Source organism: Nematostella vectensis, chromosome 11, assembly GCF_932526225.1.
Source record: "Nematostella vectensis chromosome 11, jaNemVect1.1, whole genome shotgun sequence".
NCBI lineage: Eukaryota > Metazoa > Cnidaria > Anthozoa > Actiniaria > Edwardsiidae > Nematostella > Nematostella vectensis.
Genome location: NC_064044.1, coordinates 4,321,319 through 4,388,626, shown reverse-complemented (window position 1 = coordinate 4,388,626; position 67,308 = coordinate 4,321,319). Strand labels below are relative to the sequence as shown.

Below are 67,308 nucleotides of genomic sequence, written 5' to 3'. Positions count from 1 at the left end.
ATAGATGGCTGAACCCTGGACACATGGATTGTCTGGGTGCAACCTTATTCAAAATAGATATGGATAAATGGTGTTCTAGAACTGTAGCCTGAATTTTAAAATAACCTTAAACTCATTTGTCATCTGAGACAAATAATTCTCAACCCTAAACAATTTTATTCCATCAGACTTGTTGTTGTTCATACTGAATGAAAACAATGTACATCAAATAAGTGCCGTCTATTGGTAACAGCAATAGTTTTGACATACTTTTTGTTACTTTTATTATTTTCTTGAAAGAGGAGATGTTTCAGTACAAATCCTTGAACTACTGCTAGCACACCACAGGGTCCACCCTGGAAAATGATAAGAAACCAAACAACACTTGTGTCACTGGTATAAAAAATACCAATACGCTTTTTGTTAATAAAAAGGTACACAGGTGAATATATCTAAGGGTGGATGTATGACAAACACAACTATGCCTTCTGTTTTTGGCTATCAAAAGCAGTGTTCCCTTGTTAGAATCAATATATACACCTATTTTAATAACGTTGTAGGTGCAAATGACAAATGTTATGGCAAATGGTAGTTGCAAGACAAATCACTGTTCGAAGGTATAATTAGCCCTCAGAGTAACGGTTAAGTAAACTTATTGCACAAGTTGCACATGCATTTCTTGCTTTTTAGTGAGGAATCCCATGGTATTTTTGGATGGTAGCACTGCTATTTTGCAACGGCCATTTGCCATTTCCACTGACAACATATTTTAAAATAGGTGTATGTCAACATGCTCCTCTCCACCAAATGGTCCCTTTGCAGTTGAGATATATAGGAAAAAACTTGATATTGGGATCAAATGGAAAAAGTCTGTCTTGGTCCTTCAGGTTTTACATCAGAAAAATATATTAGCTTTAAATTGTTACTTTAAATTTACATTTTCTTTAAATGGTTTAATTAGTTACATTTGTACAAAGTAAGTCTGGTTCTCAGTTACAAAAAATAATAATAGCATAACAAAGGAACACAGAATCCGATTTTTTTTCAAAAAAATATAACGTTCTTTTACAGACAAGTGAAAATGTATGTAATACTTGTTCTGAGCCAATCCCATACAGGATTTACAACCAGTCAACTAGGAACATGTGTCAATAAGTCTTAGTGTCTGATACTTGTGATTCTTCAAAAGACAATATATTCCATGAGGAGATTATAAAGGTACAAAGTAATTGTCTCACCTTGTACTGTACTATGCCAAACTCGAGACCATACAGATCACAGAAGCCAAAACCCTGCTGCTTCCACTCCGAGTTAAAGCAAGCTGTCGCTGTGCCAAATATCAGGTTCTTGAGAGCCTGAGAAAACAGACATTATCACATTCAGATGACAATGTAATCACTCTTATACAAGTCTTTCTTCTGAGTGCTGGCTGACAAACTTTGAGGGCTTGGAAAGAAGTAATAGCTAGCATATATCAGCTATCAAAAATCAGCTCTCTATTTTAGCTGGCTCAATATTCTTGCTTATTACCAGGAAGAATACTCAAAGGAAGCCCTGGACTATTCAACTATATTCAAACAATTTCTGTTTTACCATGGCCTTCTCTAGAGAAATAGCTTTACTCTCAAAGTCTGCAGATAAAGCGGTTGGTCCTATAATATGAAGAAAAAATGTAAGCTTTAGGAGAAGAATGAGGAGAAATGATTTCTTCAAGGCATGTACAGTAAGGGTGGAGCAGGTCTTTTATGAGATCTGGCTGAAATTCCAAACTTACCCAGAGACAACTGGCCTAGATCCTGGTCCAATTCATCATCAACATCTTCAAAAACTAACTCATCTTTCTAATAAATGATACAAACAACAGAAAATGTGGATTTTCTATGTTTTTGTTTTTAAAACTAAAGAGTTACATTACATTTTTTAAACAATTGAAAAAACACTTTCGATTAATTTGCATGATTAATTTTACCTGAATAAAAGTAGAACCAGAAGACGATTTTCTATACAAAAAAATATATATATTTAGCAAAATAAACAAACACTGACAAAAAACACAGCTCAATACACTTACTTTAGTTTATCCAATGTAGTGGCTGAAGGTATACCACTCCTGAGGTGAAAATTAAATATTGAATCAAACATATTATCCTATGACCCATGCAGACCATAAAATACATTCCGCACTTTGTTAATCTTCTGTAAGTACCTCTGAAAGCCATCTAGAGTGTCGTGCTGTAGGAAGGTTGCAGGAATGTCCTTCTTTGCCTGGATGAAACCATCAAAATAAGGAATATTTATTAGCTGCTACGGTAACTCCCTGAATGCAGGAACATTTCCGAAAGAGAAGCACTTCACTTCACTTTTAACAAATAGTGCAACCTATCGTGTATTATTTGCACAGCGCATAGTACTAATTAAATTAATTAGCCGCCTCAAAGGCTTTAGTATGGCTACTAACTACAGTAACCTCTACGGAGTTCTAGAGCCGAATGGCTCTTGGGAATATTACAAATAGCACCTATACATAGAATATAATATTTACCTCTATAAACGTTTCAGGTGGCTTATTAAATATATCATCAGGTTTGAACAATCCATCACTGGCTTTATCGTCATCAAGTACAACCTTCTCAGTGCTAAAACTGTGTCCAGTAACATTGAGTTCAGAAGATTGGTTCCGTTTGTGTTTTATCCTCTTGTCCCCTAAGCCTGCCAGTCCGGAGCTTATCACCGGTCCGCCTAGCCCACCACCACTTTTGGTACGGCTGCGATGAGACTTGGGCCTCATTGGCTTTTCAGCTGATGTGAAAAAGGAATTATTCTAGTCCAACAATTTGAGAAACCTTAAACAGACAAAATCGCCTATGGCTTTTGTGTTTTTATTGGCCAACACTGAAATGATTTCCAATCATGCTGACAAATGTAAATTGGTCAGTTTGAATGACGAAAACAAAAAAAGCTATTTTTAATAGCACCTGGAATTTTCCTATAGGAGAGAAGAAAATTGAAAATCAGTCACTTTCGGTTCCCTTACCTTGTTTTTCTGAGCCAAGTTTCTGGTTGAGGTGCAGTGATTTATGTGAGCCAAGGGGTTCAGAGAGCTCAGACTTTCTGGCTGGTGTCTCCGATTTCTCTAGTCGTTTTAGAAGATCGCTATAATCATGGGAGTCATCAGCTGGTTTATCTGATGATTCCACTACTGTTTCAGCTTTCTTTGATTTCTCTATGCTTGACTTCCTTTCCCTGGCAGATAAAGAGAAATGTAATCAATTAGACTCTGATGCAAGACACAGTTGATAGACATGCCAGTAAATGCTACCATGATTTTGGTGACCTTAGGTATGAATTGTAGACTTGTTGACTCCTCATATAATATATAGCCAACAGCTTCTCCAATTTACGGAACCTATGGAAACTACGGAACCTACGGAAATGTCTGTAAGACGCTAAATAATAACAAAAATACTATAAGTACCATAAACTCACTATCCAAGTACCATAAACTCACTACAACTCAACATTTTAATTTCATTGAAAGTGATTCATAAGAAGTGACTTAGTGGGCAAGTTACCAGGATCTTTTTTGGGCCTCAAGTTTGAGGGAGTTTCCAAGTTTATTCTCATTTTGAGAAATGTATATTCCTCCCCCAAAAACAAAATCCTGGCAGTTTCTTCACCTTCAAGTGAAATTTAACATGTGAAGCTCAAGACTCTAGTTCTCAGGGTATGTAAACAAATGTATGTATGTAAACAAATATATGTTGTTTTTGTTATATGGTGGCTTAGAGAGATGTTTTCATAGGTTCTGTGAATTATTTAGTTAACTCTTCTCTTTCATATCTCCTCCTAGCTTGTGGTGTTACTAAATATAATTTCATCTGAGGAGTGAGCCTTGTATTAAAGTGAGGGGTTATTTTTTACCTGAATAACCTCCATGGTTAACACCTGTTAGCATGACAGTGGATAGATCCATGAGGAGGTTAAAATGAGTTGAGATGAGTTTCCTCCTTTTACCCTGCTAGCAGATGCCCTTTCTCTTGTTTTCTCTCTATTTATGTGTTGTTGCTAGTGTTCAAAACCCAGAAACGCTAATTGCCAAGTAAACTGCTAAGCAAGAGATACAGGAGAAACCTCTGCTAGCAGGGTATCCTCCTGTTTAATATCCTTTTTTTTTTAATGTCAGGCTCTAGCTCACAAATTGCTCAGGAGGGATGATGGTGCTGTAGGTAGCTGTAAGAGCTAGGTAATAAACAAAGTAGTTTGATTATAAAATTTGCAAATAGTGCTAAAAAGGATAGTTATACTGAAGCCACTAACTCTGCTGAGGACCCCCAGCAGACTAAACACGTCTGTAATACCTATGTTTTATAGTGCTCTTTACAAATTTATAATCACACTACTTTTTGATGGTGAACATACTTGTTTGAGGGCTGTGCTTGTTTGATGCTCAGTGCAGGCTGGTCTGATCTCAGTGCTGTGTGCTCAATTGCTGCTGACCGTGGTAGAGCAGGCTCAGGTGCGCCTGGCCTTGTAGAAAGAGAAGGAGCGCCTTTCTCTTTGAAATATTGCACAATAACCTCCAGCATTGTACGAAATGCAACAGCTTGCTCCTGGATAACACAAGTGACATATTATTTGGACTTAACCACAAAGAGCAGTGACTATGGCATGTGACACAAGAGACGTGATTCTTTGTTACCTCCTTTGCAATACCTACTTTGTTTTTCTTCATAAGTTTTTCGATGTGGATCTCCTTGGCGAGTTGTGCACGATTGCTGATACTGGAAAAAACATATAACACCATGAAATTATCATTGACTAAATTCAACTGAATTTATTTATAAATTAAATATGCCATATCTACCCAAGATACTAGCATGTATAAAATGTACATGTTTTTTTTTAGAAAAAAATTAAAAAGTAATGTGATACAAACTTATAAATGAAATGAAATACTATTGACCCTTTTGCTTTTTTAAAATGTTATTCAATATATTACCAATCTTTTGTGTTTAAGGTGCAGTTTATCTCTTGCCACTGGATAGGGTATCATATTTTTAGCTTCTCTATCCTTAGAACAGGTATCTATTCAAAGGTATTTTATCCTTTGTCCTGGGTTTAAATTTCATTATTTTGCATTTACTTAAATTGTCAAGTAGAATGTCAAGTCAAGTCATTTTATCATCATAAGAGCTTAAAGGTTTCCTAAATCAGACATCCAATCCAAGATGCTTTTTGTTACCTCTGATTACCTGTTATCAGTTCTTGGAATTTCCTGGTCCATGACTTTTAGTGTACTCCTGAGCCCCTAAAACACATATAAAAAAAAATCCAGCCTTATATAATACCAGACAATAAGATATCTCCTAATAAATGCAAATGTATAAGTTACTACTACAAATATATAAACAAACGCATCAAATTTCCCCAACGTAAACTACACACTGGGGACAATTGGGGTTCATTGGACGAGGTAACTCATCTTGCGAAGGTTAAAAATCTTTGGTGACGCTCTTGGGGTTGTCATCATTTCTTATTAATTGTTGAATTATAAATAGATAACTAACCTTTCTACTGAGATATTCTCTTACTAGAGAAGCCGTCAGCGATTCTACATCACTCATGATAAAATTTGTAATCACTTCGCTTTTGCGTTATTTGGAGTTAATCTCCCGGGCTGCACAAACTCCATTGATCTCGACATTAAGACATTGCTATAATCATAAACAATAATCCAAAATGATGCACATGATCTCAGGGCTCTAAAGAAGTGCGACTGATAGATAAATTTTGGCAAAAATTGATATTTTTGAGACTGTATTTCGTTCCTAAACTGATTCAGTTACAGTTGCCATGGGGGATGCTGCTGACTTGAAGCATGGGCTCACCAAGGTAGTCCTGAAATAGCAAACTTTTCATTTGGGAACGGATAACTCCTCAGCAGATGAAATTATCTGACTTTTCAGGCACCGAACCCTTGTGTGCTTATTAAATTTTGTTTAATTTTAAAGGTCGCAAGGTTTGCGCTAATTCAAACGGTGCGCGTACTTCAAAATTTCAAGTAACATCAGCAGGAGTGGTCCAATAAGTGGGGGGGAGGGGTGGGGGAGAGGTGGGCAGTGGTTTCATGGGGAGGAGTGGGTGGTGGTTCCAAATCCTATTTATAAGAACGCGGGGATTTTAAACTGTTCAACGAATTTGTTGTCGGTTGCAAATATACCGCTCGAAAACCGTTGGTTTTAAAAAAAACACGCTCATATATTTCTAAAGAAACATCCGCTCAGAAAAGTAGGAGGGCGCTGCTCCCCTACTTTCAAGAGGGGGCGCCCCCCCTGCCCCTCCCCTTCCGCCGCCCGTCTTTTGGTATTACAAAAGAGTAACTTGTATGTGCTAAAAGCCTTGCTTTCGGTCATACCTTCTTTTTAGGGGGGTGGGGAGGGTAATTCGAAGGCGGGGGGCTTATTATCTGAAGATGGGCGCTTCTAAATCCAAAGTGGATGCAATTGTCCGTTGAGGAAAAGTCCGAAACGTTGGCAAAATCTCGCTTCTGTTTTTGTCCTTCATTTTATTGAATAAAATCACCATACTAATACATAGGTTGCTTATGGAAAGGGTTATCAAAAGAAAAAGTAGCCTGCGAGCCAGTCTGAAAATACACGCAGTAGTCACAAAACCCTCGTGGAGTCATGTTTCGCTCTAATTCGGGTGAGCACTCTAAAAGGGAATTTGGCAAACCATCGCGGTCGCTTCTGCCTTCGGCCCTCACATCATTTGCTTCTCCGGGCGCACTAGAATTTTTGGTTCCTGCTATTTGGAGACCAACCTGAATAATTCAGGGCTTCCAGCCTTTTCTGTGGGATAGGAAAGTACTCTGGGTTTCAAAAGCGCGCCAAGCGAGGGGTGCGATTATATCCAGACCTGTGGCTCGTTTCTCAAAACACCCGAGAATTCTCGGGCCCGAAAACGATTTATTCCTTAACCCATTGACTCCTGGCTTTTTTAGCTGAATTTACAAAAAACAGACTGAAAACAGATACCTCCCCCCCTATTCTGAGTTTTATACAGCCCGTCAAAGTCTAACACGGCTGCACCTAGTCAGCGGTATCCAAGCTTTCCAACAGTGTTTTGCGGTCCCCACTTTTAATCCCTCGTCGTTGTGCTGAAGCGAGCACAAGTTGATGGTTGCTTGTATTTTTCATAGGAAATACAGCTATAAGCATATTACGAGAGTGCCTCAGGACATCACGAAGTCTTTAGGGGGCATAATTGAGTGCTTTGCTTATGGATATTTGCAAGCAAAGGTGGATTCATGATGATTTTTTCTTGTTTGGCTTTGCCTGGATGAGAAAATAATTTTCTAATGAATCACCACAGCTCTCCTAAATGCTGTCTTTTCTGAAACCAAATTGATTCCAAAAATGTTTACACTGCTATTCTGGGTCTGTGACCTGGAATTGATTTGTTTGGCTTCGGGGTGAAAAGACCATCTGACCACCTGACTTTGGGGAGAGGAGTGTTGACTGGCCCTCCCCTCGTGAATTTTCCCCTGGATCTCCCAGAATACTTTGCAATACGTAAAGACATCTTCGTGGTTGTACAATCCTTCAAGGAGTGGACATTGTGTTTTGAGGCCATGGAAATGTACCTGGAGGATCAGAATAAAGGTATCTATTTGTGTCTTGAGCTGTGTTTGCTGATCTCTCCCCCTTGTGTGGTATTTTGAGCGTTTTATTGAGAGGGGTGATTCTGCTTTTCTCTCCTTGTTCGATTTGAGATTTGTCAAAGAATCTGTGCTATTATTTGGCTAAAGAGTAGATGCCAACACCTTGGTTGGATGCATATCTGCAAGAGCATTTATCACTTAGACTGATGCCTGAGTATCTTCATCTTGTTGTGTTTATTTTGCATTTATGAATTTTTGGGGTTGTGGGTACTTCCCAAAGCCGGTACAGGCCGGTTGAGGGGTCAATGTGTTAAATTTGAAAAGCTGGCTAATTTGTATAAAATTTATGGTATCTAAATGTGTTGAAATATCGTCAAACATCGTATTTTACCACAAAGATGCATGTAAAGGATGGTTCTCTTTATAGATTTTGATCTTTCCCGAACTTCTCGGGCCCGAAATTCACATAACTTAAATATTAAGAAAGTTCTCGGACCTCGCAGTCACCCGAGACTTTTCGGGTAGCTTTCTGGCTTCAGGCAAAACTTCGAAAACAGCCCTATTGAGCGTAATCATTTGAAATATGAGCCAAGAGGATTTCCAAACTGTTCTAAAACACGAAAGCGGTTCTCAAAAAGGAAAACATGCGAAATTTTGGGCAAAAATGCAAAATAAAGTTTCCGGGCCCGAGAATTCTCGGGTGTTTCGAGAAAACGGGCGCTGGGCTCTCTTTGCGCTGCCGAGCAGCTCAGGTCGGGACTAAGGGGGAAGCAGATGGCGTACAGCTCTTATTTGCGACGGGACAGGCAGCTAGACACCAAATTGACAGGGGCGCATGAAGACACAAACTTGAGGAAAGGCGTTGGCGATGCACAATTCCAGTTTAAAGCCGCATTGTTACCAGTTCACTTCCGGTCGATTACGTAACAATATCCGATGGTCTTTAACGGAAAACGCGAAAAATATTTCAAAACATTGAAAGCAATGTGTCTATTGGAAGTTTCTTTGAGGATGTGATTGATAATTTAGAGCGGATGGCCTGTTAAATATCTCGGATTCTAATAGATTCTTTTGTCTTTTAACGGTTGAGGTTTCCGCCGGACCTCCGGAAGTAAACTGGTGACAATGCGGCTTTAAGTAAAGGTGCTTGAGCAATCAACATCACTACAATTTCGCCCTTTTTCTTTTTTAATGCATTTACTATAATCTATATGTACAACAATATACAATTTATGTAAGTCCACACGGACAGATTCCAAGATTTGTTTCGTATTCACAAAACTTGGTTAAATATAGCTTAAAATATCAGATTGCACATAAAAAGACATTTCAGTACAACTTTGAGAAACCATTTTCTATCTTCTCTATTAATAGCCTAGATGCAAAACTGCAATGAATGCATTTAGGGAATTTGTATGCGGCATTGATTATTTTTTGTGATGTTACAACATCTAACACAGTGAAAAGACAACAGTTTGTCTTTGCACTCTGTTATTAGAAACTGAAATAGAATACAAATAGCTCGGAGATAGCCCTCCAGTCTACAAAAGATTCTTTGAAATATCATGTGCAGTGTTAGGGTGTAACTAGGGTTCTCTTTAGCCTAGTGACAACCCAAGACTCACATAAGACTACCCTCAAACTGAAACTGCAACGAAGAATAGGAAGATCAATGCAAGATAGAGCGATGCAGACCCAGAATGGGTGCACGGCTTGGTCATCTCTAGATCTAGTCATCTACTCTTGCTGTGAGAATGCCTCATTTCACAGTCATAGTACATAGAGTTGAAGAACGGGTGCTGCATAGCCTCCTTGGCAGTGATACGCTTCTCCGGGTCGTATTCAAGGAGGTAGTCTAGCAGATTGAAGAACAGCTGATGGCCCTCACTATCTGACAGCATGTATTTCTGATTGAATGAACAATAAGCTCGATTACAATAGGATAATGACAACATTATGTGAAAAAAACTCAAACAACTCTGATAAAAACACAACAATAGCTACAACCATAACATAAACAACACAATAATTGAACCTGCAGTGTTATCTAGATGGTCTGCCATATCACAGCATTTGACAGCAGTATGCTGACACAAGACCAAGTTTGATTTTGGATTTCACATAAAACCCAAATTCCCAGAAGTCAATTTCACTTATCAGGTAGAAAGCAGTGCACTTACAAAAGACAAGACAAATATTCCCACTAGTCCACTTATCCACCGGATGTTATCCACCAAGTTATGGATTTATGAAATATGTCATGCCCACACTACCTCAGGCAATCTACTACAGCACTAACCTTCAAAGGTTTACAGTTCTCTCTGACATATTTCCCTGATGAAGACTTCTCATCCCACTCAAGCTTCCCTTTGTAGAAATACTTTGTTTTCCTGTAATAAACAAATATAAACATTTACTAAGATGCTAAATATCGTCAAACATTACACACACACACATGGTAATTGGAGCTCATGAGCAACATTTACAATAATACCATATTCTCTAGTACATTAAGGCAAACAAAAATCTAGGAGCAGATGAAAGTCTTGCTTATATGTGCAAGATAAAAATAGAAATAAATTCAAAGCATTGTGTTTCATGTTGAAGAGGCATCCTGAATTTATGATTGAGAAAAGTCTTATTTACCAGAAAATGTGGAAATGATGAAAAAAAAGGGTGGAGCCTACCTGGATTTCTTTGCAAAATCTGATGGAATTGGTCCAATGATTCTCTCCATCATGGCTAAGTGCTCCCTATTCTCATGAGTCTGTGAATGGTTAATGAAATAAATGTAAATCACAAGAGATAAAGCCATGTGGCATTCAGGGCAAAGTTCTATTTAAAAAATAGACAAGAATAACATTATATTCATCTGCAAAGCCATGGAAATAGAATAGCAACAAAATGTCAAACAGGATACATACATAAAGGTTTACATAAATATTAAACAAATGTCACAGGATTTTCAACAAGGTGACTGCATCATGATAGTGTAACACTTAAATCTATATATGGTAGGCTGTGATGCCTTTATACTTCAATAAAAATCAGTCATACCTGGAATAGAGTAAAGCCAGTGTAGAGCTCAAACATGATGCACCCAATACTCCAGATGTCACAAGGGTACGACCAGCCAAGTTCTGAAAAAAAAAAAACATTTCACATGAGAACACAGTCAATGTAGAGGAAACCATGATAACTCCAACTCCAAGGGTTACCCCTAAGGAATTTGTCTGCCTATGGCTAGGGAATTGGGCAGCTGTGGAGTACTGACAGCTCACCAGCAATAGTCAATCTGTCCATTACCTCATTTTCACGTCAACCATGGAGTCTACACTCACCTAGGATCACTTCGGGGGCTCTGTAATGTCTAGTGGAGACGGTTGTGCTGTGGTGTTCATGCTCAAATGTAGCAGAGCCAAAGTCAATAAGCCGCATGTGAGAACTCTTCACATATCGCTGGTCTTGCTTCTGTGGTCATAGGAAAAAATAATTCAACGAAGATCCAGTTTTCAAAACTCCCCATCTTTGTCACCATGACAATACCACTGCACTTACAGTATCTTTGTTGTAGAATACATCACAATCAGAGTTGACAAAGAGCATGTTCTCTGGTTTGAGGTCTGTGTGAGTTAGCTTCATCTCATGCAGAACTAGAAAGAGGGATCAGACGAAAGGCATATGTTACACACGGCGACTGGTACAAATGACAGGACACGATGTAGCCCCAAGGACAACCAACATATTTAGACTTTCAATCAACGATATCTGACTCCATACAATAACTGACTTTAATCAATCCACTGGTTACAATCCCAGGATAGCAATCCGAACGTGAAGCCTTTACAATCCGTCTTTCTCAATCACTACTCTAAAACTCCTCTCCCTTAATCCCTTACCTCGCGTACTATATAATCATCTATCACGTGACAACAACTAGTGTCAACTTACGCTTGTCACACATATAAGGCTCATGTAGAACTAGAACAAAAGAATAAGAAGCAAATACTCACATTTGACAGCAACTATGAGCTGATATGAGATGTGCCGTACTTGATCAAGAGGATAGGGTTCGTAGTTATTATCTTTCTGCAGATTGAAATAAAAAAAAAAAAATAAATATTTTTTGTTCAACTACAGTAATGGCTTAAGGTAAAAAGAACAGTGCATGATTTAAACGGTTAATACAATAGAATGGTTAAGATGATGGTGTCCTTACCATGAAGTCGAAGACACTTAATCCCATTTTTTCGAACACCAGACACATATGTCCATGATGGTTGAACCAGTCAAGCATTTTTATGCATAGACTATAAGATGAAACAAAGACAATAAATTTTACGCTCCCACACTATACTGAGTCACACAAAGAAACAATTTCCATCGGTTTATTACAGCAAGTCACTTATCTACTTCCAATCAAATATCACTAATAAACTATAAGACTCTAATTGTGAGTGGTTATTTCAAAGTTTCATGTTGTATTTTTTGTTGTGGAGTGATTGATCAACATTTCTTTAAAATTTAAACTCACCTTTTACCATATCTGTTTTTTTGGTTGATTTTTTCTAAAACTTTGATTTCTAATTTTGCAGCTTCCCTGGTGAACAAAATCATAAATCATTTTTTTTCAATGATTGTTATTCAAAAACATGTGTAGTCAGACTTTACCCACCTATATTTTTCGATGTTTTTTATCACTTTAACAGCAACCACATCCCCTGTTTTCCTGAAGAAGAGAAGAGTGAGTTATGAATAAAAAGCACACTGACTGTAGGGTATTTTATTCTCTTTCTAAGGGCAATTTTTGTTTTGTGGATATGGAGAGATTGTTCCTCCTGATTCGAAAAAAAAAAAAAAAAAAAAAACAAGTATTGTGTAGTTTGGCCTATTTAACACTGATCACATGTTACAGAAAGTAAGCTTTGAGTTGAAACAAATGCTCAAATTTTTGTTGTTGTTAATGTCTTTAAAAAAAGAAGACGACAAGTGACCTGAAGTAGCAAGAACTCACTTGTCATAGCATTCCAACACCTTGCCGAAGGTTCCCTCACCTAGCAAACAGTGAACTTCATCTAATAAGAGACAAAGAGGCATTAGTGTTTGGCAATGGAGAGGGACATACAGAAAAACTCATTTCAAAAACTCCCAACCCCAACTTCACTCAACTCTGCAATTCAAATCAATTAATTTTACGTCTTCCCAATACACACTAGTTCAATAACAGGTAGTGTCAAATATTAGCTGCTAGGCCAGGAAAATGATGCAAACAATTTGGACAAGAGTTTTAAGTCTGAATCCCTTGAAATGTCAGTGAAAATTTAAATCAATCAACAAGAATTCATAAGTCATGGGATTAGGACTACTTGTAGGGTGGAATGCGATAAATTAAGAACAATTAATATACATCTGGAGTGCAGCTGGTCTCCTTTGTGATATATGAGGTGTCCATCTTCATCGTCCCGGCTTGTGGAGTAGCACCGCTCCTCAGCATGGCTCCGGGTCTGAGTTCATGCATTTGTTTGTTCGTTCATTCATTCACACATTTGACGACGGGAGAAAAGGGCCGGCATACAGGAAGTGGCATCATTTTAGCACACACAGCAACATCGCAGGCAGAGATCCGCACCCAATTCAATTGTTCGCACATAGAAATAGTAGATATATACAAAGGACATAGGAGCATATGAGAGCAGGTTTACAACGACACTGGCATCATTGAGTTTGTACTTACACCTACCCTTGCCAATACCAAAAGCATTACCCGATACAAAAACGAAAGCAGGTTGTGCTGAGGTCCAAGGAAAGAAAACTATTCTGAGATAGCTCTTAACATATCCACACACCCTTATCAGCCCAAGTTGTTGTTAGCCATCAATCTTGCATGTCATAAACGATGGATGTTTTAGGGTCATACTTACAAAAACCCAGGAACATCAGCAGCTTAAAAAGGCATGCAATCTTGATGTTCATTGGTCAAAGATAGGTGTGAATAGCACAGGGTATTTTGTCGTCCTTGACACAGCCAAGTTATAAAACCAAGAATAGATTGTTGGTGTATGTTTAAAATATCAAGTAAAAAGCATTTGCTTTAATACTAACAACGATCTAAAAGTCTTATACTTTAAAGTCTCAATAAATCAAAATATTTCACATCAAATCACAATAATTCTTGCTGAAAAAGGTGTTGTGGTTGGGCAAACAACCTCAGATAAAGATACTGCATGAGATTCGTTTGAAAGTCTAATACATGTACATGGCCTAAATAGACTGGAAATATAGTACCTTTAATTAGGATAATTGCCCCTAGCAAAGTGAGTGAGTTATAAAGTGACCAACAGAAAATACAGGCTAAAATCTGTTTGTAATTCCCAATGCTTCATATTTCAAAACAAATCAATGGCTTAGGCGCCACATACATTTATTATATCTAATTCATAGGCATTATTTTTTAATCAAATAGTTTTTGCGTAATCAAAATATTTCCATTTCGAGCAAAAATTTTGGCTATTTTTCATTTAAATCGAAGAGTACCTTCAAAGTAGGGAATAACTTTGGTTTGTATCTCAGTAATTGAAATCTTAACGGCCTGGAGCAAAGATATTCCCTCGAGGTAGTCAGGCAACCATATCTTTGAAGATCATAGCGGGTAATTTTCTCTCGCGCAGTCATTTTCTTGTCGATTCAATAACAGTATTTGACAAATTGTACAAGGGCCTGTTTTTATATGAAGCTAAGCGGCTTATGACCTGTGCGTGACAATTTTAAAAATGCGTATTGATTTTAATGATAACACTAGGCAGACTTTTTAACTTATATTTTTTTTCTTTTGATACGCGCGAGTTGACTCTTGATTCGAAGACATGAAATTTCAAAAACATGTTTGCTCTCGACGGGGTTTTAAGCATTTTACATGAGATTCTTTATCTTTGCAAAGCTCTGTATGTTTCTTGACGATTATTATTAGAGATTAATTATATTGACGAAATACCCCGTGATGTTTCGCAAAGGTGTGTGCATTGCGTATTCTTTGTGACCGTGAACTAACAACAACGTGCGCCATGTCAACCCCCAAAAACATGGCGGTTGGCATCCAGCCAAAATTACGTCGACTACTCGATTAAACCAGAGTTTACGCGATCGATCTACTTACATAGATACTGTAGCCATCGGTCACGTCGTTGTGGTGTCTATGCCGTCTTCTATGAGTGCTTCTTTCGCTACTACGGCTTCGTTCACGATAGTGGTGATGTCGAAATCTGTCTCTACTTCGACTACGAATGTGCTTCCGTGAGAAGCGTACCTCCTCTAAAGGGGAGCAATTTCTATCCAAACGTTCATCTAAATAATGTCTAGGGTAAAGTGTAGACGGACTTGTGTCCCTCGAACAAACCGAACGCCTTCTCCTTCGACTTCTAGGCATTCTCATGGGGAATTTGAGTGAAGAATGAACGGGAAAAACCAACTGTCGTGAGAAATGGCGGCGATCCTTTTATTCAACGATGATGCAAGGAAGACAAGATGGCTTATGATTGGCTGAAAGGGATAAAAAACACGTGGTCTTCACGTGAGCGCGCGTAAATTAGCCTCGTTTCGAAGCATTTTCCAAGATGGCGGCCATCAGGGGTCTGACTTTGAAACAAGTGACCAAAATTCATGTTTCTTATTGTCCTTTCGACCCTAAAACCGCAACTATAAGGTAAAACACGCGCTCAAATGACACTCATTATCAGGGTGTCAAAAGATTATAACTAGAGTTTGTTGTTGTTTTTATGTAGGGAATTCTTGCGGCGTGTTTCAGCAAAAAACATGCTGGACACCAATAACAAATGCAAAATCACCAAAGAAGTTAGGAATGATAATTCAGAGCCACATCTTGAGATAACGTTTGGTAAGTTTCATACTCCAGGCACTGCTTTATTCCACTCCTTATACACATTATCCTGGCTAAACTTCAGAATACCCGTCCACATTTTAAGGGCTCTAAATTTCATCGGTCCGCAGTCCAGAACTACTCAATAAAAAGTATCCATCATTGCACGATTAATTTATAATACTACTCAATATAAAATGTCCATCATTGCACAATTAAATCATAATCGGATATGTTATGTTGGTTCGCAGTCTGCAGTCAAAGACAGACGGCTCCACAGCGGACCGCGGTAGCGGTGACTTAGATTACTTAGAGTTATCATTTGATACTTCGTTCTAAATATACAAAGACGGCTCCGCAGCGGACCGCGGTAGCGGTGACTTAGATTACTTAGAGTTATCATTTGATACTTCGTTCTAAATATACAAAGACGGCTCCACAGTGGACCGCGGACTGTGGACCACTGTAGCAGCGACTTAGATGACTTAGACTTATAATTTGATACTTTGTTCTATAAATATGCAAAGACGGCTTCACAGCAGACCGCGGACCATGGTAGCAGTGACTTAGATCAATTAAATAATTTTGTTAGATGAATCAGAAAGACAGCTTCACTGCGTACCATGGCAGTAACGTGGCTCCACAGTGGACGGGTATTCTGAAGTTGCTCCCATTATCCTTGTACTGCATCTACCCAGGCACGTACACAGAGGGGATTGCATAGTGCGCACTCACCCCCTCTTTCCCCCTTGGCAGCCAAATTATGGGTCATTTCTGTATAAAGAATCTTCAAATTCTATGTTTTTTCCATATGATACCTATGACTGCGCCCCCCCCCCCCCCCCACGCTTGGCCAATCCCACGTACACACCTACCAGTTATGTCGAGCCCATTTTGGTTGGCATTGCCGTTTGTTAGATCTTATCAAATTATTATACCTTTTGTGGGTGCACAGTGCAGAAAACATAAAAACACACTCACCCTTGGGGAATGTGTTGATATGAAGTCAAGGATAGCAAGATGTTGCAGAATTATTTTTAAGGTTAAAGGGTGCTTTGAGCCTGGGTAACACAGCGGAACATAAAAACAAGTCAATCAAAAACATTCAAGATATGTCACATTATGTAAGATACTTATAAAGCGCAGAACTAGCGCTTGATTAAATCTTGTCTGTTTATAGACAGTTTCAGCGAACCTAAAAAAAAATGATTCCTTGGTTACTCACTGGGATTTGAAGTAAGGGCATGTGTATCAGTTTTTTATCTTGACTCTATATTGTGACATCACCTGGGCTCAAAGCAACCCTGGGCATGCATAGCGATTCACTTATTCTCTTTTATCACCCTTACAGCTGACAAAGATGTTCTTGGATTGAAAACAGGCAACATGAAGTTGATGGACATGTTATCTTTGTTTAATCAAAAGTGCAAGGAAAAGGACAGCTCAGGTTGAATTTATTCCCAATAAATCAGTGCAGCAAATGCTACTCTAAGGGACACAGCTACCAACATCAAGGGGTTCAGCTTTGTCAGGATGTGTGTTGCTCAAAAGAAGAACAGATATTGAGTTTGGAAAGAACCAGACATTAGATCCAGAAGGATTCACTTGTGTCCTGAATAAAGTTGAACCAATTTATGTATGGAGAAAAGACAGGAACAAAAGGAGAAATAGACATTTCAATCTCTTAAATTGAGAATTATGAATGCCATATGGGGAAAGCAAGAAAAAAGCTTGCCACCTTGCATTGGGGCATTATTGTGTTGTAGGCTAGACTACAAAGTTTGTCAACCTATTCACATTATTGTGTTGTAGGCTAGACTACAAAGTTTGTCAACCTATTCACATTATTGTGTTGTAGGCTAGATTACAAAGTTTGTCAACCTATTCACATTATTGTGTTGTAGGCTAGACTACAAAAGTTTGTCAACCTATTCATCTCTTTGCTCCGCCTAGTACCATGTGCTATACACAGAGGCACTGTGTTTACTGATACAATTCACCAACTCTTTTAGGGCCAATTACATGACAAATCTCAGCCCTGGTTGAGTTACAGCCTGGTTAGGGGGCAGAGGATTCAGCCCAATACCCCCACAAATACTTTTTAAATTGCTTTTTGAATTTTCAGAATCATTTTTACCCTGGAGAGGGATTTTTCTAGCCAGGCTCGAATTTAAGGCACATATTTGGTAAGCAACTACCAGGCTGAAATTCGTAAGGCAATACCTTGAAAAAAATTCACTTTACAGGACATCACTGTTATAGTATGTTGTGTAGCCCAAGTGATGTCCATGTCTTTTCTTATCGTTAACTGGTGCTTAACCAATGTTATTTTGAAATAAATCAAATTGGGATTTCAAAAAGATTTTTCTCCAGGGCCACTAGTTGATATCTAAATGGGTTTTATTGTGTTAATTTCGTAACCTGAAAGATCCTGATAAAATCAACTACATCAGCTATAATAAAGAAAATAGCACACAAAAAGATAACATACAAATTTCTTTTCATTATAAAATTCAATACCATTTCCTGATATAATGTACATTTCCAGAGTGTAGACTAAACTCCCTCAAAGTATCTTTAACTTCCTTCAACCTATAAGACAATGTCATTATTTTCCAAGCTTTACGTATTATTTACAAAAACAAAGTCATGCTTGCAGCAGGCAAGATTGTGCTTCAAATAAAAATCTAAAATGATGGTGTCTTGTACTCTGCTTTCATCTAGAACCTGAAGAGGGAAAAACTACAGAATTACACACAATCAACATTGAAAAATAGAAGCTCAAAGTATGAATATGGTAAAGACAAAAAATACTAATATTATGGAGTACACTGGCCTCCCCTCTATCAATTTTTCAGGCTTTAAAAACGTTTACCCTTACCTTCTCTGGTACTCTGTCTTCACACCGTCGCCATTCCTGTTTAGGGCATTTGGGTCTGTGTCCCCCTGTGGCACGGAGTTGAGCAGTTCCTCTGTGGTTGTCGGGGGCCTGCCGTGCCTCTGTCGGATGGAGTTGATTGTCTCGATAGGGTAGTGACCAGCATGGGACTCGAGGTGCTTGAGAACATACTCATCAGCGTCTGTGATACGGAATCTGTGCTTAAAGATCTGGATGATGGAGTCAATCTTGAAATCGGCTGGGTTGTAGAAGTTAGGATTATCCACGGATGAACCAGGTTTTTTTGCTCTTGTGCGCTCCAAAAATTTGCCTCCGATTATACCAGCATTGCGGACAGGTGGTTCGTAGATCGTCAACATGTCATCAGCCAAGCGATAAGAGATGATGAAACGGCGATTCTTGTCTTCTGGTCTAACAGATTCCTAAAAAGAGAAAAAAAAAACAGATGAGATACACTAAAAAAAAAAAACAGTGCATGGCTATATTCAGTGAATCCCTGGTTTGAGTCTAACTTGCTAGAGGTATTTTCTTGTGTTGATTCTAGGTTTAAACTTTACAAGCTACACCTGTTTAAATTTAAATGCTGACAATTAACAGATCAGCATTCTATGAAAACCTTGGGGATTCATTCTTACCATAGAGGCAGCATATCTAAGAACTTTGTGATCATTCTCCAACATCTTGATAAAGTCCTTCTTGGGTGGTTGTGGCACTAGCGAAAGGCAGGACTGAAGACTGTCTTCCAATGAACCAAACCCATTATATGGAGGAGTGACCTGAAAAGAAAATCCATAAAACAAAATTGAGACCACTCATCTATCTAAGGCTCACTATCCACTCAATAGGTTTATTAAAAAGATTTCAAGAGAACAGTGCCTAGAAGTGGGTTGCAGAACCTATTTTATTTTACAGAAGAAATATAGGGAAATCCCTGAAAAAACAATGAATCAGGTATCCCTTACTTAAAATTGCTTCAGACTCCTTATAAGAACATCGGGATCTACTGCTCCATTGGACAATATCAATTTATTACCTTTTCTAACAATTCTCTTGGTGCCCCTTTTACATCAACAGCAGGGAATTCTGTAACACCAAAGTTAGTCCTGTAGAAGTCTTTAGTGTACTGATCACAATCATACAGAAGGAACCGCCTGCCCATGATGTGTAGGGTTCTTCCAACCATAAAATCTCTTGGTCTGAACCACTCTTTGATCTCGTGGTCGGACAACTCCAGGACAACTGATGGGAAAGAGGCTGCAATAGAAGAATGACAATAACAGTGAGGTAAGAAATATTGCAGGTTCTTGTCATGTGGATAAGGCAGTATTAAAATCACAGAACACAAGGCACAATTTATCCAAATTTATATGCAAGTCAATGAAAAGTAAAATTTCTAAGCAGGGTTTGAATTAATGTTTGTATAATGAGCTTTGTATTGTACATTTTATGACTTAAAGTTTTGTAGACCATATTTTTTAACAGATTTGTTCCAAAAAAGCCTCCCTTTCTTCAGAACTAGAAATTGATTTACAGCCTTATCAAATCAGTACAATGAGACAGTATCCCTTTTGTAGTTCCTTTGTAACTGAGCTGTTATGATAAGCCCTTACATTCAACATCTGTTCTGTCCTTAGCAAGCTTCTGTCGACAGACAAGCACAGGGAATGGGTCTCTGCCGTCGTTAGGTGTATGAACTTCACGTATCTCCACAGTATCGTCGACAAGGTAGTAATGCAAAATCTGTATAAACAGCAAAGATAATAGTACATTATTCCATTTATTTTGCTTTGTTATTTATTCTTTGTAACCATCTCCATCTGATTAAAAATTTATTATAACCATGGCTTTAAAAATGGTGAAAAAAATTTCTAGGAAATACTAAATTATATTTATTTTAATTCCTTTACATCCATCAGTACAAATACATCAAGTGCAGACTTCCAGCACATCCAGGGAGACAAGGGGTTCACAGTCCCCAGTTCAGTTTATTACACCTTTAAAATATCCCAACGCACTCTGGCAAAACCTGAGCCACGGAGTTATCGCTGGCTCTCTCTTGAAAAGCACTACCGTTGAGCAACTTGAGGGGTGCAAAACATGGGAAATTCTATATACTTACACAAGGCCTCATCTCTCCAAACATGCTATCCCTGTCATCCCAGACACAATAGAATCTCAGAACTTTTCTATCCAGCTCAATGAACTGCTTTAGTTTGTCGAAAGTGGAGGGTGTGGTGTAAGAGTGGAGAGGTTGTTGTCGAGATTCATTATAAGGGTCCTTTGCGATGGACTCTGGGGGATTCAGGTCAATGCCTTCACTTGCCATGTACTCCTGAAAAAAACATGCAATTGTCAATATTCACTATATTTGAAACCATGTAAGATCTGACAATAGGAATTGTTTTTTATTGAGCTAGAAGTTTTGTTTCGATCGTGTTAACTCTCTTTCTCTTTAAGTACAATATTTGTACAGTTACAGAAAAAGCCAAAGTTTTTATGAATAAGGCATACTTGGCTTTGAGTATTATAAAGATTTTCTCCATCCATTACCAATGTGAGAAATGTGTGAGAGGCACAACTTACCCTTGTCCAAGCATCACAGTCGCAAATAAAGAAGACTTTGCCATAGAATGTTACATTGATCCCCAGGTTTAGGTCTTTCCAATGCCAATAATCACCAAGATCATTCTTAGGAAGCCTTTGACGCTTGATCAATTTTCCTTGTGGAATACCGCTGGAAAATAATACAAATAAACTATTTATTTATCTGTGTTTTGAATAAATATATATAGAATTTATAGAATGCATAGATAAGATAGTGCAGTCTATAAATTGAGGGTATATACCAACCTGTTTTCCACAACTGGTTCCACAACAGCTATTGAATCATCCTCAAGGTAGTAGTAAATTTTCACAGGTCTCACACGAAAGTACTCATTTGAGGATTCATGTACAGTTTGTTTGAAGTAACCATGGAATAACAGGACTTTTTTGTCAAAGGCTACATGAGCTGGGACAAAATCCTCCGGTGGAGCTTGCACCTTTTGGCCATAGGTTAGACTAGGTTTGATGTTTGCAAGTTCATCAAGTTCTTCTTGGGTAAGCTTGTTTACTGGAACGGGATCTCCTCCGATTCCGATAATGGGTTGAGTCGGGAGGGAATAGCCATTTCTCCATCCCAGTGTTTGAGGCCTATGATACTTTGTTTTCTACGATGAAAGGTCAAAACTGTTATAATTAATTGAGAAAGAGAAGTAAAAATGGAAACAATATTGCGATAGAGTTAGTCGAGTTAGTAGGCTTGGTACACACAATTTAAGACATAATATTTCTAAAACTAGAAGCTGTCTAAGACACGAATTGTAGTACAGTATTTCAAACAGCTAAATTATAAAAGTGTGGGCTCAAATAAAACATTTTAAAGGTTTACCCGGTTCTGAAACTCCACACAAAACTCAAAACACGTCCAACAAAATTTTGCTTTACTAAGAAACTTTACGTTATACCCTCTTTCATACTTACGGTAGGATCAGTAAAACTGTTCCCTGGTAAAAAAGGAAGAGCCATATTGTAATATTTCAGGCAAATGCAATAAGAAAACCCAAGGCAAGTTGGTGGTTTTCTCGATTTCTGTTGAACTGATCCAAAATGGTGTTGGTTGCTATTTGGCGGCGTCGGTTGATATGGCAACGGTCGGCAGCCATGTAAATACGAAGAGCATTATGGGAAGTGTGGGGTCCCTGTGCTTTGGTAAGCACAGGTATCCGCGAGCCTTCCGCTATAGAGCCCGAGTTATTGAGCAAAGACGAATTGCCCTTGTTTTATACATTTACTGTAAATATAGCAGTATTGATGGTCCCGTGCAGTGATTGTTAGATGCTAAGAATATATGTGATAAATTATTTTCTACCACTGAATAAAACTTTTTACACAGTGATAGAAAGAATTATTCATACATTCCCGCCTGAATATAAATGCTCTCTTGCGTTAATTATATACTTGCGTTTTTTATCCTTTACCGTTGCGCTAACAACTAAATGAGAAAACAATGGGCAGTACTGTCAGTTTTGGGACTTTCATTCTAACGTACAGTTCCTCTCGACATGGAGTGAAACAATTCTACGCGAGGCGCTTTAGTCATATTTTCCCTTTAGGCAGGGCGCGTATTCGAGCAATAAGTACGCTTATACTTTACTACGTCATCTTTAATAACCATGAAACACCGAGAGGGCCGAGGTACCTCGTTATACGCCTATTTTCTTGTCAAAAAAATGACACAAAACTCAGTCGTACAATACACTTTTACTTCCAATATGTACATAACTGAGAGAAAAATATACAAGCCCTGATAACATAATACGGTTACCAGTAGTACAACTTGAAAAAAGAAACCGAAAATTACATCTTAAATACACATTGAAAAAAACGCAGCTATCTTTAACAGACACACACAAAAAAACTAAAATATGTTTATAATTTGGAATCTCAAACACATTTGATGAGATTGACTATGTGCATGATGGTCTTCGATAGTCAGGTTACATTATATTGTCTCTGATTGTATTATCTATACCTGTCTGATATTGTACTGATAAAATACTAGGTCGATTGGAACAAAACTAAGGACAATTGGTGAAATCTAATAAAGTGTCATCTTAATCAAAAATCAATAATCAGTTATACAAAACACTAGCGTTCACATCGCATAATGGTCACGTGAACAAAACTGTCAATCGCTATCGACAGGTCAAAATCAACGAAATGCATCACGAACTGTTCGAACTATTCGCAATGTCTCTGATTCTGATTCTGATTCCCAGCATGGCGGCTTGTGACTTCACAGGCCAACTTAGAGTCTAACTTGTACCCAGGCGTGCATGGCAAGGGCAGTCAAACTCCCGCCTGAGACTTCCTTGAGCGTAGCCTCGTTGTCATGCCGTCGTTTTGCTTGGGTTTGCGCTTGCGCGATGATCCGTGGTCCGGGGATGGTGGGATCAGGTAGTCGACGCCATTCGTCAAATCCTTGGCTTCTTTGCTCTTCACGTGACCGTTACTAGCGCCCTGATTGGCCGTGTCGCCGTTTTCTGTCATGTGATGGCCGTTGGTCACAAGATAATGAATAGTCTTGGAAGTCGGGTCGTCGGCCGGGATACTTTCGAGCTCTTTTCTTCTTCCAAACTGGGAAATACAGCAAATCAGTTATCATCGATAGATAGGAGAGCACTATACTTTCCATTATAGAAACTTCATTCAACATTTGTTTACCAGCGTTTGCATGACTAAATATCAAAGTTGTAGCAAGCAGTTTTAACTTGCAGACTTTGAGGTGACTGTGTAAAAATGCAAAGGCGAAAGCGGGAGCTTCTCCCTCTTAGCAAGAATTTGGAGGCAGAATTAAGTTAAGATTCATAGCCGGGATAACAGACGAATCTTAAGAGTGTTTGCGAACGTGCTTTTTCAAAGATACGAAACACAAATTTTCCAAAGACACCTTTGAAACGCAGGGCATGTTAATATCACATTTATTGTTTATCTATTTATTCAGTTTTCTATTTATTTATTCATTCATTATTCAGTTTATTTAAATTTTATTGTTTCACCTTTTTGAAGAATCGCACTTTTTCCATGATTTTTGCCTTGACTACTTTCCCGTCCTGGGGAGTTTTCAACATTTAGGTGTTTAGGAGTTTAGATTTTTTCAATGTTATTATATATTTTATACTTGAAGGCTTTAGAAAAATCAGTAACAGATTCATATTTGTTATACACCTATTTCAATAAAGGTTGTCAGTGCGAACAGCGAATGGCAATTGCGAAATGGCAGTTCTACAACCGAACGGTGTTTATGGGTAGTGATTATTTGTAAAAATAAAGGTGATAAATAAACTCAAGCGATGTCAGAACCATATATTAATTACATTAAATGGACAGTCGTATGTTTTATTTATATTTTTCTGAATCCGGAACAAATATTTTGGGATCCATGGGTCCTTTCGGTCGTAGAACTGCCATTTGACAATCGCCATTTGCCGTTTGCAATGACAACGTTATTTGAAATAGGTGTATGTCAGGGTTACAGTTAGTCGTCCAATAATAAGCGAAATCCGAGTCTGACGTATCATGAGTGTTATAAGAATTTACGGTACGTTCGGTTGCTCCCAGTTATCCCTTCATGTGAGAGTGTTCAGAAGCAACGTGATTAATTCCTCTATAAGCCTGCATGGTTAGAAATACTAGTCTGATCTAAGTATGAGAGTATTCAGACGTGACGGTACTTGGTACCTGCGCGTTTTGTAAAAGCGTCCAGGGGGTCGTTTCTCAAAACTCCCGGTAATTACCGGGACCGTTAGGGTACCGGGAGAAGTTTTCGGGATACCTTCCCGGGCGAGGAAGAGCGTTTCTCAAAGCTAGCGGTAGCTTCCCGGTTGTTTACGGGTTTCCGATAAGCAAATTATAATTTTTAAGAGTTAATGAATAGATTGGCTAAATAATTATTGAATATTAATAAAATCGTAGACTTGTCGATGTCAGTAGACAACAGGTACCCCAAACACTGCTGTGGGATAAGCAAATTATAATTTTTAAGAGTTAATGAATAGTTTGGCTAAATAATTATTGAATATCAATAAAATCGTAGACTTGTCGATGTCAGTAGACAACTGGTACCCCAAACACTGCTGTGGCATCTGCACTTTTCGAAAAAAGTCAAAGAACAAGTAGATAAAGTATTATTTTGTAGCAAAACTTCCAATACTTTCGCAAAGTTGTTTACATCTTTTTCGGCGCACGGTGACAGCTAAATGTCAAATCATTTGACAGAAAAGAAACCTGATTGGCTGGTGGGGAATCCCATAAAATGATGTTAGCCGTGATTGGCTCACTTCTTATCGGGTAGTGGAATGGTTTCCTCAAGTGATGAAAACTCACTGCAACTCGACACAACTTGAAAATGGCGAGATTTAATCGGAAAAAAAGCACCAAATTGGATATTTCAACTTGGCTAATTCAAGATTAATGGTTGATCTATAAATTCAGCTGAAAATATTAAGGAAAAATCGTTTTGGGTATCAATTTTCGCATTAAAAGTAATTCCCGGTAATTTAACGGGAGCTCTTGAGCTCCCGTAAGTTACCGGGCGAGTTACCGGGATTTTTCCGGGCTCGAAAATAGCGGGCGTTTTGAGAAACACCCGAAGTGTTGATCGGGGGCTCACCGGATGACTTTCCGGGTTTCCGAGTTTATCGGAGTTTTGAGAAACGACCCACAGGGCCGGGTTCCTAGGAATCAAGTTAACGCTAACCCAGGAACGAACTCCCTTTTTATCCAATCAAATATCGTATTCATCCGTGTGTTAGCTCTAACCTGATTTCTAGGAAACGGCCCCAGGAAAACAAGAGACGTCATCAGGGTAGCATTTCTAACATTGATTTTAAATCGTTCGAATGTTATGTGAACCACCCGTATCGTGCTTTTTATTTTGTATAGAGGAAAACGGGGAAATTCCTTTACTTCTTGTGGTGAAAAGAAAACGTGCTAGCGGCTGACCTGTACCTTGGATTTGGTCATGACCATGAAATACAGAACACCCATACAGAGGAGCATCTGCAATGAAACAAGCTATGAAATATGGGAAATGACTTAAACCATCAATGGAATAAAATGAGAAAATATATATAGAAAAAAGATATAAAGAAAAAGATCAATATATTCCACACAAATAAGAACAGAAAACAAATACTGCAATATTATAAACCATTGCCTTAGCTATTAAATTTTGTTTAAGGGACCAGGGCTCAAAGCAACCAAGGGGTCGCATTTGCGATTGGGGATGAGACTGAAAGATAAGAACGAACGACAAAACGCATCAACAGGTCGTAATTACGTGAATCTGGTTCCGTGAATCTGAGTTGTGCGACTAGAACCCCAAGTCGGTCTATTAAAAATGATGAACTTTGAGCCCTACGTTCCAGCCTCAGTCATCCCTTGTATCTGCTGGAGAGAGAGAGGGGGTAGTAGGGGGGGGGGGGGGGGGTGGCTGAATGTAAAGTATTAATCCTAAGCGGAGGAGTATTAATCCTAAGTGGAGGAGGATTGATGAGCGGACCGTAAATTAATAAATAAATGAAACCCCGTACCTGGAAGAGCAGCCACATCGCGATCAGTGTCATCTCAGTTTTCTTGAAAAGTGCCAATCCGTACTTAATACAAATCAGGCATTCCATCAAGGTTATCGCACTACAAAAATGATATCAACAAGGTTAGAACCACAGTCAACTATAACACTTTTCAAAGCTTTTCCTTATCTTGTAAAAAACGAGTGATCGTTAACTTTTAACGATAGGGAAATTTGTGCGATCGTAGCAAATAGTGGGCCTCCGTGCGCCAGCCTGGTAGGATACACAGGTTAAGACATGTGCCCGTCGCCGTAATATCTTTAGTTTATAAAATCTGTCCGCTTCAAATTTTCGTGCCGTACCGTTTATCGTGTTAAGACATGTCTCTACTATACCATCTGCTCATGGGCACCAATACATAAATACAGTGCCAGCTTTGGTTTTAGGCGAAAGTTTCGTGAATATCCACAAAAGATCACGAAGAATTCGAGAAGATTTTGCATTCTCGCTGGCACAAAAAAATTCCCTCTAACCGAGAGGCTCGCACTGTATTTATGCGTCCTTAGTCAGTGTGTCCAATGTGGAATTCGAAACTGGACGGCTATTTATATTATCGTATCTGGTCTAATCGGAGATGGTCTAATCACACAGGGCGAAGACAGTAAATCAGCCTTAGAAAATGATCACTGCCACTCGACCAGATTTTTGTAAATTCGTGCCCAAAATCCCGTAGAACACTTGCACCCTTATCTAACCCTTACTTATGGCATCAACCCACTAAAGGTATGACTTTTTCCGTGCGTCTCCGTGATAGGATACTACGGGATAAGGCATGCGCATGTGCGCCAGTGGTATCTAGGCTTATGATATCTCCCCTCTGAGGATGACAATATTCTTATTGTTTGTTTTATTATAAAGAAAAAAGTGCACACTCTTCTTTGGTGTGCATTCTTCGCTTTTTACTTGTACTCACATGAGGACCCAGCACTGTGTTCCGACCCTCTTGCTCCGCGTGTCAGTCACATAGCTGTAGTACTGCCTGAAAACGTACAACAAGGAAAAGATGGTTGCACTCTATATTCGTAACTGCTTTAGAAAAAAAGTGTCAAAAAATAAAATACAACTTTAAATAATACGACTTCAATCGAAAATACCGCCTCGTCATTAAATGTTCCAAGAACGTTAGTTGATCTAGGATTTATCTGGCAATTTTGGATTTCGTGAGAGCAAACAAAAAAAATAAATATCACAAGTCGTTGCGAAGCAAAGCATAATAAACTACAGCGCGGGTAAATACAATCATCAAAAACAATTTCGATAACATTTTAATTCACTCCTGAGCGCATTCTTCAACATTGGACAAGAGAGCAGCGATAGTAAACAAGTGTTTTAACACTTTTGTAAATTTCAGCACTGTATAGAAAAAAGGGAGTCGAATTGTTTTTTTTTTTTACCCCAGTACCTAAGTGAAGGAGCGACGACCAAGCTAATGAGGAAGATCCGGGACCAGTTAAGCCAGTGCCGCGTGGGGATGTACAAGATGTGCTTCAGGAAAAACGTGTTTAGCTCTACCACCTGAAAGAGAAAACAAATTAACATGAGTAAAAACTAAATAGTCTCCGTTTGCCACCATCATGGAGTGTCATCCTAGCAAATGACCAAGTCTGAAACAGCATCAATTTCTGGCGATTGCAATATTTTCGATTGAATTTGATATACTTTCGTTTATATTTGTTTTCCAATTTTGAGTAAACAATAACATAGGTGTGGCTGATAGGGCCCTTAAACAGAGGGTATGGTACGGTACAAATATGACATAGATGAGTAAAATTTAGACCCTTCCAAAAATGGCCGCATGTTCACTACTCTTAGAATTAAAACGAATTTCATCAAAATTAAGTGCTGCCACTCAAAAGAGCATTTTCAAATTAGTAATCTTAAAAAAGTCAATTAAGGCAAAAGCCAGAGGAAACGGAGTTGGAGAAATGAGTACAGACGTTTAAATGGAATTCTTCACTCTTACTAGAGTGATGGTACACTTTTCACTCTTACTAGAGTGATGGTACACTTTTCACTCTTACTAGAGTGATGGTACACTTTTCACTCTTACTAGAGTGATGGTACACTTTTCACTCTTACTAGAGTGATGGTACACTTTTCACTCTTACTAGAGTGATGGTACACTTTTCACTCTTACTAGAGTGATGGTACACTTTTCACTCTTACTAGAGTGATGGTACACTTTTCACTCTTACTAGAGTGATGGTACACTTTTCACTCTTACTAGAGTGATGGTACACTTTTCACTCTTACTAGAGTGATGGTACACTTTTCACTCTTACTAGAGTGATGGTACACTTTTCACTCTTACTAGAGTGATGGTACACTTTTCACTCTTACTAGAGTGATGGTACACTCTTCACTCTTACTAGAGTGATGGTACACTTTTCACTCTTACTAGAGTGATGGTACACTTTCTAGGAGTGGTGTTCTTTTTCAATTAAATTATCGGCGTTTTCTGTCATGATATGTTGATAACAATTACGCACCTGTGAGACGATCAGCAGTTGGGAAATAGCAAAGTAGCGCATGTACGAGCACTTCGGGTCCATCCAGCGAACATGTGTCCAGCTAGAACAAACATTTCACCTGTTTATGTAAAGCCCTTAACGTTAAACAAAGGCGATATTCCCTCAGTTATAATGGTTAGTGGTGGTAGTGAAAGCGATAAAATTGATCAATAGTAATGATGATGATGATTGTTGTGGTGATGATGTTGGTGGTGGTGATGATGTTGGTGGTGATGATGATGATGTTGGTGGTGGTGACGATGCTGGTGGTGGTGATGATGTTGGTGGTGGTGACGATGTTGGTGGTGGTGATGATGTTGGTGGTTGTGATGATGTCGGTGGTGGTGATGATGTTGGTGGTGGTGATGATGTTGGTGGTGGTGATTGTTGTGGTGATGATGTTGGTGGTGGTGATGGTTGTGGTGATGATGTTGGTGGTGGTGATGGTTGTGGTGATGATGGTGGTGGTGGTGATGGTTGTGGTGATGATGGTGGTGATGATGATGATGATTGTTGTGGTGATGATCTTGGTGGCGGTGGTTGTGGTGATGATGTTGGTGATGATGATTGTTGTGGTGATGATGTTGGTGGTGGTGGTTGTGGTGATGATGTTGGTGATGATGATGATGATTGTTGTGGTGATGATGTTGGTGATGATGATTGTTGTGGTGATGATGTTGGCGATATTCCCTCAGTTATAATGGTTAGTGGTGGTAGTGATAGCGATAAAATTGATCAATAGTAATGATGATGATGATTGTTGTGGTGATGATGTTGGTGGTGGTGATGATGTTGGTGGTGGTGGTGATGATGTTGGTGGTGGTGATGATGTTGGTGGTGGTGACGATGTTGGTGGTGGTGATGATGTTGGTGGTGGTGACGATGTTGGTGGTGGTGATGATGTCGGTGGTGGTGATGATGTCGGTGGTGGTGATGTTGGTGGTGATGATGTTGGTGGTGATGGTGTTGGTGGTGATGATGTTGGTGGTGATGATGTTGGTGGTGGTGTTGGTTGTGGTGATGATGTTGGTGGTGGTGATGGTTGTGGTGATGATGTTGGTGGTTATGGTGTTGGTGGTGATGATTGTTGTGGTGATGGTGTTGGTGGTGGTGATGATGTTGGTGGTGGTGATGGTTGAGGTGATGATGTTGGTGGTGGTGATGATGTTGGTGGTCGTGATGATGTTGGTGGTGGTGACGATGTTGGTGGTGGTGACGATGTTGGTGGTGGTGACGATGTTGGTGGTGGTGATGATGTTGGTGGTGGTGATGATGTCGGTGGTGGTGATGATGTTGGTGGTGGTGACGATGTTGGTGGTGGTGACGATGTTGGTGGTGGTGACGATGTTGGTGGTGGTGACGATGTTGGTGGTGGTGATGATGTTAGTGGTGGTGATGATGTCGGTGGTGGTGATGTTGGTGGTGATGATGTTGGTGGTGATGATGTTGGTGGTGGTGTTGGATGTGGTGATGATGTTGTTGGTGGTGATGTTGTTGGTGATGATGTTGGTGGTGATGATGTTGGTGGTGATGATGTTGGTGGTGGTGTTGGTTGTGGTGATGATGTTGGTGGTTATGGTGTTGGTGGTGATGATGTTGGTGGTGATGATTGTTGTGGTGATGATGTTGGTGGTGGTGTTGGTGGTGGTGATGATGTTTGTGGTGGTGATGGTTGTGGTGATGATGTTTGTGGTGGTGATGGTTGTAGTGATGATGTTGGTGGTGGTGATGATGTTGGTGGTGGTGATTGTTGTGGTGATGATGTTGGTGATGACGATGTTGGTGGTGATGATGTTGGTGGTGGTGATGTTGGTGGTGATGATGTTGGTGGTGATGACGTTGGTGGTGATGATGTTGGTGGTGATGATTGTTGTGGTGATGATGGTTGTGGTGATGATGTTGGTGGTGATGATGTTGTTGGTGATGATGTTGGTGGTGATGATGTTGGTGGTAATGATTGTTGTGGTGATGATGGTTGTGGTGATGATGTTGGTGGTGATGATGTTGGTGGTGGTGTTGGTTGTGGTGATGATGTTGGTGGTTATGGTGTTGGTGGTGATGATGTTGGTGGTGATGATTGTTGTGGTGATGATGTTGGTGGTGGTGTTGGTGGTGGTGATGATGTTTGTGGTGGTGATGGTTGTGGTGATGATGTTTGTGGTGGTGATGGTTGTAGTGATGATGTTGGTGGTGGTGACGATGCTGGTGGTGGTGATGATGTTGGTGGTGGTGACGATGTTGGTGGTGGTGATGATGTTGGTGGTTGTGATGATGTCGGTGGTGGTGATGATGTTGGTGGTGGTGATGATGTTGGTGGTGGTGATTGTTGTGGTGATGATGTTGGTGGTGGTGATGGTTGTGGTGATGATGTTGGTGGTGGTGATGGTTGTGGTGATGATGGTGGTGGTGGTGATGGTTGTGGTGATGATGGTGGTGATGATGATGATGATTGTTGTGGTGATGATCTTGGTGGCGGTGGTTGTGGTGATGATGTTGGTGATGATGATTGTTGTGGTGATGATGTTGGTGGTGGTGGTTGTGGTGATGATGTTGGTGATGATGATGATGATTGTTGTGGTGATGATGTTGGTGATGATGATTGTTGTGGTGATGATGTTGGCGATATTCCCTCAGTTATAATGGTTAGTGGTGGTAGTGATAGCGATAAAATTGATCAATAGTAATGATGATGATGATTGTTGTGGTGATGATGTTGGTGGTGGTGATGATGTTGGTGGTGGTGGTGATGATGTTGGTGGTGGTGATGATGTTGGTGGTGGTGACGATGTTGGTGGTGGTGATGATGTTGGTGGTGGTGACGATGTTGGTGGTGGTGATGATGTCGGTGGTGGTGATGATGTCGGTGGTGATGTTGGTGGTGATGATGTTGGTGGTGATGGTGTTGGTGGTGATGATGTTGGTGGTGATGATGTTGGTGGTGGTGTTGGTTGTGGTGATGATGTTGGTGGTGGTGATGGTTGTGGTGATGATGTTGGTGGTTATGGTGTTGGTGGTGATGATTGTTGTGGTGATGGTGTTGGTGGTGGTGATGATGTTGGTGGTGGTGATGGTTGAGGTGATGATGTTGGTGGTGGTGATGATGTTGGTGGTCGTGATGATGTTGGTGGTGGTGACGATGTTGGTGGTGGTGACGATGTTGGTGGTGGTGACGATGTTGGTGGTGGTGATGATGTTGGTGGTGGTGATGATGTCGGTGGTGGTGATGATGTTGGTGGTGGTGACGATGTTGGTGGTGGTGACGATGTTGGTGGTGGTGACGATGTTGGTGGTGGTGACGATGTTGGTGGTGGTGATGATGTTAGTGGTGGTGATGATGTCGGTGGTGGTGATGTTGGTGGTGATGATGTTGGTGGTGATGATGTTGGTGGTGGTGTTGGATGTGGTGATGATGTTGTTGGTGGTGATGTTGTTGGTGATGATGTTGGTGGTGATGATGTTGGTGGTGATGATGTTGGTGGTGGTGTTTGTTGTGGTGATGATGTTGGTGGTTATGGTGTTGGTGGTGATGATGTTGGTGGTGATGATTGTTGTGGTGATGATGTTGGTGGTGGTGTTGGTGGTGGTGATGATGTTTGTGGTGGTGATGGTTGTGGTGATGATGTTTGTGGTGGTGATGGTTGTAGTGATGATGTTGGTGGTGGTGATGATGTTGGTGGTGGTGATTGTTGTGGTGATGATGTTGGTGATGACGATGTTGGTGGTGATGATGTTGGTGGTGGTGATGTTGGTGGTGATGATGTTGGTGGTGATGACGTTGGTGGTGATGATGTTGGTGGTGATGATTGTTGTGGTGATGATGGTTGTGGTGATGATGTTGGTGGTGATGATGTTGTTGGTGATGATGTTGGTGGTGATGATGTTGGTGGTAATGATTGTTGTGGTGATGATGGTTGTGGTGATGATGTTGGTGGTGATGATATTGGTGGTGGTGATGATCATAGTGGTGGTGGCAGAAAGGTGTTCATGGTGTCGTTTATAAGGACCATGATGTTTCTGGCGATTATTATAAAAAAGCTGATGAAGGATGATGATAGTGCGATGATAGCCTCCGTAGCAAGCACAAAGCGTGAAGGAGACAAGCGATTTGGCCATGTGCGAACTGGTGAAGGGTTTGAAAACGGGAAGGGGCATTATTTTTATTTAGCCTTCTACCCATGCGCGCATGGCATATCTCTACTTTTCCCCAGCTTCTTGTGCTTTCTTTGCAGACGGATTCATGGTGCTGTTCCAATACTACTAAGTACCTCACAGGCGTAAACTGCATCACAGCGCGAGTGATTTTTCCTGATGTTGAGTGAATGTCCCTGGTTAAAGAAAGACAGTTACCCAATATGTCACAATACGTGGCAACGCTTTTTTCTTTAGCAAAGAGCCTTTGCTTCACATACTATAGAAGTATCACGGAAAAGGCACCCCCCGCTTACTTGATGCTCTCCCAGTGGTAGTTTCGCATCTCGAGTTTTTTGCAGACGTAGAGCCCGAAGTGGATTCCAAGACCATTACATATGAGAACGTCAAGAACTAATGCGTCCCACCAACACTCCTTGAAGTTCGGCAACAGATGAGAGAAGAACACCTGAGAAAAAACATACAAAATTACAGAGAATCACGAAGAGAAACACACATCTTGTTTTTTGATGCGCTTTCTACGAGCATTGGAAATTGTAGAACAATGGATTCTGAGTTATCTGCATCCCACGCTATGTTTTAAAACTCGGGCACGTTTCGGCTAGCGCGTCGGGGACCGTTCAAGCGCCACGGGGTAGTAGCTCGGATTACGCAACGTAACTAGACCGGTTTTCTAATTAAACACGGAGAGCGCGTCGCAAATAAGGCACATTTTAGCCAAATAAGAGGGAAATTCGTGGTTTATTATCAGAATTTAGACTAACAATCACTGTTCCTACCGCCCTTGCACACACAATAAATCAACCGTTGAAAGAAAACACAAATAAAAATAAACACAATTGTCAGACACCAATATCAAAATACGTGTCATAGCAAATGGCAAATGGGCCTGCTATCGAAAAATAGCATGTGAATCGTCGTATTCCAACTAAATACAGGAAAATGTGAGTAGCTGATGAGATTAGTTTATTATAAGTTATAGCTAGCACGAGGGGAATTTAGTGATTAATTGTCCCCGCAACCGAGGGATGATTAGTCGAAGTCCCGACGCCGCAGGCTGAGGGACTTTAACTAGTCATCCCGAGGTTGAGGGGACATTTAATCACTAAATTCCACGAGATGCAATGCTATAACTTTGTAGTACCATGATCACCGAGGAAATAAAATCGCGACTACGAGTAGTATTAGGTTGGATGAGCGAACACGGTTCAATGGATCAGGGCATTGCATACGCATTGTTCTTTATCGCTCTAGAGACCACCCCATTTTCACGAAAAATTTAGACACATTGACCCCTCAACCGGCCTGTACCGGCTTTGGGAAGTACCCACAACCCAAAAAATTCATAAATTCAAAATAAACACAACAAGATGAAGATACTCAGGCATCAGTCTAAGGGATAAATGGTCTTGCAGATATGCATCCAACCAAGGTGTTGGCATCTACTCTTAAGCCAAATAATAGCACAGGTTCTTTGACAAATCTCAAATCGAACAAGGAGAGAAAAGCAGAATCACCCCTCTCAATAAAACGCTCAAAATACCACACAAGGGAGAGAGACCAGCAAACACAGCTCAAGACACAAATAGATACCTTTATTCTGATCCTCCAGGTACATTTCCTTGGCCTCAAAACACAATGTCCATTCCTTGAAGGATTGTACAACCACGAAAATGTCTTTACGTATTGCAAAGCATTCTGGGAGATCCAGGGGAAAATTCACGAGGGGAGGGCCAGTCAACACTCCTCTCCCCAAAGTCAGATGGTTTTTTATAAGTCTTTTCACCCCGAAGCCAAACAAATCAATTCCACGTCATACAGACCCAGAATAGCAGTGTAAGCAATTTTGGAATCAATTTGGTTTCAGAAAAGACAGCATTTAGGAGAGCTGTAGTGATTCATTAGAAAATTATTTTCTCATCCAGGTAAAGCCAAACAAGAAAAAATCATCACTAATCCACCTTTGCTTGCAAATATCCATAAGCAAAGCACTCAATTATGCCCCAAAAGACTTCATGATGTCCTGAGACACTCTCCTAATATGCTCATAGCTGTATTTTTTATGAAAAATACAAGCAACCATCAACTTGTGCTGGCTTCAGCACAACGACGAGGGATTAAAAGTGGGGACCGCAAAGCACTGTTGGAAAGCTTGGATACCGCTGACTAGGTGCAGCTGTGTTTGACTTTTACGGGCTGTATAAAACTCAGAATAGGGGGGGAGGTATCTGTTTTCAGTCTGTTTTTTTGTAAATTCAGCTCCAAAAAAGCCAGGAGTCAATGGGTTAAGATTCTTTTGTCTTTTTCTAAATTCCCCTCATTATGAATGCATGAGGGAAATTTAGAAACTAAATCCCCCTTATCATTAACGCATGAGGGAAATTTAGAACCATCTATTGTTTTCGAAGGAATTTTGCTAGTAATCGAGAATCCGAGGTGATCATAGTGTTACTTGCCATCGTCATGAGTCATAAAAATAATTATATCCATAAGCAGTGATTGATCTTAGAACTACTACACAACGGGAAACACACTTTAAAAACTACAAATCAAATGGTATTATGTAAATGAGCAGGCGCATACCCAGGAATTGGCTGGGGGAGGGGGGTGCGCAGTCATAGGTATCATATGAAAAAAGCATAGTATTTGAAGATTCATTAATTAGAATTGGGGGGGGGGGGCTGATGAAATACCGTGGAACAAAGTGTACCTCCTCCCGCAATACCGAGACGATCCAAAATGTCAACGAGGAATTGAATCCCACTTACCCTGTCTCCCTTATACCAGCCCTAAACAGTAAATGTATCTAGTAGATGTCTCGTGCAACATACCTTATTATAAGAATATATAATCTCAATGAATGTACAAATGTTTTTTGATATATTTCGTAAGGCACATTCCAATCAATACTCTGAAAATAAATAATAATTACACACATAATAATGATACACTCAATTCAGTCCAAATCGCGTGGTTTAGTTTGTTTTTAGCACTTTGAACGAGCAGAGGTACATATACGATGAGTTTTCCTCCTGACTTCCAAACAGCTGCAGGTCGTACTTTCCTGCCCTTTCTACTGCGCATGTCACGATGGCACAACCATCTGAGTTCTCGCACGCACCTTGAGCAGCCACTTGATCAGCGCTGTCCTTCAAATTAGCAATGATTTTTAACTGCTTAGGATTGGCTAGCTTGAGAGTGAGGCTGTCACCAGAAATGGTAATGTTCTCGTTGTCGTCCAATAAGCGTAGACCGAGCTCGCGAAAAGCGTTGGAAAGTACGGGGAAGCCTGGGTTCGGCCCAGTCCCCTGAGTCGCGTTTATTATGTATCTTAGGAGGAAGGTGTTTTTCTCTTCACCGGTTCTCTTTGCGAAAATATTCAATTCGTATTCTCCTTTTTCCGGCGTGTGCACTTGGATTAATTTTCGTTCGCCATCTCCGGTTACCATGGTGCAGCTATGGAGAGTCTCCTCGCGCCTTTTCAAATAACCGCTAACACTAGACACGCCAGGCAACTCCAGCTCTACCACAGCCTTCCCGTCAGTGCTATAAATATTCTCACACGGTGACACTAGTTTTACTCCCCATTCAAAGAACCGCGGGTGAACATACGGGAATCCTGTGGGAGGCTTGGTTGCATTTGAGTTCACAAAGTAGGTGCATAGGAAGACATTTGAGCCCTCCCCCTTAGTGCAGCCCCAAATGTCGAGTTTGTACCCCCCTGGCTCAGGTGCGTGGATGCGTAACACGAAGCCTTTATCGGTTAGCATAGAGAAGCATGGCTCTGCGCTTGTTGCTAACTTCCCGCCATCTTCTCTAGTCATTCGACTTATCAAATGCGAAAAATTTGTGCTAGTGCATTGAAACACAACCTCCGCCCGACCGTCGTCCGTCTGAATATTTTCCAGCGGTTTCTCAAGGGTAAATCCGTGATCGTACAACGCATTGGATACCTTTGGGTACCCCCCACAGTTCCATCCACACCCCTGGCTGGCAGTGACTTCATAACTGACGCCGTGATTCCAGGAATTCTCGCCTTTTACCACGTATACCTCGACTTTATACGTCCCTGCATTGGGGAACTGCGCGCGCATCTCAATTTGATGTAAACCTTTGAAACGGAGCCGTACCCGTTCCCGCCCCTCCAAGGCTTGTCCTGAGCTCGTCTTGACTTTGCCCATCAAGAGCATCTTGCGCCCTGGGCAGTAGAAAGTCATGTCTATGGTGTCAGTTGGCGTCTCGTAAGCGTAGTCCTTATGACTCTCCAGCTCTATTCCCATCTCTAGCATCTCACACGAGGGCTTAGCCGAGCGCTCAAACGAAGCCTTATCGATCGTTGGATCAAGGAACTGCCATTTTTCTTCCTCCGGGAGGTGGTCGAAGATGGCCTCGTCGGGGACTTGCAGAAATCGATACGTGTTCGGGTTCTTTGTGAAGAGCATGTCATCCCCGACAAACCCTGCACCCCAGGTGGCGTCGCTCACATACCACGTGTTGTCGACCTTGAGCACGTTCCACGCATGGTTTACGCCTTCAAACCGCTGACCAAGCTTGTGGCCGTAGCCCTTGGCGTAGCCTGAAACATTATGGATCTCGAGGCCAGCGGCTTCGCCCAGTGCAGTGTAGAGCGACGCATAGCCCGCGCAGACCGATGTACGAGAGCTCAACACATCCTCCGCAGAGGTGCTCTTCTTCTCGCTCCTCCCGAAAAAACCATCAACATCGTAAGCAACGTTAAAAGTGAGCCAGCGATAAATGGCAAAGGCCTTTTCTCGGTCGGTACTGAAGCATTCCGTAAGATAGTCACTTAGCTGGTTTATGCTGGCCGTCGCGCTCGCGGGAGTGTTTTGCACGTGTTTGTCGATTTCGCGTTCAAATCCCGACCGCTCGACAAGTCTCCGAAGGCGCATTCCCGCCAACATTCGCTTCATTCGCGTCTGGATGAAAACAATCGCGTTCGGCGATATCTCGGATGTTTTCGAGATCATGTCGACGTCCGAGTGAGGGTGCACGACCCCTGGACGGGCGGAATAACCCATGCTTCGGCTGACACTGGAAGTAGCTCGTTTCTTGGTGAGAACCGCTGTTGCCTTGTGGTTGCTGCTTGTCGAGAGCAATTCCTACCCACACCCCCTCCCCTAGAGAAGTACAACCGACGAACTTTACAGTACCCACATAACCCCTGACGTGCACTCTATCGCCTGGTTTGACTTCCGGTTTTGCTGGTGGAGCCGTGTCTATAGGATTCGCGTCTACGCCATTGTCGTTTTTGTTAAAGGGTTTTTCGCCATTAAGATTGTTTGATGCCTTGGGTTCGACCTCCGGTTTTGCTGGTGGAGCCGTGTCTATAGGCATCGCGTCTGCGACATTGCCGTTGTTGTTTAAGGGTTTTCCGCCATTACGGGTGTTTGACGCCGGCGTTTCGGCAGCAACCGATTGCGACGAGCCACATCCCATATTTACAAGTTCTCAGATGTAAAATTCAACTTGACCCTTTTCTTGGCCTTTTCTTAGTGGACATACAAACGGAAGCCCTTTAATCGTGTACACACGACAAAAATCAATCCGTCGTGTTTCTTCGGAGAAGCTCTTAAAAGATTCCAACTCAGGGAAAAACTTAATCCTCCAAACGTGTATAGACCTTCCAGTCCCAATACGGGCTCAATACGTGAATAAAAATAACGTTTTCATGAGGAGAAAATCCGCGAAATGCTGTGAATATTCGATCGAGGTGATTATTCAATTCATCAGTCTACGTTGCCAGTAGCAACACTTTGTTGTCCTATCTCATTGTTTCCGAGTGAATTGAGTCATCGCAGTGTATTCGCTGATATTTATAGAGCGCATCGCTTATTGTAACATGCTTGACTTATTCTCTAGAACAAAAACGAGCTTGTATTTAATTAATTTCGCAACGCTCGAATGCGATTCTATGGTTACCATAACTCGAGCTTAATAAACACCATAAATCACAGGCTTACCAACATCTCAGTCAGACTCCAGACAATCCCAACAACTAGCTCAAATATTTTTATGATTGATCACCGCGCTTCCTGTATATTTGTCCTATCATTGTCTTATATCCTAGAATAAAGGTCACAGTAAACTTTAATTGCTTTGTGATTGTATTTATTCAGAATAAGCGGTATTTCTAACGTTTGAGTAGTTGAGGGATTACGCGTTATACCGCTTATTCTGAATAAATACACATCACAAAGCAATAAGAGTTTACTGTGACCTTTATTCTAGGATATAAGACAATTATAGGACAATTACAGGAGGTGATCAATCGTAAAAATACTCGAGCTAGTCACTGGTATTGACTGGAGACAGACTGAGAGGTTGGTAAGCCTGTGCATAAACGTGATGACAAAGCTTGAGGTCGAAATACTCAGCTTTGCCATTCATAGGCGATTCCCCACAAAACAATTTCCTAATCTGTAGGGAGTTTATTCAGCAAAACGATTTGAGAAACTCAGGGAAAAAAGTTAACGAATTTTGTGAAAAACCTTTAAATTTCTCTAATACCAAATATGATGAAAACGTTTTTAATATACAATATTCTGTAAGCTTACTTTTTTAAGCACCCAATTAATTAAACTAAATAAAAAAAATAAACAAAGCATTAACTGTCAGAAATCTTCTCATTTCCTCTTTTTTACATGTTAATCAGTGCCCCTAATACTTTTTGAACGCTTCTGTATCAGTGTATCAGTGTACCAGTTTACTTCCGGTCGATTACTTAACAATCTCCGATGATTTTTAACGGAAAACGCGAAAAATATTTCAAAATATTGAAAGCAGTGTGTCTATTGGAAGTTTCTTTGAGGATGTGACTGAAAATTTAGAGTGGATGGCCTGTTTAATATCTCGGATTCTAATAGATTCTTTTGTTGAAGTTTCCGTCGGACCACCGGAAGTAAACTGGTGACAATGCGGCTTTAAGTTCCGGTGATCCTTCTTCTAGCATTCAGGATCATATCTATCAACACCCTCCGTCTATCCTTCCCAATAGAGTTTGAGTTTCACAAAAACTGCCCCTACCCTGCTAATACAATAGAATGACTGAGATTTGCTCCACCATATTACCAAGACAAAACATATTTGCTACAGCTATTGCACTCTCCACTTTTGGACTGTAAGGAATTGTCTATTTGTGTGCATAAAGCGTGCCTTACCTCTGTGACCTCCCATGTGATACTCGCCATCCAACACAGCCCTGCATGCCTGATCAGCATCGCCTTCAGGGCCCATCCAAAGAAATGGGCAAAGGCAAAGATATCACAGACACCCCAGAGGCGCTGAACTGTAATATGAGAACAGTTGACTGCATACTCCTTGAGAAAAAAGAATAGGAATAGTCAACAAATGGATTTGCACCAAGACTCTGATTGGTGGTGGTAATAATGGAGGATTTATACGATACTTTCACTAAGGTATATCTCAAGTAGCTTGCAGTGATAGCTTATATTTCCGTTATACTCTGATGAAAGGCTTATGCTTTATACATAAGCAAAGCTACACATTTAAATGCTTGCAGAGAGGCTCACAACATTCAAACCCATAACCTATATGCAAATTTTATTGTATTTAACTGTTGTATAAAAATGATCAGGGAAGGGCAAGTACGACTTAGACTTTTCCTTTATTTTCCCCTTTCAGAAAACCCTGGCAAACTCACCTCAGTATCAGGCCCTGCCTTTATCAGCTCAGGATCAAAAAAGAATAAAATCTTCCTGAAGTCCTCTCGTGTTTGGAACAGCGAGAAGGAAAGGAACATCAAATACAGGACACTGCAACCTGAACAACAAGCAAACAGCTTCTGATTTAGTCATTTTTTAAAAAATATTTTAAGCCAATAGCTAGATCTGCAAGGGTATTTACAAATAGAGAAATCAACTCTCACCAAAAACAAGCCTCCATATTGCAGGATGGGGCCTGATGAAGGGACCTGTGAAAAGTACCAAGTGCAAATTCAAAATAAACAAATTATTTTTATAGCATATGGCATGAAGACCATACTGTTACCCATTGTAAAGCAGGAGGGGATGGATGGTAAGGAGGGTGGTATTCAGAAATGAACAGGATACAAGTTGATAAAAGTTGACAGATGCATTTGACATGGTGCAGAGGGTGCGGATCTGCACAATTTGACAATTTCTGAATCTTCGACTCGTTTTCCACATTATTTGTGATTTTTCTCGCAGAAGTGTAAAAAAAATGTACTCAGACCTTCTTAGTAAAGCTTATTTTGATCTTTGGTAGCTTATCTGATCCTTTGCCAACATGTCTAAGGTAGACCCCCCAGGGGAGAGGGTCTGGGTCTGGGTCTGGGTCTGGAGGACTCTTCATTCAATCTCCATACAAGGTTTTATGCTATCCCTTTGAGGTTGTTCAAAGATTCTTTTGATTCTGCTATTCCTTAGGAGGTTCTCACACTTTAATAGGTGGTCCCATTGCTTGAGACTTATTTTACAGTAAATAACCAGTCAACTGTCGAGAGTGCTTCAATTCTCTTACTTTATTGCCAGCGGCAATGATATATCTCAGGGTTAAAAATTGCTTCGACCATGCCAAACATGCTACATTTCTTTTAGGGGTAAGACTGTTGTTAACCACACACAAATTGCCATCCCTTAGGGTCAAAATTGATTTTGCTGATAGTCACCCTCATCTTGGGTTTTTTTTTTTAATGGAAGTGCTCCCCTCCAGCTAGACATTTTTTTGTAGCATTTGGTATAAAAACACAAATCAAATAGCATTGCTGTAGTGGGGATAAGTTCCTACTATTACTAGAAAAGGCAGAAGTACTCACCATTTGGCATAACCAATAGACTAAGCACGAGAAAAACAACAATAAGCGACACCACACCACTCCATATATTCTCATCTCGAGTTGCATCTGGATTTCTGTTATGAGAAAATAGATAAATAAAAACCATAACAACACTCCTTAGTTGATTTGTATTGTAAAAAGAGAAGTATTTTTTTTATTTCAACAAGAAAAATGAGTTGTTTGTCATGTTTCCTATGTATATTATTTAAAATACATTAAATAAAGTAATTTGATTACTTTACAGTGATTAACTTTTTTCCAAGTTTTTTATGCATTCATGACTGAATCAGATAAAGGTTCAAACTCTGATGAAATGGAAAATACAATCTGATAAATTTGACTAATATGAAAGTATTGAGCAAGATGGTTCAAGTAAAATATTAGATATTGCACTAAAAACTAACCATAAACAACCCAATGGTTTTAATAAACAAAAATATGTATACAATTGACACATACTGAAATGCTTTCAGCTATCCAAGTAAGAATTTAAGAAAATAATTCACAGTATTTGTTGTTGTTTTTATCTCAGCTTAAACCCACTAATTTTAGCATCCTAATCCTTGGAGTTTCACTTTGCCTTTTTGGTAAAATTATTTTTGAATGTTTTAGAAAAAATAATCAGCTTTTTTTCAATATTTTCAAATAGTATAAGAGATAATATGGCAGATAATATGATCCCCCTTATTTGATTTGAGAGCTTTAGAATGTAAATAATCATGTCAATTTATCAGCATTCTGTTTATAATTCCGAGAAACCTCAAACTTGTCAAAGAAATACATAAAACGTCCATTCACAAGAAATATACAAAGAAAACTGAAACATCAGATTGTTCAACTTTTTTTACCTCATCAGAAACATTTTTGGATGTATTAGTCCAGTTAATGAGATACCATATTTTGACATTTACAAGTTCTCTTACTCCAAGAAACAGCTACTCGCAACTTATCAAACTAATGGCTCATTAAAAATGGAATATAATATATAAGCAACATATATTTTTCAAAATATATTTTTTTTAATTCAGAGGGATATTTGGTCGCATTAGACCTGTTTGTGACAAAAAATGTCAGCGTGATACAGGAGCCAATTTTTTTGTTTACATTTATTAATTCCGTTGCTCATGTAGCTTCTTGCAAAATTATCATATAGGTAAGTATAAACGAAAGGCCTAATAAATTCGAATTTACAGTTAATACACTATAAAACCTTTATAGGAGCGTATAATTGTGTGATATTTTAACATAATAAGACTTACTGTAAAGTAAAGAATTAATTATCTTAATGGTTGAAGACATATAGAAATGCAAGCGAACAGGTTTTGAAATTAACAACAATTATTCATATTTCAGCCCCCAATCGAAAACCTACCTTGTAAACGCCGAATAAATTAGAAACAAAAATAGACAAGACAGCGCTGTCAAAGAGCGAGGCTTGTAGAAAAACTCTAACGTTACGTCCTCGACAATTTGTTCGCTAGCATCATGGTAATCATCGGAAGAAACGGTTGAACAAGAAGAAAATGTCCTCTTCCGCCGCGAGTGAGTTCTTTCATCCGCCATTTTGTTCTGTTCGATAATAGGCCTGTGGTTTAGGCAGGTACTTCATGTTTAATGTATTATCGCCTCTCGACTTTGATCCTAATAAGAAAAAACCTACATGAAGTATAAATCCAGGGGTGTGTCGCGGTTTTGAGACTGGGTCTACCGATGGTGACATCACTCGCCCCAGCCCTCCTTTCGGCCTCTTTTCACCCAGCATTCAAGATGGTGGTAAGGAAAATTCTAACTTGTGACTAAATACGATTTTCAATCCTTTTCCATCCGAGTTTCTATATGCCATCTAAAGCTAAAACACCTATTTTCATAATAAAAATTTATTAAAGTGTCTTGAAAATTCAGTATTTAAGTGATTTCACAAGGCACCAGCTTCTGTTTACCTTATAAACTTGTTCCTACATGGTTCACGTTCGCTTATTTCGAGACCTTCGTTTTTTCGCATAGCCCTGTTTGGACCGATTATTTCCACAATCGTACGGCCATGTCTTTTTATCGCTTAATACCGTGCGACTTTGGTGGTAAATTCGAACTGTTTTAGTACCTTATTGTCTAAGTTATACGCAGTAGTTAGGGTAAATATTTCCCACTCGCTGAACGAGTGTTTTGGAAGTTTGAAATCGCTCACGTGAGGGTTTTCATGGCTGTGCCACACACGCACCAACGAAAACTGATACTCGCTTTCCATGTTATATTTCTCGTACATGTTCTGTTGGTGCATTTATATATACAATATCTATCTAATGACATTGTTTTGAAACAATTATGAACTATGAGACCGAACCATTCTCTAGCTCTTAGGCTGTAAAACATTTCAGGCTCGTTTCTTGAGAAGATGAAATACTGTTATTGATCTCACTGTGATTGCAACATAATAATAGTTATCTTATCATCCTCAACACATTATTTTAGGATCTTGATGACTAAAGTTTCCAAGGCTTATAATTATAAATCCATAGTCTATTTCCATATCTACTATTCTACATTTGTTCCCATGTAATCGTTACACCTCAAAAACAAAATGAACACACTTTATAGATGTACTAATAATTTATCCTATTACCTAATGTTCACACTAGAATCCAAAAAAATGTTCTGAGTAATAATTATCAAAAATCAGGAAGGGCTCACTTGATGAGCAAAATCTGATACAATCTCTGTGTTCATATCTAATTCCTTTAATAGTTGTCCATGATAAATTTTAAAAAATTATGTTGCACATATATTAGGTTGATAGTTAGACAAAAGCTTCAATGTTAGAGTTAACACTGCATAGTAAAACTTGTGTTTAAGGCAGTCATATTATGCTGATGGTATAATATAACATTCAGAGTGTACACCAGACTTTAGTGCAAGAGTAAGTGAACACAGTATTAATTAACTTGGGTTGTTTATCAGGCTGATGGTAAGATGAACCCCATGAAGGAGCTTCGCATCAGGAAACTTGTCCTGAACATCTGTGTCGGCGAAAGTGGTGACAGGTTGACCAGGGCAGCTAAGGTGCTGGAACAACTCACAGGACAACAGCCTGTGTTCTCAAAAGGTTAGCAGTGCTTAAAATCTACATAAGGACAATATCTCCTAGCTTTTAAACAGCTCTGCATTCTTAAAAGTTAGCAGTGTTTAAAATCCAACTTAGGGTGACTTCTCCCTTGAGCAAAATATAAAAAAAGTGCTAGCCATATTAGGGCTGTTTTTATACCATGTTGGGAGGTTCTACCAAGCTGTTAGGCTTGGGACACTTAGGACAAACACTGCTCTTTTCATGTGCCATTCCAAATGTACCAATTTGCGACAACTAATGACAATACATGAAAAGAGCTGTGTTTGTTCTAGGCCATTTGTTTTGTTGTCATTCATTGCTGGCACATTTATTTGAATATAATAAAACATCATACATGCCTACTGTACTGATAGATTTTTATTGTTTTGTTTCAGCTCGCTACACTGTCAGGTCTTTCGGTATCCGTAGGAACGAGAAGATCTCAGTTCACTGCACTGTCCGTGGCCCAAAGGCCGAGGAGATCCTAGAGAAGGGCCTGAAGGTCAAGGAGTATGAGCTTGTCAAGGGATGTTTCTCTGCCACTGGTAAGTGCGTCACTTACATACGTCTACAGTACAATGGACCTGAAGCTTTTCCACAAAACTGATATTTATAGCATTGTATGTGGTGTTATAGTGAACACTTATCAGACACTATCAATCAAGTCATAAAACATGGTTATGAAATGAAATATTTGAGCAGTACAAAACATTTAGTGACTGGAGCTTTTCAGTAGTCTAAGAGACACAGGCTAAGTAATGTTGAGGTCATATTTTATGCTAAGGAAAATATAAATGTATTGTAAAATTGAGTTGACTGTTGATCAATGACAGTAGCGTTTGTGAATTAGAGTTGAACAAGGAAAAGAGGAAGGAAGAAGAACTGCACCCATTTTGTCTGCTTGATATTTACGCTACTATGTAGATAGTGTTAATGATTTAGGAGTTTCCAATTTGTGTTCTGGCTAGTTTTCCACATAATTAACAATATATGGTGTACCATCTTTTTAGGCAACTTTGGATTTGGAATCCAAGAACACATTGATCTTGGTATCAAGTATGACCCATCTATTGGCATCTATGGCATGGACTTCTTTGTCGTCCTGGGACGCCCTGGCTTTAACATCTCCAAGCGCAAGCATAAACAAGGCCGTGTTGGCTTCCCCCACAGGCTCACTAAGGACGATGCCATGAAGTGGTTCCAACAGAAGGTATGCACTTTTTTCTTTTACTGTTTGATACATACAACCAAATGCAACGCTTCTTACTAGACCATGACCTGTCTTCTCTGACAATGTTTCCAAAATATGGGAATGTTGAAACAGTTGTTATTCAACCCTGTTTGGCATTACATAGCAACATCATCACCAAAATATCCATAATCCACAATTGAATTTGCAATAACAACAACCATGTTTAAGGCTGGTTTCTATATAATTGCATACCAGTGTTGTTTCCATGTGATCACACTCAATCACAGGTGATCATGTATTCACCCTGTGGCCTTGTGCAATCAAATGGAAACAACTTTGCTTTCAAAACGCCATCAGTTACAATCATACAGTTAAATTAGCCTTGGTCATATGGAAGCCAGCCGTTACTTGATTGTGTTGTCAAACACAGCCATGAAGTCTATAAGAAAGAAAAATGTTCTTTGATATGAATATTTTACCAGTTTGAGATCATGATGAACGATTGTAGTTTTCTTGAGAGAGCTAGCCAAGGGCTACAGTAATAAATTGATTTTTATTTTTTTATTCATCTTGTTTTATTAAGGGAGTTTTTAGTTGATGATGGTCTAATTTATCTCTTTTATTTGCAGTACGATGGTGTCCTCCTCAATAAATAAATCCAGCCTGTACCATCTGTCACAAAGTTGTATGTTTGAAATAAATCAAATTACACCAAGTTTGTAAATCAGTTATTGAACGTGAATGACTAAATCTTGGCTTTCATGTAGTTGCCCCCTTGACTTGAAGCAGTGAATATGTTCACACCTGATGGGAGTGGTAATGTGTTTTCATTTTCATCTACCTGATTGCATGACCATGGGTACTGGTTCATCATGTTTTTTAGGCATGGTGTTATTGTTACCAATCCTAGTTGAAGAAGTTAAGAGGATGTTACCCCTTCTAGAAGATGCGCTCTTGCAGATTTGTTCCTAGGCTGGTTATCCATACACTTTAGTGGAGAAGGGGGCAAAAACGACAACCTCAAAGCTAAGAAAAGCATCCAACATATTTTTAGTACCCCTTACATAGCCCATCGTTTTGTCAGTGATACAACCTATCATTGACTGGTAGACTACAAACAATACGAATAACAACTTTGTTTTATTCATTAAAGTAATACACACAATTTATTCTATATATCTATGTTACAACGGAGCAATTGTTGCCTTTTTATTCAGATATGTTACTCGTCGCCATCAAAATGTTAAGTTGAGCTTTCTTGATTGACTGAAATAAACCTTGCTATTATGTATGTCATGACGGCAATACTGTCCTCTCGAGCAGTTTAAAGGGGATTCTTTACGCTGTCTGTATCTCATTGTGTCCTAAAATCCTACCCTCTTGTATACGTTTGCTGAGCCGTGTAAAGATCTGCATCCTTTTCTCTTATCCAGTTAAAAAAGAGGAAGTCCTTTTTCCATCCCTGCTTCCCCGGTAGAATGTCTTGTTACGAAGCACCATTGACGCTTGTTCTTGAGCCTCGGAATTCCTTGACCAGCGGATTCAGAGCCTTTATGCTCCCTTTACTGTTGCCTAGATACGTAGTGATGGCTTTCTTGACGTGATACTGCGACTGCGGTGGAAGCTGGGATAGCTCGGCAAGGTTCATTCGTTGCCAGTCCTTCACGGTACGTTGATAGTCGTTCTCCATCTTTCTCTTGTACATACCGTCTTGAAGGCTTTTCACCTCCGCTCTGCAATCAAAAATGGTCAACTGAAGTTTAGCACGGAGAACAGAATAAAGCTATTTTGATTTCAATTCTAACTCACAACTATTTTATAGTTTCACTGCCTATGCATTGCATGAATTGTTGTCCCATAGATTCCCATGCCATTTCTTAATATTCTTTACACGAAAACAAAATCCACCCAAAATCCTTCCCCGGCAGTTGACCTAATTATTGCTGGCACAGTGACCGATCTAGCTTTTCGGGAGGGATAAGGATGGGGGTATTTTACTGAATTGTTTAATGTCCTCCTTGAGTCTCCAGCTCCTTCAGAAAGAAATGGATAAGGCACGCGTCTTAGAGAAATATTTTGTTTGGCACTTTTTTTACATTTCGTTAGTAGCCCTTAGAGGGGGGTTAACCCCCTAAATCCTATAGTGGTATCTACAGTATCCACACTAAGGTTGAAGGTTTTTCCCATCCCTTGCCTCCCAATACGATGCAGGAAAATAGAAGCAAAATCTAATTACTGAACAGATTCATTTTCCATGTTTTCTCACCGTATTCTCCACCTAAACCACAGGGGTTCCCAAAATGACACTATACCTAAATGGTTGCACGTGGGCGTAGTTCATGTTGAAATGCTGATAATTCTCCTGCTTGAAGCGAGGATAGCTGACCTTCGGGATAGGCGGGAGGTGCGTGCTACCCAGGTCCTTCTCTAAACCGGACAAGTTTTTGCTCCTATGGGCGATCGTCATGAGTTTGACATGAATAAAACCATGTTATATAGGACACACACAAAATGGATTGGAGTACACTCGCGATATGAACAAATAGCAACATTACCTCAGGGCAATAAGGTGACTAAGGTGTGATTTATGTGATGTATCTATTTGGCACAAGGTTTTAGTGATCTTACCAGGTTTGTGTTTTGTAGAATCCTCTTGGTACCACCGAGTCGTAGATGGGTCCGGGAAAACTGTTAACGAGATTGATATATTCATAAGAAAAGAAAAGTTTGGCTTAATAACATTAGATTTGTCAAACTCACTTATCCATTCTCCATGAAACTTCGGGCTCTGAAATAAAATATAACGTGAATTTTTATCAACATAATTACGACGAACAACCTTAACAATATCTTTCGTCATGAGAAAAATCCCACTGCTTCACGACTATTTCCATGATCAGTTCCACCCACAGCACCAAAAGCCTAGAGGTTAATCGTGCGTCATCACCATCAGTGTAAAATTCGCTAGTAACGCCGTTATGGTCTATGTCTATCCTGTGAATCACCACAATCAATACCATAATCGTCATCATGACCACAATCGTCGTCAACACCAACATCTTCACCTCTAAGATCACAAATCATGCCAGGCGCGTACAAAGGCTGTACAGGTACCATATGGAAAAAAATAATTACCCGCTTTCGCGCGCGCGTAACCTGCGCACCCCCCACCCCCACCCTTCTCTGTACGTGCTGCTTCGTTCGGCATTGGATTTTGAACGGGATTTGAACTTCAAGAGACGGGAACACGTCTCCATCGCAGCCGCTCATCGGAGTCACGAAGGGATTTTGTGTGACAGTAAACAGCAACAATAAACACGATTTGAAATCAAAAGCTACCGGGAATACGGAATCCAGGCCCCAGTACAGGACCCTGCCAAAAGGCGCGCGCTCGCGTGGTACTCACCAACTATTTTTAGTGAGGTCGCCCTTAGACCCCATCCAGGTCTGTGAACAACGTCTTCCTGAAAAATCAAATGCGATAACAAACATCAACAATGCAATGATGCAAATTTGTAATGGGCTTGGAAATATATCTATATAAATTATACGTATCATACCTGGTCGTGTATCATGTAATCCACAATGTACTTGTTGTAGTACGACGCAAGGCTGTTGTAGGTGTCGGGAGTGTAAGGTTTCCTGTGTTAGAAATAGAAATGCTAAATGAGTCATTCTGCATTCTACTCAGGAAATTGCCAGCGAATGCTGTGTTTTCAAAAGTTTTAAAAAGCGTTTTAAATTAGTTAAATGGTATTTGTGTCTATTAAAATGAGATCAAGATGCCGAGGAAACACGGGCTTTTAGACTAGAGTTTACGCTTTCATCGTTTCCTTATAATATTTTTGTTCTATTTCGCCAGCTTGCCCCGACAAATTACTTTACTATGTCTGTAATTTAACCTCTCAAGATACTCAAGACCCTAGATGTGATGTCCCTGCTTTATCTTTCCATCTCTTCCCCTCCCCTTCCACTTACACCGCCCCCCTTGTACGCTTCCATCTTTACAACCCCCTAACTCCCCCTACCCTTCCACTTACCCCCCCCCTCCCCCTTTCACTTACACCGCCCCCTTGTTCCCTTCCATTTTCACAAGCCTCCAACTCCCCCTACCCTTCTACCCCCCTTTCACTTACACCGGCTGTGGCGTCACTATTCCTTGCACGGAGTCCATTTTCTTGCGCACGCGCAGAAGCTCGCCTAGTATCTGTGAGCGCGTGCGTGTTTTGGCGCGAGCTGGTGACTCTACTTCCGGTGTTTCGCCCAAGTCTTTCAGCTTATCCTCTGTTACATCAGTCGCTGTAAAAAATAACACGTGAGTTGAATCCATCTATTGAAAATTCAACCCATAATTTATTGAAAACAACACCCAAAAATGTATGTCAGCTCTTTTTGGCGCGGAGGGGTGCGTGCGCCTACCCCCCCCCCCCCCCCTCTTTCCCTGTACATCCCCTCCACAACCAGGGCTAAACGCAACCTGCGAAGTCTCCTGTTATGACGCGTCACTGGGAAATCAATAAGCCGTTTGTGGCATTCAAAAACGTCAATAAAACTCTGGCGTCAAATGGCCTTAAGAAAATTCTAATGTCGCCTTTCAAGACTTCATCGTTCTCAGCTTATTCATAAGCTTCTGGAAACTACGCACTCGAAAAATATATTTTGTGCAGTTCTAAACTATACTTTATGTAGTTCCAAGTATGAAAAATAGGCTAATCGTTCGCATATATCAGCTGATCAGCGACACAAAGCATGGGGTAGAATATATACTAAAAGAAATTTAAGGGTCCAAGCGAAGTTTTTTCTACCGCACAATAAGATGAAGCTCCGTTGTTAATAACCAGATAACTAATCCTCAAAGCAATGTCTTTTTAATCATAGAGCTCTATAATGACTTCAGATCTAGCCATTAATTGCAAACAAACAAAGGAAATGCATGCATGTGTTCCAGATTCTCATTTTAGTCAGGAGGCCTACGTTTTCCGCCTATCCTAATAAATATAAATAATACGTTTAATGGAATGCAAATAAGAAAATTTTTCATGTGTGATAACATTTTGTACTGGGTGGATAGAAAAAAATACTGGCCAACACAAAGGTTAAAGGAACGATATATATACTTATTGCGGCTAGGAAATGAAAGCTAAGCGAACACGAAACTTTATGTAAATTTTTTGTTAAGTTTTTTTTTCGAGTAAAAGAAGTAGATGCTTTGTCTTGTTTAAGAAAGTATTGATATAATTGAGGCGTCTTTTTTGAAAAAGCGCCTTCAAATCAAACGCGGCATTACAAGCCACAAAACACCTGGTCAACCTGGTCAAGTGATGGTCTTACCTTTAGTTGGCGATTCTGTGTAAGCAACTTCGTTGTCAGCCATGTTTTTGCTATCTTCTTAACAAAAAACTGCGTGAAAACAAATAAGTACACATATATCACCTATCACATTCACATTTGTAAACAAGCGTACAAAGAAATCACTCGTACATGAGTTTACATTTGACCATTAAAACGTGCACGCTTTGTTTACTACAAGTAATACGCCAACATTATCTATGATTACCAAGAAAACTAAAATTTATGTTAATGAAAAGATACCTGGAATTTACGAATGTCTCCTTGCCTCTGTTTAGTAGCGTGCTAACTAAAGTTTGATAAAAACACTAAAATGGGTTCTTGATGTTGTCTTAGCAACGTCACATGGCGTCTAACAAGTTATTTCCCAGAGGACTCTGACGGATTTTTTAGAACAAAAGAACTGCTCCATTTTGAAGGTAGTCGTTGTTAAACTGATAATCACCTGTTTATTAAACTTTTCTAACAAATGATTGAAGTATTTACTTTTAATTTATCGGAAGGTAAATGCTTACGAGATTCCGTCACCTTTCTCGTTTGGTTCTTCATAGTCTTTTTGAATGCGTTCTTTTAGTCTTTTTGAATGCTTTCTTTTATTTTCCCTACTCTAGTAGTGAACTTTGTAGGGGACAGTCCTTATAATCCTTGTTTGTATTTAACAAATATGAGAATCAATTCTAAAAAGGCGGATATTTCTTGTTTCTTCTGTGCAGCCGTTCTTAGTATCAATGTAAATTATGTCCTACAGAACATGGAGGAATTTTAAACTGACGCCAAGGAGAGCTGCGCAAGAGGCATAAACTCTCAGACATTTTTTTAACTTTTTAAAAACTCGTTGTCGCTTGTTGTTCGTTGTTATTTTTATCGATGAAGAGCAAAAGTTAATCGTAACTTTATGAGTCCGAAAGACTAGCGGTACGCACGAAAACTCGAAGAGGCCCGTGAAACAGCCCGTGTAGCTACTCGTTGGACCTGCTTGATAATATCCAAAGCATCGTTCAAGTAATTTAGAATCTTTTTAGGAAATATTCTTGTTTTTTTTTTCATTTGCATCCTAAAATTTTGTCAGATCTTTTGTCAGTTCCCTCGATCAGCTGTCATGGGTACTTTCGTTTTAAGTAGAGAACTCCTGTGCATTTTTGTTAAAAATACTCAATGAAATGATAAAATATATTTTATTTTTTTAACCTTAGTCTTGTACAGGCCATGTTGGAGAATTGTTAAAACACGCTATTTACATATGTTCAATAGTCTTGCAAATTTCTAACCATGCTGCTTCAAATCAAGCAGTCCATTCCATATTCCATTCAAACTTGCTTACACCACTTTAGTGACAGACACCCAATAAACGCCCTTTCTCTATACCAAAAAACTGTTACACGATATCAAACAAGTTCTTTCCCTGAACCACCAACAGCACTCCCACAAAATTAATCACACAACACTCCGCTGGCCATTCCTTATTTCACTAGGGGCTCAGGTGTATGAGCCTGCAATTCTTTTGTCAGCGGTTTAAGTGCCTTTGCTGATCCCTGTGAGGTTGCTAGGTAACTGAAGATCGCTTTCTTCACGTGGTAGCGCGAGTGAGCCGGGAGATCCTTCAGCTCAGAGAGGTTCATTCGTTGCCAGTCCTTCACGGTCCTGTCGTAGTCTTCCTTGGATCGCTTCTCGGCAAGTTTCTGGGTCATGTTCTTCATTTCAGATCTGGGATGTGTAAATATCAAAGGTCAAAAAACGGAATCAGTCATACTTTATTTGAAATGTTTTGGAAAAGCGTCTTAACGTCGCACCAATGTTGGAAGTGCTCTCCCGTGGATCCCCATTTTTGAGTTAGGCACACACCTATTTAATTAGATCTTTCACATAAATTAGGGATTTGTTCGTGTAATCTTGTAGTAGAAATTATATGGAAATGGCCATTAGGGCTGTGGCCTCCTCCCCCCCCCCCCCTCACTTTTTCTGGGCCTCCTTTGCTACGGCCTTTTGTATAAACTCCTATCCGAACCTCAAGGGAATTCAACAGTGGGCATTGGGTTAGCCAAGAAAATCATGAATTTTGCTTTCCCAGGATTTCCAATTTCTGCATTCTTAGCCCTGATCGACTTCAAAATGTAAGTCACATTCCCCTTCTCCTTTTTCGCCCGGTGTGTTTTGGCATGTCCCCATAAATCCCACCAGCCCCCCCCCCCCCTCCGCCCAATTCCTTCCTATTAAAAATGGTCCGTCAACGACGACCCAGCGTAACACTCTAACAAAAAGGAAAGAAATCGCGCGTGTATGTGGTTTAATTTAAGACTAGATTGATGTTGTTCTAACCTGAATTGTCCAAGCTCGTTGAACGTCATCTTGTTTGGCTGGAAGGTGGCTTGATGGAACTTTGGCACAGAGGGCATGGGGAGAGGCGGCAAACGAGTGCTTCCCAGATCCCCATCTTTCCCGGACAGATTCCTACTCCTGAGGAATATGTAAACCAATGTTAACTTAACGTTCAGTTGTAGGGTATATGGAGATGGGAGAGGGAGTGAAACAGTGTTAAATCTTAGTCTCCTCTGCAGGCATCTAGAGTGTGTTTTACTCTCAGTGTTTTTATGACCCAGGCCCCCACGCTTTATTTAACACGCCACCGGAAGCTCGAAAAAACGCCTTTTTCCCAAATCACTCGAAAAGCCTGCGGAGGAGGCTAGTTAATTAAAGCCGCATTGTCACCAGTTTACTTCCGGAGGTCCGACGGAAACCTCAACCGTTAATGGACAAAAGAATCTATTAAAATCCGAGATATTAAACATACCATCCGCTCTAAAATCACATCCTCAAAGAAACTTCTAGTAAACACACTGCTTTCACTATTTTGAAATATGCGCAGTCGTAAGTATCATTTGTAAAAAGCACGGTATTTATAAGAAATGACTTACTTTTTGGCCGCCAAGGTGGGGGTGCGCGCGCACCCTGCGTACCCCACTGTGTACGATGGCGCAGATTTACTTTGCTTAAAGCAAGGCTTAATGAATGGTATAACTATTGAAACAACCGAAAAGCTGTAGAAAGTATGCTCTGTACATAGACGTGAGTGGGGAAGGGATATCATCTGATGGTTGACGAGGGCTTCAGTGTGGCTTTAAATGATATCAACTGCAGTCTCTTCAATCGCTTGCTGCTTACCAATTTCGTGCTTTGAAGAGAGTTCCTGGAATTCTTGACGGTTGAACTGGGCCAGGAAAGCTGGGGAGTTTAAAAAGCATAACCTAAGCATTGTGTAACACGTGAAGGAGACAGACAAAGGGAGAAAGGAATGGACAGACGCATGCGCAGATCTAAGAAAATCCCTGTTTACAAAAAAGAAAGGCTGAACGCTGTCGCCTCAATAACAGAATGAAAATATGCAGGCCATACGTTACAAGCCTCCTTCGCAGGCGTCATTAAACGTAAAAAACAGAGACCTAACCTAAAGGCCTGGCTAAACATTCAAAAATGTTTCTCAAACATTGCGTTTGACGCAAATGTTTCTACGTTTAACCACCCACAAAACATGGCACTAAATTGGCTTCCACGACACTTCCAGATTTCTGAATGAGATCAAAACATTTTCATCAAACATTTGCGTTTAACGTTTATGTTTTATTTTTAGCCACACAGGCAGCCCAAGCTCATTATATGTAATTTGACGGTCAAAATTCAAAATCTTCAAAATTGTGTATTTATGAATAAAATGACTCGCAATGACTCAGTTGTTGTTGTTGTTTATTACTCAACCGAGTTTTAAGCCATTCGACTGAGTTTTCTCCTTTACTATAAGCCCCGAAGAAGTTTTATTCCTTATAATTTAAAAAGCTGGATAATTCCTATAAAATTGGTATCCAAATGTGTTGAAATATCGTCAAACATCGTATTTTACCATAAAGATCCATGGATGCCCCTCTTTATTGATTTATAGATTTTGATTTTTTCCGAACTTCTCGGGCCCGAAAGTTTCAATATTAAGAAAGTAACTTTTTGGCTTCAGCAAAACTTCGAAAATGGCCCTATTGAGTGTAATCATTTGGAAAACGAACCAAGAGGAAGTTCAAACTGTTCTAAAACATGAAAGAGGTTCTCCAAAAGGAAAACATGCGAAATTTTTAGCAAAAATGCAAAATCAAGTTTTCGGGCCCGAAAATTCTCGGGTGTTTCGAGAAACGGGCGCCTGGGGACAATGCCAAAAGCGGAAAAACGGGAAAGAGAGCTCGTGACCACGCTCGACGCATCGCCACAGGAATCCCGAGCTCCTGTTTTTCTTTTCTGCTGCATTCTGGGCAAAGCCTGCGGAGGAGGATAATGACATACTAACTCTAAACACTTTGACCTGCTTACGTAAACAGGTGTAATAGATCCGCGCGTGGGACAGACTTTACTTACTTGTCCATTTTCCATGAGATCTCAGGATCTGCAATACAGACGTATTTTTTTTTGTTATTCGATGGGGAAAACTTAAACTAACAAATTGTATTGCGTAAGTGCAAACGGCTAGCAATATCTATCACGGCAGTGTCGGCGTAGGGAGAGTTGGACGGGTCTCGCTTCCGTTTTCTTGAAAAAGAAAAACTTTTACGAGATGCCTTCGGAGAAAGATTTTTCTATTTCAGAGTCCAAGTGGGTCATACCTATGACTCCTAGCGCCATGGCACGGTGGCCCCATCCAGTTCTAAGAACTTGTGGATCCTAGTGATCAAACACGAGATTAGAGTGACAGCAGGAACTGGTAATCACGTGAAACAAATTTGAGTGACAGGGGGAGGAGTTAATGAACACGTGGATATGTTTGAGGGACAGGGCAAGGGGCTGATAATCACGTGTAACATATTCGAGTGACAGGGGGAGGAGTATTTATTTGAGTGGATAAAAATGTTGGAAGAGTGTTTAGAATTGCGGGGATGAAGCTGACCGCACTGAAGAAAAAGGGTGTTGTTAACCGTCAACAATGGGGCTAGCATTTTTTCGTAGCCAGACCCTATTTTAAGGTTATACAAAACTGGTGCACTTTTTTTTACTTTATTCAAAAACCGTCAAGATGCTCGTACCGGATTTTCCAGCTCGTGCACGATGTAGTTGACGATGTATGTGTTGTAATATGGGGACAAGCTATTGAAGATGTCTGGTGTGAACTCACGCCTAAAAAACAAAACAATCAGATATAGTGATGATAGAAAAATAATAGCAAAACCAAGTCATGTCCATTTTTGCAGCTTTCAATATTCTGCGAACTCTCGCCGACGATTTCCAACAGCTAATCACCTTCTGACTTCCGTCATTCAAAATCCTTCAAGCGAATTCACTGGCCAGCACTGAAATGTTTTCCAATCACGCCACCTTTGCAAGCTGGGATGACCATCAAAAATTTCCAAATGTAATTCCGTTAGTATGGATGACAGAAGCCAGAAAAAGGTTTTAGCAGAATTTATTAAAGAGAATTCGCAGGATATTAAAAATCGCAGGACTTTCATTAACACAGGGCAGCTCTCCCTTTGAGTCGGTGGGAAATCCTGGACCCGCCCCGGCTTTGAGTCATATGCTCTTAGTCATGTTTTCCATAATCTTTAGTGTTTTGGGGATAATGGGACTGTTCACTCACGTTGGTGGTCGGTGCGTGTTACGTCGTGTTTCCACCATCTGTTTTTTGCAACGTTGAAGGTCTGCGATCATTTTCTGAGTCTTTTTGTCAAGCTTGGAAGCAGGTCTCTTTTCTTTTTCTTTTTCTTTCTCTTTCTGCTTTGGTTTCTCTTCATTTTCAGTTTTCTCTTCTTTTTCAGTTTTCTCTTCTGTGTCAGTTTTCTCTTCTGTTTCAGTTTTCTCTTCTTGCAGCTCCTCCTCGACTTGTTGTGATTCCTCTGCGTCTATAACATTGAGCAAAATACATAAGAACCTGAAAAATGTTGAAGTTGTTAAACGTAACCGTGATTCAAGAGCGTACAGCCGAGACTGGCTAATATGGAAAGGGCAGCATTTGACGTTCAAAAGGGGGGGGGGGGGGAGGGGAACCCTTGCCATTGGCAGCATTTCCTTATGGACTATCTTAAAAATTCCGCATTTCTTAAGATATAGAACCTAGTTAGAAATTAGGAAACTGATAATAGATACTACCGCCGAGATCCTGGTACGCGCAGCCGTCTTGTGTCGTTCACGCAACGCTTCCCTCCCACGCGTTGCGTGACCGACACAAAGGATGGCTGCGCGGGAGACTACCTGGTAAAGTAAAGATACAGTCTGTTTGATTTTCTGTAAGTGCTGAAAATATATATACATATACAAATTAATTACTTGTTTTTTCATTCGTTGAAAGCCCGGACACTATCAGAGGTAGCCCTAAAGGCTTAAAGGTAGGCTACTTTCCATTCTCTTTTCCATCAATCCGTAAATGTGAATAATTTTAGGGAAATCCAATGATTTTTCTTTCGCTGGCGTCAAAATTGTCTACAAGAAAAGACAAGATTGGAAGAAATGGTGGTTTTATAAATTCTATCAGATTTGCATAATGGGCGACCATAAGCCCACCAGACATATCCATGTGTTTACGAAATACGAGAGAAAAATAACACCCGCTAAATGTTTTATAAGTAAGTATGTAGCTATTTATACATTCTATGAAGGCAACTTAACAGTGTCCTCACATTGCCACTATTAAGCATATACGGCTTAGCGTGCGAATAAATACTTTACTAAGAGATAATCGCTTTTGGCATTAACGATCCAAGACACAGTAAAAACTCAAATGCGCGTGTTACAAATTGTAAACAGATTCTATCTCACATAAAAATGCTCAAAAATAGGGCTTTCACTACTAAGTTTATCGCTAAAGATAAGCGTGTTCCTAGCTCTTGGAAATATTGGACTCAATATTAAAACGTTGCCCGTGAAAGTTTGATCTCTTGACAGACTTGAAAACCGACCGTCATGGCCGTGTGCTGTACGTCACAAAATATAATATAATATTTGTCTCCTCACCTGACATTTTTGCGTCTATATTCTTCGTTTTCTTGTTTCTCAAACTTCACGTTCTCTTGGGATTTAAGGGACAAAAGCCCGATGCATTAGAATGGCCCCTCGAAGCAATTCAGACAGACAACATTTTCTGACAAGATTAAGAATCTTTTGTGTAGTAATAAAATCCTTTCTCCGAAATGCCCAAGGGACGTATAGAATCTGCATAAAACCATTAGCTGTAAACCTACCTTACTAAGAATTTATTCTGAGTAAAGAACTTTAAATTTTAAGCAGTATTTGTGTTGCAGCTGAGTTTAATCGTAGGTTTCTCCTGTTTAGAGGCCATCCGCTTCACTTCTCGTCTCGAAAAGTACACAAAGTTGCCATGGTAAATTTGGCCTAAAGACATGACATCTAAACCTCATATCACTTTACATCGCTTCACCTTCGAGTAAAATCAAGAAACGACAAGAAAAAAAGTCACCCAAGAAAATATATAAATTTTAATCAAGTGAACTAGTTATTAGGTTCTGTATTTTAGAGGTGCTTTATTCTTGAGACGAAAGAGCGGCTGGGTTGTTTTGTTATTGAGATAAAGGGGAAATCAATTTAATTGGTGTATGTTTTGGTCTAATTAGTAATTTCGCACGTGTTATAAATATATAAAAGAATTACAAAATTACTGGTATGAAATTTCGTATGAAAAACGTTATGCTCTTCGTCGAAGTGCAAGTATGAACAAAAGATCCGTTACCAAACATTCCGTTGTTTATTGCAGGATTATTTGTTGTTGTTTTTTTCTGCCAAACGCATCCTCGGAAACCCAGGGGGACCCAAGGTCTTGAAATGTTCACTTACTTTCTTCTTTCGTTGGTGAAATGGTAAGATAGAAAATACCAAATCATTCGGGGGGTGAGTCAAATGTGGCTACAACATCGCTCAAGCGAATATAGTATTGCAAAGTCGAATATTTTTCTCTGGTAGGATTTTACAATAGGCGGCTGACAAAGGGCGTTTGAAGAAGTAATCAAAGCAATGCAATGGCAAACTCGTGGAATTTTTGTACAGAAAAAATTAAGACAAGAATATGTCTAGGTGATGTATTTCCCTCAATATAAATTAGTCGAGGTTGGGGGCCATTGCTAACTCTCACCCTGTCAATCACTTTATTTTTTTATTAGAAAATTCAGATTTGGCGACTAGAGATACAATAAGACAGCTGTTTTGATTCGCTCTCTGTACGGTTTCAAAGTACACACTTCACGATTGGCTAAAAGAGTCACTGCCCCATAATCCATATCGATTAATAAGACGGCTGTTTTGATTCGCTCTTTGTACGGTTTAAAAGTAAACACTTTAGATTGGCCAATATATTGACCCATCATTCTTTGCAATCGAAGTGTCCACACCACCACTGCCGTCGCCACGTGAAATTTACAGTGAAATTTACGTGGTTATTCACAGGTAGCCCAAGCTCACTATTTGTGTCGAATTATGGCTACATTTCAACGTACGATTTTCCGCCTTGGTTTTAAATAAAATTAATTGAAACTCTGACCGTTGTCTTCTTGTTGTCTCAACTAACCATCGTACCGAATTTGAGCGATTGTCGGTGGGTTGAAACCCTCTTCCACTGACCCCTTAGGGAAAATTGCTCAAACTCGGAATTCGACGCAAATAGTGAGCTTGGGCTACATTTTTCGAAATACAACTTCTCCTGTATTACTTGAGCTTTAAAAATATAATTAAGTTTGCTTACTGAGATGAACATTCATTTGCACAGGGTTTCATAGTCTACGAAACGATGCGTCACGCAAGTGAGATTGATATTGGGTAGACCATTTGAGTTAGTACACAGCTGCTTTGTCTCCTATTATCTTAATTCTACAAAGGAGTTCTTTTGTCTCTATTCTTCTCGTTCTTTGTGTCGAGGTGCGGATATTGTTCATTTGCCCAATCAAATTGCAGCTTGTAAGAGCTGCGTAGTGACCCGACCATTTCACTTTTGAAATGGGTGATTTACTTTCGTTCGAGCAGGATTTTTTTATCACGTTAACTGAAGTACAGTATATTTTTGATCATGTAATGTTGCTTTTTTCTTAGGACCCAGCGATGTAGGATTTTTTAGACGCGTAAAAAATGCATTTTTTCTCCCCAAAAAGCCAATATTTCCTCAAAAGTCAAGTGACGATTCCATTATGTTCCATATCATAACTTTAGCGTTTTAGGAGTTTATGAAAAAAATGTAAGGATTTTCCAATGATTTTCCGTGGCAGCCCTCAGACCCCCTTTAACACGAGCATCTACAGAGACGTCATTTTAAAAAATATTTTCACGCGCAGCCCAAGTATGTAATATGAATTTTTTATGTGTTGTTATGTGTTGGCGTCTGTCTTGGAGTATATTTTAGTAAATATATCATGGATTTGGTAGATCATAAGAGAGTTTGCGCTGTCTCCTAAACAAAGCGAATCTCTTATTTTGCTTTCCGTCCAGTTTTTCATGTTTTCCATCAGGCTCCAACGATTCCAATGAACCAAACTTTCCCCTACGTCAAGAGGTCTCACTCCCAACGTATGGGCCACGACTCCTGTATATGCATCTTCGACTTTAAACATCGGCACATTTTTACTTTGTTTTACCATTTCCTGCATTAAATTTCCGGATACGATGTAACAAGGTCCGCCACAATAATCAGGAAATTTCTTTCCCTGGAACTCATCCTCGCTTACAAAGTGAGCGCTGTCGTTATTCCTGTAAATGTATGCATTAAAATGCAAATATCCCGCGTATAAAAAATGGGGAATATTATCTTCGCGAATCCAGGAGAAAAACTTAGGCAAATTCACGTAAACGTCATGGTCTACCTTGATAATGTATTTTGGTTGGTAAATAATTGACCAGCGAAAAGCATCCCACACTTTGAACACGAGATTACGGTATGATTCCAAAGTCACGCCTCTGAATATATCACTATACAATTCTGCTTCATCTTCAATAAAAAGGTCCAAATTTTTGTTACCAGATCTTCCAAGGGCAAATACCACCTTGGTGTTATCATAAAAATGTTTTGCTCCTTCTAGAGTGGTATTTTGATGTTTATTCCGTGTCCACGTTTGACGTATGATTTCTCTACGCCCATGTGACTTTGGAGTGCTAATAACAAGAACAAGCAGACACAATTCTCCTCTTTTATGGTTAATTTCTGGTAATAATATCTTCTTTCCTCTTTCGTAGCTTATATTTCGCCCAAATGCTGCTTGCATTAGCCATGGTGGTAAGTCAAACTCGCTTACAAGTCTTGTATTGAACGTGTCGTCGTCCCCATTACTCCTAAGAAACGAAATCATCCACTTCTCTTTTCCTATGCCATTCAGCTTCACGATTCCGAAAAGAACCACACCAAATTGTACAATCACTATAACTAAAAGGCAGGTTCTCTTGTTAAAGAACATGGTTATAGCGTTAGCAGCGTCGACCAGACAATACTGTGACGCTGGTTGTTTCATAGTTAACTATTAACTATGGTTGTATAAAATCAAATGCCGCATTATATCAAGTGATATGTCATGGAAATGTCACGAAAAAAAATTGTGATATTATTTACCAGAAACTCCCTCTGGGCGTAAGAGTTCCCATAACAGGGGTTAATTCGAAATACAATATTCCTATTTGTGGAGATTTTGTACGCTCGTATGAGCGAAATCAATCATCGGCGATCGCCAGCGAATTTAATCGCCAGAGCGCACGCATACATATGTGAGTATCGGCGAATTCACCGCCGCGGCAGCAGACAGACCTGCTTTAAGCTTTAATAGATCGCCTTAAGCGGATTTCCTGTAGCAACAACAAAACCTTTCGCAACGTGGGGGAAACATGTGTCTGCTGATCTGTACAGGACCCGAAACGATCCCAGGACCCGAAATGATCCCAGGACCCGAAACAACTTATAGCGCGAGGCTGTCACCGGCGCATTCGATACGGATTTCATAATTTTTTGTGGTCTAAAATCCAAAACCGTCAGTTTTCGAAGCAAGTTAAGTAATCTGTTATCTCTTATTTTTGTTTAATTTATATAACAGATTACTATGCGCCGATGACAGCCTTGCAGACTTTCCACCTCGCAGGCTAATAATAGTTTGCTTCGCTCCCGTGTTCAGCCGAGCGTACCTAATTGTCCAACGGCGCCGGTCAAGGATTCAAATTGCTACTTAATCGTTTAAAAAAAAAATTATAGCGGCCAAGGAAAATAATTTAGCTCGGATGTTTTGCCACATATCGAATGTAAGTGTACCCTGGCATAGGTCTGCGAGATAAAAATATTTCGTTTGTTGTATTTTCCTCGCGAATTTCGACGGCATTTGAGTGCTACCGAAAATGGCGCCTCCAACCTTGTTTCTTTCCTTAGTAGGGGGAGAGAAGTCATATATTCCGTTACGAAAACCCCCCAAAATCGTATATTACACACAAATATGACAACAACAAGGCATGTTTCACAAAAAATCGCGACTTCAATCCACTCGTTTTACCTCTAAGAATAACAGCCGATTCCGAGCTACGAACAAGCTTCGAAACCATTGCCTGAGCTACCTGTGGGAAGCCATGTTGATAAGTTGACATCTGAACCCGCTGCATCTACTGGCTGGTCGTATAGCAACCAAGAACTCAAGACTATAAGGAAATCTCAACCTAAACAACGCTTGGAGCCCAAATTATGGCAGAAACTCGGTGATCTTGGAATTAGGAAGCCCTTTCGATCACGAAGAAAGCCAAGACTCGACAAGACAAAGTCGCCATGTTTGCACCGGTCTTCCTGTTGTGACAACCGTCGACTCCACAGGGCACCCACAACTCAGTTCTGGCTGCTCCACCAATTCTTCCAGCTCGCAAACAGCACCCTTCCCAGTCATCCCGGACACTATCATAGCGAATATGCAATCACTTCTTGCGAAGCTAGATGAATTATACGCAGCCATCATGCAATTTCCAGCGGGAATTATCTGCTTAACGGAAACCTGGCTGAATGGGTCTCATCCCGATCCATTAATCCACCTACCAGGTTACCTGTGTTTTAGAAATGACAGGACTACAAGTCGGGGCGGTGGAGTCTGTACCTATATCAACTCTCAGTACCCTTGTAGGAGGTTACCAGAATTTGAAGACCTCTCCATTGAATCTTTATGGATCAGTGTTAGACCCTATCGGCTTCCAAGGAGTGTATCCACGCTGCTTATCGGAGTCATCTACCACCCTCCTTCGAATGGAGAGATGAATCGTCAACTTGTTGACCATATCGACAAGAACTGTGAGTCTTTCCTCTCAAAGCACCCCGGTGGCCTTGTAGTTGTCACAGGTGATTTCAATCCAAGCACCGGACTTAAGGCTCAATATGTCACTCACAAGACCGGCCTGACTCAGATAATAAATGTCTTGACCAGAGACGCCGGTATACTCGATTGGTGTCTGACCAACAAACCAAAGTACTTTCAGCAACCTTTACAGCTCTCCAAGATGGGTAGTTGCGATCACTACCCAATCCTAATCAAGCCCAACTTGTGGATTACCAACCCTAAAGCCCACAAGAGCTCTGTCTGGCGACGAAACTTGCGGCGCAGCAGCCTGAACGCCTTTGGCCGCTGGATCACTCATTTTTGCTGGAATACCATCTTGAGCCTTCAGACAGCTAGGGAGAAATTTGAGCGGTTCTATACTGTCATCACTGACGCTGTGAACACTTATCTTCCCTTGCAGAGAGTTTCGCGCCCATCAGCCAGCAAGTTACCTGCTCGGGGCCAGTCCCCCTTGAACTGCTTATCACCCCTGGAAAGGCGTTTAAAGCCCTAAGTCGCATCAAAGTGAAGAAGTCATCTGGACCTGACCCAGTCCCCAGTGTCATATGGAAGGAATTTGCCCCTGAACTGTCTGATGTCGTCTGCAACCTGTACAATTCCTCATTGATGGAAGGCTTTGTTCCCCAAGAACTGAAGGAGTCGATTGTCCATCCAGTGCCAAAGTGCTCCCCTCCAAAGACTCTGAGTGAGGACCTTAGACCCATTACCCTTACTTCTCAGTTAGCTAAAGTTATGGAGGGATTGCACTTGATTCGCTCTTCGCATGCGTTAAGGATAAGCTTGACCCTAAACAGTTCTCTGTAACAGGGAAGTCTACTGTGCAGGCTCTGGTGTATTTTCTCCATTGCACCCTTGAATCGCTTGAAAGAGGCGAAAATTATGTGCGCATAATTTTTGCCGACTTTTCAAAGGGCTTTGACTTAGTCGACCATAACGTCTTAATGTTTTAGCTCGATCTCCTGGGAGTCAACGAGTATCTCCAAAATTGGATTGCTGCCTTTCTCACAGCCCGACCACAGCACGTCAAAATCAGTGGCCACACCTCATCGCCTGTGTTCCCTAATGGGGGCATACCACAGGCACTAAGCTTGCCTCACTAATGTTTGCTATACTTGTAAACAGGCTGGCGAGCACTTGGCCATATCGCATTAAGTATGTTGATGACACCACCATCTTTGAAGTGACTCCCAGGTACTCGCCAAGTTATCTGCCATTTATTGCTAATTATATTTTCAATTTTGCTACGGAGCGTGGGATGAGGCTCAACCCCAAAAAGTGTCGGGATTTAGTCATTAATTTCCTGCAGTACCAGCCCTCGCCAGTTAATGCCCTGCAACTCATGGGCTCCGTGATTAAAAGGGTTGAAAGCTACAAAATCCTCGGCGTCCACATTAGCTCAGATCTATCGTGGAATAAGTACGTAGACTATGTAGTTAAGAAGGCAAACAAATGGCTCAACGTTCTCCGGCTCCTTAAGAAATCTAGAGTACCGGTCCAGGATGTTGTTGCTATCTATTGTGTACTCATTAGATCTGTTGTGGAGTACGCAGGTCCAGTATGGGCTAATATACCAGGGTTCCTTGTCCACATTGTTGAGGGCATCCAAAAGAGGGCCCTCCGTATCGTTTTACCCCATCTACGATACAAGGAGGCCTTGGACGCCAGCGGGCTCCAAAGTCTTGCTGACCGCAGGCGCGAGCTTTGTATCAGTCTCATGACCTCCGCTAAGGAGCTAAGGAGCTTCGATCTGTAATTTCTGGGGGCGTAATTAATAACGAGCATGGATACTCACTAAGATCCGGCAGTATGAATACCTACAAACATATTTCTGTAACTAAACGCTTTGGTGACTTTGTAACTTATCGATTTCTGTAATATTATAACGCTATATGTGCTGGCCCTTTGCCTTAATTCAGTCTGTAATACTGCCATGGCAATTGAATAAAACCCCTATCTATCTACCTACCTACCTACCTACCTACCTACCTACCTACCTACCTACCTACCTACCTACCTACCTACCTACCTACCTACCTACCTACCTACCTACCTACCTACTTACCTACCTACCTACCTACCTACCTACCTACCTACCTACCTACCTACCTACCTACCCACCCACCTACCCACCTACCAACCCACCCACCCACCCATAAACAGAGTCCAAAACAAATACACAACTTTTATTTGCTACTGAAAGGAATACATTATTAACTAGCACAGCCTTGCTTAGAACAACAAAACTGTTGACCTTCCATCACACTCTAAACATTTGCATCCGACACATGACTCTGACAATATAAATCTCGTTTCCGGTAAACAGCACCCCTAAAAAAACATATTCATTTGACAAACAAACTTCATTTCACCACGAAATCCATGTTCACATGAGCGAATATTTTAGGCAGCCGGTTTGGCCGAGAAGATGGCGGAATGACAAAAGCACAGGGAGTAATGCACTCGAACAACCCTTTTACTACCTTTGCAAGATGTGGCTTTAGTTGAGAGCAATATTTATGTGAGTTTTGAATTCCCTTCATTTAGTCGGTACAACCCTGCATGATCTCATGATATGATAGGTCTTTCATTCACCGAATACAAACAAACATGCACAAAAGTAACCTTAAGAATAACTATAAATGATTTATTCACGCCTGGTTCTTCAAATTACTATCACGATAATTGGCATTTGACCCTAATTTCTGACTCAACCATTGTATTTCCCGCCCAGTCGTATATTAAAATCTTAATACTATAGTTTTAGTTATGTAAATTCCCTGATATTAACACAAATAACGCTAAAATGTTCATATGTTTTTAAAACTGAAAGCCAATCCTTCCACATTTCTTTTGTTTGTCCATTACTCAATTCCTTGGGGTTCATTTCGGGGACTCTTGGGGATCGTTTCGGGTCCCGGGATCAGTTGGGGAACTTTTGGGGATCGTTTCGGGTCCTGGGATCATTTCGGATCGTGCTCAGATCCGACTTGCGTTACGCGTGATTCACGTGAATTTCAATCATACAATTATTAAATCTTTAAAATATGAAAAAAAATATGACGAGAGAGTTGAAGAATTAACTTCTTCCATCTTTCCTTGGGAGGGGCGATTATATTGAGGGGGAGGGGGTTCCCCGAAAATTTGCAACCATCCAAAGGGGCTACAAATGGGCTCTTTGAAGGGGGGTCTGGGTTATTATGAGATGTACAAATCCTGGGGGGGGGGGGGGGGGGTGGCTTTAAAACTTTTAGGTAGTTATATAGTCAAATCCCCCTCCCC

General features: G+C 40.2%; 10 protein-coding genes and 1 long non-coding RNA gene across 17 annotated transcripts in view; 3 read left to right on the top strand and 8 right to left on the bottom strand.

Moving 5' to 3' along the window:
• LOC5504991 (probable ubiquitin carboxyl-terminal hydrolase MINDY-4) overlaps nucleotides 1-5,861 on the bottom strand; it is a gene marked incomplete in the record, with an annotated part of 20,685 nt that extends 14,824 nt beyond the window's left edge. Inside the window, 13 exon segments of the mRNA XM_048734361.1 lie at nucleotides 250-335; nucleotides 1,218-1,334; nucleotides 1,573-1,631; nucleotides 1,754-1,820; nucleotides 1,949-1,979; nucleotides 2,051-2,089; nucleotides 2,186-2,244; nucleotides 2,522-2,778; nucleotides 3,014-3,222; nucleotides 4,399-4,589; nucleotides 4,697-4,760; nucleotides 5,232-5,287; nucleotides 5,547-5,861. Coding sequence (XP_048590318.1) covers nucleotides 250-335; nucleotides 1,218-1,334; nucleotides 1,573-1,631; nucleotides 1,754-1,820; nucleotides 1,949-1,979; nucleotides 2,051-2,089; nucleotides 2,186-2,244; nucleotides 2,522-2,778; nucleotides 3,014-3,222; nucleotides 4,399-4,589; nucleotides 4,697-4,760; nucleotides 5,232-5,287; nucleotides 5,547-5,603 — 1,292 coding nt within the window.
• Nucleotides 5,862-8,812: 2,951 nt separating this feature from the next.
• On the bottom strand, nucleotides 8,813-15,071 carry LOC5504988 (dual specificity protein kinase CLK2). The gene is made up of 13 exons (XM_001625808.3): nucleotides 14,796-15,071; nucleotides 13,050-13,146; nucleotides 12,657-12,717; nucleotides 12,318-12,371; nucleotides 12,177-12,242; nucleotides 11,862-11,952; nucleotides 11,656-11,731; nucleotides 11,201-11,295; nucleotides 10,984-11,113; nucleotides 10,700-10,782; nucleotides 10,330-10,409; nucleotides 9,942-10,032; nucleotides 8,813-9,549 (listed from the first exon to the last, which is right to left on the bottom strand). The coding sequence occupies exons 1-13, from the start codon at nucleotides 15,069-15,071 to the stop codon at nucleotides 9,376-9,378; spliced, it is 1,374 nt and encodes a 457-aa protein (XP_001625858.1). The 3' UTR covers nucleotides 8,813-9,375.
• A 129-nt stretch (nucleotides 15,072-15,200) lies between these two features.
• Nucleotides 15,201-18,212, top strand: LOC116612656. The gene is made up of 3 exons (XM_032373378.2): nucleotides 15,201-15,341; nucleotides 15,421-15,533; nucleotides 16,867-18,212. Exons 1-3 carry the CDS (start codon nucleotides 15,253-15,255, stop codon nucleotides 16,965-16,967), a joined length of 303 nt encoding a protein of 100 aa, XP_032229269.1. The 5' UTR covers nucleotides 15,201-15,252; the 3' UTR covers nucleotides 16,968-18,212.
• On the bottom strand, nucleotides 17,999-22,096 carry LOC5504990 (EF-hand domain-containing protein 1). The gene is made up of 9 exons (XM_032373373.2): nucleotides 21,937-22,096; nucleotides 21,265-21,623; nucleotides 20,998-21,148; nucleotides 20,534-20,746; nucleotides 20,025-20,154; nucleotides 19,448-19,668; nucleotides 19,050-19,190; nucleotides 18,397-18,836; nucleotides 17,999-18,242 (listed from the first exon to the last, which is right to left on the bottom strand). The coding sequence occupies exons 1-9, from the start codon at nucleotides 21,979-21,981 to the stop codon at nucleotides 18,236-18,238; spliced, it is 1,707 nt and encodes a 568-aa protein (XP_032229264.1). The 5' UTR covers nucleotides 21,982-22,096; the 3' UTR covers nucleotides 17,999-18,235.
• A 601-nt stretch (nucleotides 22,097-22,697) lies between these two features.
• Nucleotides 22,698-43,683, bottom strand: LOC5504989 (phosphatidylserine synthase 1). Of its 4 annotated transcripts, none has more exons than XM_048734516.1 (14): nucleotides 43,456-43,683; nucleotides 42,063-42,157; nucleotides 41,154-41,198; nucleotides 40,929-41,047; nucleotides 40,426-40,584; nucleotides 33,544-33,695; nucleotides 33,364-33,423; nucleotides 29,078-29,159; nucleotides 27,991-28,103; nucleotides 27,502-27,567; nucleotides 26,550-26,649; nucleotides 25,960-26,016; nucleotides 24,015-24,068; nucleotides 22,698-23,592 (listed from the first exon to the last, which is right to left on the bottom strand). In XM_048734516.1, exons 1-14 carry the CDS (start codon nucleotides 43,644-43,646, stop codon nucleotides 23,305-23,307), a joined length of 1,581 nt encoding a protein of 526 aa, XP_048590473.1. In that variant the 5' UTR covers nucleotides 43,647-43,683; the 3' UTR covers nucleotides 22,698-23,304. The 4 variants fall into 4 exon arrangements, with proteins under 4 accessions (XP_048590473.1, XP_048590474.1, XP_048590475.1 ...); XM_048734517.1 differs by having other exon boundaries at nucleotides 25,966-26,016; XM_048734518.1 differs by lacking the exon at nucleotides 24,015-24,068.
• LOC5503751 (kyphoscoliosis peptidase) lies at nucleotides 36,080-39,234 on the bottom strand. Its single transcript, XM_048734515.1, is given in 2 exon segments — nucleotides 36,080-38,274; nucleotides 38,276-39,234. Coding segments are annotated over 2 exon segments (2,481 nt in total). The 5' UTR covers nucleotides 38,705-39,234; the 3' UTR covers nucleotides 36,080-36,222.
• LOC125573762 lies at nucleotides 40,553-41,254 on the top strand. Its single transcript, XR_007314208.1, has 2 exons — nucleotides 40,553-40,683; nucleotides 40,910-41,254. It is a non-coding gene; the product is annotated as an uncharacterized LOC125573762 (long non-coding RNA).
• Nucleotides 43,684-43,738: 55 nt separating the features above from the next.
• Nucleotides 43,739-47,090, top strand: LOC5503759 (60S ribosomal protein L11). The gene is made up of 5 exons (XM_001624653.3): nucleotides 43,739-43,856; nucleotides 45,039-45,183; nucleotides 45,579-45,728; nucleotides 46,194-46,393; nucleotides 47,005-47,090. The coding sequence occupies exons 1-5, from the start codon at nucleotides 43,794-43,796 to the stop codon at nucleotides 47,029-47,031; spliced, it is 585 nt and encodes a 194-aa protein (XP_001624703.2). The 5' UTR covers nucleotides 43,739-43,793; the 3' UTR covers nucleotides 47,032-47,090.
• A 406-nt stretch (nucleotides 47,091-47,496) lies between these two features.
• On the bottom strand, nucleotides 47,497-52,065 carry LOC116611607. Of its 2 annotated transcripts, none has more exons than XM_032371986.2 (9): nucleotides 51,968-52,065; nucleotides 51,707-51,775; nucleotides 50,512-50,674; nucleotides 49,936-50,017; nucleotides 49,782-49,839; nucleotides 49,136-49,163; nucleotides 49,004-49,063; nucleotides 48,688-48,825; nucleotides 47,497-48,108 (listed from the first exon to the last, which is right to left on the bottom strand). In XM_032371986.2, the coding sequence occupies exons 2-9, from the start codon at nucleotides 51,747-51,749 to the stop codon at nucleotides 47,862-47,864; spliced, it is 819 nt and encodes a 272-aa protein (XP_032227877.2). In that variant the 5' UTR covers nucleotides 51,750-51,775; nucleotides 51,968-52,065; the 3' UTR covers nucleotides 47,497-47,861. The 2 variants fall into 2 exon arrangements, with proteins under 2 accessions (XP_032227877.2, XP_048590480.1); XM_048734523.1 differs by lacking the exon at nucleotides 51,968-52,065 and adding an exon at nucleotides 51,857-51,878.
• Nucleotides 52,066-52,885: 820 nt separating this feature from the next.
• Nucleotides 52,886-59,118, bottom strand: LOC5503752. Of its 3 annotated transcripts, none has more exons than XM_048734522.1 (9): nucleotides 58,927-59,118; nucleotides 58,700-58,752; nucleotides 57,330-57,591; nucleotides 56,779-56,869; nucleotides 56,362-56,419; nucleotides 56,117-56,144; nucleotides 54,884-54,943; nucleotides 54,041-54,178; nucleotides 52,886-53,428 (listed from the first exon to the last, which is right to left on the bottom strand). In XM_048734522.1, the coding sequence occupies exons 2-9, from the start codon at nucleotides 58,704-58,706 to the stop codon at nucleotides 53,185-53,187; spliced, it is 888 nt and encodes a 295-aa protein (XP_048590479.1). In that variant the 5' UTR covers nucleotides 58,707-58,752; nucleotides 58,927-59,118; the 3' UTR covers nucleotides 52,886-53,184. The 3 variants fall into 3 exon arrangements, with proteins under 3 accessions (XP_048590479.1, XP_032227875.2, XP_048590478.1); XM_032371984.2 differs by having other exon boundaries at nucleotides 58,700-58,826; nucleotides 58,927-59,117; XM_048734521.1 differs by having other exon boundaries at nucleotides 58,700-58,797; nucleotides 58,927-59,117.
• A 1,687-nt stretch (nucleotides 59,119-60,805) lies between these two features.
• Nucleotides 60,806-63,520, bottom strand: LOC125573760 (UDP-GalNAc:beta-1,3-N-acetylgalactosaminyltransferase 1-like). The gene is made up of 2 exons (XM_048734520.1): nucleotides 63,208-63,520; nucleotides 60,806-62,102 (listed from the first exon to the last, which is right to left on the bottom strand). Exons 1-2 carry the CDS (start codon nucleotides 63,311-63,313, stop codon nucleotides 61,054-61,056), a joined length of 1,155 nt encoding a protein of 384 aa, XP_048590477.1. The 5' UTR covers nucleotides 63,314-63,520; the 3' UTR covers nucleotides 60,806-61,053.
• Nucleotides 63,521-67,308: the final 3,788 nt, after the last annotated feature.

Excerpts from the sequence above, each read along its gene's own strand:
- LOC5504988 (XM_001625808.3), bottom strand. The coding sequence starts at position 15,071 with ATGAGAATGCCTAGAAGTCGAAGGAGAAGGCGTTCGGTTTGTTCGAGG. Across the intron at positions 10,783-10,983 it reads AGCCCCCGAAGTGATCCTAG|AACTTGGCTGGTCGTACCCT; the intron begins GTGAGTGTAGAC and ends TTTTTTTTTCAG. Across the intron at positions 9,550-9,941 it reads AGAACTGTAAACCTTTGAAG|AAATACATGCTGTCAGATAG; the intron begins GTTAGTGCTGTA and ends TCATTCAATCAG.
- LOC116612656 (XM_032373378.2), top strand. The coding sequence starts at position 15,253 with ATGGCGGCCATCAGGGGTCTGACTTTGAAACAAGTGACCAAAATTCAT. Across the intron at positions 15,342-15,420 it reads CCTAAAACCGCAACTATAAG|GGAATTCTTGCGGCGTGTTT; the intron begins GTAAAACACGCG and ends GTTTTTATGTAG. Across the intron at positions 15,534-16,866 it reads ACATCTTGAGATAACGTTTG|CTGACAAAGATGTTCTTGGA; the intron begins GTAAGTTTCATA and ends TCACCCTTACAG.
- LOC5503759 (XM_001624653.3), top strand. The coding sequence starts at position 43,794 with ATGGTGACATCACTCGCCCCAGCCCTCCTTTCGGCCTCTTTTCACCCA. Across the intron at positions 45,184-45,578 it reads ACAGCCTGTGTTCTCAAAAG|CTCGCTACACTGTCAGGTCT; the intron begins GTTAGCAGTGCT and ends GTTTTGTTTCAG. Across the intron at positions 46,394-47,004 it reads TGAAGTGGTTCCAACAGAAG|TACGATGGTGTCCTCCTCAA; the intron begins GTATGCACTTTT and ends TTTTATTTGCAG.
- LOC5503752 (XM_048734522.1), bottom strand. Across the intron at positions 56,870-57,329 it reads AACACGCACCGACCACCAAC|GCGTGAGTTCACACCAGACA; the intron begins GTGAGTGAACAG and ends TTTGTTTTTTAG. Across the intron at positions 53,429-54,040 it reads AACGAGCTTGGACAATTCAG|ATCTGAAATGAAGAACATGA; the intron begins GTTAGAACAACA and ends TACACATCCCAG.
- LOC116611607 (XM_032371986.2), bottom strand. The coding sequence starts at position 51,749 with ATGGCTGACAACGAAGTTGCTTACACAGAATCGCCAACTAAAG. Across the intron at positions 50,018-50,511 it reads ATAGTGACGCCACAGCCGGT|GAAACCTTACACTCCCGACA; the intron begins GTAAGTGAAAGG and ends TTTCTAACACAG. Across the intron at positions 49,064-49,135 it reads GTTTCATGGAGAATGGATAA|TTTTCCCGGACCCATCTACG; the intron begins GTGAGTTTGACA and ends TCTCGTTAACAG.
- LOC5504990 (XM_032373373.2), bottom strand. The coding sequence starts at position 21,981 with ATGGCTCTTCCTTTTTTACCAGGGAACAGTTTTACTGATCCTACC. Across the intron at positions 19,191-19,447 it reads CAAGAGAATTGTTAGAAAAG|GTCACTCCTCCATATAATGG; the intron begins GTAATAAATTGA and ends TTTTCTTTTCAG. Across the intron at positions 18,837-19,049 it reads TTAGATATGCTGCCTCTATG|GAATCTGTTAGACCAGAAGA; the intron begins GTAAGAATGAAT and ends TTCTCTTTTTAG.
- LOC125573760 (XM_048734520.1), bottom strand. The coding sequence starts at position 63,313 with ATGCAGCGGGTTCAGATGTCAACTTATCAACATGGCTTCCCACAGGTA. Across the intron at positions 62,103-63,207 it reads ATCGGCTGTTATTCTTAGAG|TTATAGTGATTGTACAATTT; the intron begins GTAAAACGAGTG and ends CCTGCCTTTTAG.
- LOC5504989 (XM_048734516.1), bottom strand. The coding sequence starts at position 43,646 with ATGGCGGATGAAAGAACTCACTCGCGGCGGAAGAGGACATTTTCTTCT. Across the intron at positions 42,158-43,455 it reads ATTTATTCGGCGTTTACAAG|AAATCCAGATGCAACTCGAG; the intron begins GTAGGTTTTCGA and ends TTCTCATAACAG. Across the intron at positions 28,104-29,077 it reads AACTGCTGATCGTCTCACAG|GTGGTAGAGCTAAACACGTT; the intron begins GTGCGTAATTGT and ends TTTCTCTTTCAG.